Raw genomic sequence first — 72,089 nt, forward strand, 5'->3', positions numbered from 1 at the left:
TCTCATTGTGCACGGTGCCCAAGTTCTTACCCTAATTCTGAGTGTGCTTATTGTGCTGTTAGACATTCAGTTTCTTCCCCTCATCCCATTCTCTTTATCTCTCTAGTGTGCTCAAAAACAGTTTCTTTTTAATTCATGATTTATTAAATCTTGAGGACACTTTGTAATGTAGGTCTCTATTATGATGGTAACAATGGGATTTGGTATTCTTATGATCACCAAACTCTGCAGTACATCCCTTGCACTGATCAGAATGGCATCAAAGAATCTGCTAACCAATCTCAGCTTTCGAAGGCATCAGACGGTTCAAGTACCAAAAAAGTAGTCATCTCTGCACCAGCTACAACCTCAGCTGCATCATTACCAGATGCAGTCCAGGCTGCTGCAACAGCAGCGATAGCTGCAGAGAGAAAAGAAAAGGAAAAGTCCAAAGAGATCAAGTTGGCATCAAAGAGCAGTATTTTGGCTAACAAGAAGAAAATGAGTAATGTATTGACTATGTGGAAGCAGAGGAGTCATGAAGGGCAAGTAACCCGTGTAGCTCTAGATGATAACCAGCCAAGTGCACCTGCTAATGATAGACTGGTTTCTTCTGTTCCATCTACAAAGACAAAGTCTAAAATTGATGTACCAACCAAAAATGAGAATACTATATCTAGCTCAGGGGTTACTGCCAATGTTTCTACTGCAGATACTCTTGGTTTAGAGTCTTCAGTCATGCCAAGGCCTGTGGGCAACAGTATAGGAGGGACACTGATGGGAGTGATAAGGGGATCTGGAAGAACTGTAGTAAAATCAGATACATCCTTTTCAGCATCTGGTGGAGTTTCCGCACCTTCAACTTCTGCTGCATGCATAGCAGGTTCTTCTGTATCAACAGATTCGGATATCTCCACTGTTTTGACACCCTTCAGAACTGATGCATCGGCACTAGGTTCTTATACACCACCTGTGGCTGCTGGGAGTGGCAAGAGAAGATTCTCTGAAATGCCAGCTTCTGCTCATAAAGAACCTCAAACTGGATACAGGGATCGTGCGGCTGAAAGGAGGAGCTTGTATGGCTCGTCATCTTCTTTTGGAGATGATTTGCCTGAACATGGTTTTGGGGAGTCAAGTAAGCTATTTTAAGATTTGTTTTGATTTTATTAGCTTTCTCGAAATGTTGCTTTTGATCAGAATGTCCATTCTTTTCCGTCTTACAAAATAAATATAATTTTGCCTGAACATATTAGGACCATAAATTTAGCTACCATTCATACTGTCAGCTTAATTTTAATGAACATGCAAGTCAAACTTGAGTTCTTCTTACCTAGATATGATTCCCTAATTTTGTTGTGCGTTTCTTTATTATAAATTTTTCAAAAGGACTTTTAAGAATTCTCATTGCTTATTTTTTGATGTGAAGATCGAGACTCGGCATTGAGGAAGGGTTCTTTTGATTCAATGCCTTTCCCCCCTGGTGTTGGTGGAGGACGTGGGACCGGAGATGCAACCATTGACAGTTACGAGGTTATTACAGCCGACAAAGCAATTGATGAGAGCAATGTGGGCAACAAGATGCTTCGCAGCATGGGCTGGCACGAAGGCTTGGTATCAACTTCTTCTTTTGCACTTTTAAAACATTATTAAAAAAACCTCTTTACTCGACTTTAAAGAAGATATCCCAAATCTCTGAATTGCTGAAGATTGATGAAGGTGGAATTCTATCTGTTTAAATGTTTTGAAGAATGGATTGTTGTTGAGTCTGATTGAATGATTTAAATTGTGGTCTAATTTCTTTTACTGGCCAAATAGTGGATTTGGTTATATATATATATATATATATATAATATAATATAATATAATATAGATCATCAATTTCACGGATCTACCAACAGATGATGTGTCGTTATTTTCTCCAACAGAAAAGATTGACGTAAAATAAAACCACATTGCTTTTCATACAAATTCAGTTTTTTTTTTTTTTTGGTTGTTGTTGTTGTTGTTGTCTGAATAGGAGACTTCACTAGTTGATGCATCTGTGGCAGGTTTCTAACTCATATTTGGGGAATGTGTCTCTTGTTTTGTTATTGATCTGATTACAGGGTTTAGGAAGAGATGGGAGTGGAATGGTGGAACCGGTGCAGGCTCAGAGTGTGGAAAGGAGAGCCGGACTTGGGAGTCAGCAGAAGAAGTTAGATCCGGCTCTTGAGGCTCAGGCTGGAGATAGTTATAAAACTCTCATTCACAAGAAGGCACTGGCTAGGTTCCGGGAGATGTCATAAGAATGATAAAGGGAAGAGTTGATCTTATGCTAATCAGGGAAGATGATTGGAACTAAGCTATGGGATGGGAGTAGTTGTAATTGTTGTCCCTGCTTCACCTTCACCTTAGAAGTCTATTGGGTGTTGTCCAATCTTGTAAAAAAAGATACATTGAACAGTTGTTAAACTTCCAATTTTTAACAAGTCTTTAGTTTCGACCTTCAAGTTTGCACCCAAATTCTATTTAGTCATGGAAAATTTAATGTTTCTCACCTACATATTCCAGTTCATTTAACAGATAAAGTTAAGCAAGTATTCTGACAAAATCTAGTAGCCGTGTTCTGCCAAGGTTGGGAGAAAACTACCCAATGGGTTGGTTTTTCATTACTTTCACCATCATTGATGGAGAACTATGTCGGTATCACTGGTGTTGTGCTCCTTGAGATCGGGTTCTTCCGTCACCTCTTCTTGGCAGTTTTCGCAAGCGGTCATGGGTGGAGTTTCTTCTTCCTGCAAAACTGTTTCTTCTTCCTGCAAAACTCCACCCATGACCGCTTGCGAAAACTGCAGGAAGAAGACTTGCTGGTGTCTTGTGTGTTTCAGTCTTCGAGACGAAGTTGTGGGTGGCACCTGTGTCAATTATCACACTTTTGGTAACCTTCCCGTCAATGCTGGCATCCACGAAATCAAGCCTTTAGATTGAGACTTCGGTGATTGTGGTTGCTCCACAATTGCGCCCAAGAATCTGAAAGCTCCCATGTGGCTGGGCTCCTTACTCTGCTTTTGCGGATCACCCGTTTCTTGTGATTGAATTGAAGCTTGCAGAGCAGATAACAGTTTTATGAGGACACTCATTTACTCTTTGAGGTCCTTTGCATAAGAACCAAGATAACGGTCTAGGAGTATAGTAGGGTTATTGAAAGGTCGGGCCGTGAACATGCCGGTTGAAGCAGTAGGCCTGGAATATGCTGTATCCCTTACATTAGCTGCTCTCCTTTTCACTCCTGGGTTAGAAGATTTGGACTCCGCTCCTTCACTTTTACTCTGTTCGAGCCTCATAGCCCTGTCTGACATTCACCTTCAAAATTGATTAAATCTTTGAGGAGCACTGTTCTTTTCGAATGTGAGTTGAGCAAGATCAAGACCCACTCCTCCTCTGGGCCAGGCTCATTGCCGTCGTCGTCCAGTGGTTTGTTGTAGGGAAGATATCTTATGTGTCTTTGTGACCCCGAATACATACTATGACACTATAGCTTCCTTGAAGGAAAGAAAGTAGCTCCCTCCGCCTTAGTTGGTTATGTGCCTCCTACACCACAACAATTAGCTGCTCATAAGCTTTTTGAACTACAAGAATCACAGGACATTGTGTAGGTACAAGAACTATTTTATGGTGTGTTGGCATTCCCATACAAAACCTTGAAGTATCCTACAAGCTGATCTAAGAGAATCTTAGGTAAATACATCCATGCATACATACATAAATTAGGTGTTGGTCTAGGAAAGTATCTTTGGGGTTAATGGGTTTAATATCTTTTATTTATTTGAAGATATTTTTCTGTGTGTAAAAGGGTGTAATTGATTTCCTAAATATTTTAGGTTTGGTGTCTTTAATTGGCCATCTTTAAAACAAAAGATTGTTTCCTTGTAGAAGTGGTATTAGGGTAGAAATTTGTTTGTTTGTGTGTTGGGACGGCACCTATTCATATATATTGAAAAAGAGGGACGGTCATAGGGGGAAGGAAAAGCAAGAATCAGTTTGGATTGATTTTGTCATAAGAGTCAAAGGCACTTGTTCCATGTTTAAGTGTCTTGGTCGTGTTTTTCATATGCATAAATTCTCTTGAGATCAGTAGAGAGGTTGTGAAGAAAGAAGAGCGATATTTGGCGATCGTTCAAGTGAAGAAGAAGGTCAAGATTCAAGACAAGCACCACTCTAGTGAGTCTAGAGATTGTAGCCGCGTAGAGAGCTATATGTGCTTGTAAAGAACATATCCTTCATCATAAGTTCATTCTTATTTTGGGTTCTCAAGAGTAAGAGCCCCGCAGTGTTTTTAATCTCATGTTTGAGGTTTTCACTGCGTAACCAAAAATCTGGTGTTCTGTTTATTATTTTTGGTTTTTGCCCAGTAAGGATTGCAACGTGTCTATCAATCCCCGAAACCCAGAAAAACGTTTCATCCAAGTATTTTCACTTGGCATCAGAGCGGGTTCTAAAGCTTTTTAGTCGATCCGAGGACATGATAGAACATGAATTTGACAGAGCTGCTGGTTCGATAAATTGTCCCTCATGTTTTGATGGTGGAGATTACTCGCAATGGAAGATCATGATGAGGTTCAAGCCCAAGAAAAAGGTACAAAATGTTGCTTTCTCTTCTGTTAAAATGAAAGAAGTAGATGATAGTGGTTCTGTGGATTTGGCTTTACTAACCAAAGAATTTAAAAAATTTCTTAAAAATAAAAAATCATTTGGTAGTACTTCAGAAAGTACAAAATGTTGCTTTCTCTTCTGTTAAAATGAAAGAAGTAGATGATAGTGGTTCTGTGGATTTGGCTTTACTAACCAAAGAATTTAAAAAATTTCTTAAAATAAAAAATCCTTTGGTAGTACTTCAGAAAGTATATCTGAATCAAAAAAGTGGGCAATTATCTGAAAAACGTTTTGACAAAAACACCAAAGTCAATATTTTTGATCAAGAGAAAAGTGTTGTTGAAAAACCTAAATGTTATGAATGTGGTGGTATTGGTCATATCTCTTCTGATTGTGGAAACATAAAATATAGCTCACAAAATAACAGGGCTCTTAAGTCAACTTGGAGTGACAACGATGAAGGCTCTCAATATGAGAATGAAGAGGTAAATCTTGCTCTTACTTCCTCTCTTAATATTGATTTTTCTGATGACTCTGACTTGGAAGATGATACTCTTGATGAAGAAACAAATGCAAAGTGTAAGCAATTGTATAATACTTCAAAAATTGTTCTTCGAAAAAATAACAAACTTGAAGAAGAAGTTGAATCGTTAAGAGTGGAAAAGATGAAAATTGAGCAAAAATTTGATACTTCTTTAAAAGAATGGGAAGAAGAACGTACTGATCTTGTTGATAAGATTAAAGTTTTGCAGGGTGAGGTCAAATCTCAAGATTGGGACAAGGAGCATGATGAGCTTATAAACAAAATCAAAATTTTGCAGGTTGAAGTCAAGGCTCAGTCCACTCTAAATGTTTCACTAACCCTTGAAAATGAGAAATTGCAGGATGAGCTATTGAAAGTCAAGGAAAGCTTCAACAAGTTTTCTATAGGGTCTGAAAAGGTCTCTAAGATGATTGGATTTGGTAAAGCTTATTGCAACAAAGAAGATTTAGGTTATGAAGGTGAGTCTTGCAAGCCTTTAACCGTTGTTAAAGGTGTGGAATGTGAAAGTTCATTGGATCAGTCACAAGCTTCAAATAACAATGATTCTGGTCCTAAGTTGCCCAAAAGATCAGAGGCAAATTTAGCCCTTCAAACCCATCATAAAGGTGCTCAGGTAAGTTCTGACAGTCACAAGTATGTGCGTCAGCCCAGGTACGTTCATAACTCTAAAAGCTTTATTCCCACTTGTCATTATTGCGGAAAATTGGGACACATACGTCCTAGGTGTAATGTACTTCGCAGGGTCACTTAAAATCAGAGAAAAGCATCAAAAATCAGCCCAACTGCATCGCTGCAAGCTGAGCTAAAAGAGCACCTGAAGTTGATTAGCAGGATTGCAGAGCGTATTTCAATCCCCAAAGAACAGAAGTTGAAGCAGAAGCAAATCTGGATTAAAAAAAGGTTCAAATAATTATTTTTCTGCTCATACAGATAATCTTGATAATATGCCTGAGCTTGCTTTCGTTCCTACTAAACACAAATTGGCTAATTCGTTTACAGGCCGTTAGACATAACTCAATTTGAATCACTTAGAGGCACCGTTGGTGGATGCTCTGAGTATTGATACTCTCACTTCGCTTGATTCATTTTGCATGCATTCATGTTGTATGTCTTCATGATAGTATAAGTGCATTTTCTTTACGTTTCTGCATTGTTAGGTTCAGTTTCTGGAAATTCAGGATTGAAATGGTGGTTTGTATCCTCGAGTGTTTGATAGATTATTTTGAACTTAGATTGACAAGGGCCGTACTCTTTTCTTTAAATTTGTGTGCAATGAGGTGCCTAGCACGTTTTGAATTTGCTCTTGCATCACTCTGTAATTGTGAGCTTGAACAACATATTCTCTATCACCTTGAATCCTCACATGCACACATACTCTAAGTGGTGGTAAGTCATATTTGTTGGTTGGCCTGTTCTCAATACTCTTGTACGGAATATTTCCTTATTTTGCTGCTCCTTGAAAAAAAAAAAAAATGAATGATTTATGGAGCATGGCCAGGCTATTCCCAAAGTAAACAGGTCTCGATCGTGACGAACGATATGAGGATTGGGAAGAAACGGGAATGGTTTGGTCACCTCGGTGGATTGTGAAACTATTGACTCGAGTAGATGTGCTCTTTGGGATGTCCTTGTTACATCTAGTACCCTAAAGTCATTTGATTTGGGAGCTGCTAGCATAATACTCGTTACATGGGTTGTAGTCTTCTTGAGCAAAAATGTTACTTTGTGTGAAAGGCAAAAAGAAAAAATTCAAAATCATGCCCACACGGTGTTATAAGGGGAATAAAAATTATGTGTTTCAAATTGTTTCATATGTGAGTTTTGCTTTTCAGGTTTCCACAAATATTACACACCCCATCTTGAGATATGTTCACTCTTCACAACAAGAGGTATAGAATACTCGATCACCCTCTATCTTACCTTGTGATTGTCGGAATCAATTCACTCGTGTGAACTTATCTTGTTGCACTCTTGTTTATGGTTAAGTGGTATTGCTCTTGTTGGAAAAGCTATGCTAATTAAATCTGTTCTTAGCATTTGGATACAACCCACTCATTGTGTGTTTGCATTTCATTCTTGCATCTCTCATCACATGATCACACTTAGGGGGAGTATTAATACTTGGACATAGCTTCCGCTGCATAAGTCCTTTGGCATTCTATCCAAAAAGGGGGAGAAATTGGTGGTGTTTTGTTTTGTGTTTTGTTGCTAGTTTTGCTATGCTTTAATTGAGACATCTCTAGTTGGTTTATTGGCAATGGTTCATTAGCATGTGTGCTTTGGAAACATCTGTCGTTGGAATGTTTTTATTGGGATCTTATTCATTAGATGTTTTACTCGTGGATTATTACTTGCTTTTCGCAAGGTTTGCTTACAAGTGTTTCAGAAAGGATATCATGCTTATGGAATATCATGCCTTTGGAATTTGCTGTAACGATTGAGGGGGAGTATGATTAGTATAGGGTTGTTTTGTATAGGAATGCCAAAGGGGGAGATTGTAGGTACAAGAACTATTTATGGTGTGTTGGCATTCCCATACAAAACCTTGAAGTATCCTACAAGCTGATCTAAGAGAATCTCAGGTAAATGCATCCATGCATACATGCATAAATTAGGTGTTGGTCTAGGAAAGTATCTTTGGGGTTAATGGGTTTAATATCTTTTATTTATTTGAAGATATTTTTCTGTGTGTAAAAGGGTGTAATTGATTTCCTAAATATTTTAGGTTTGGTGTCTTTAATTGGCCATCTTTAAAACAAAAGATTGTTTCCTTGTAGAAGTGGTATTAGGGTAGAAATTTGTTTGTTTGTGTGTTGGGACGGCACCTATTCATATATATTGAAAAAGAAGGATGGTCATAGGGGGAAGGAAAAACAAGAATCAGTTTGGAGGTCTTGTATGCTTGAGATTGATTTTGTCATAAGAGTCAAAGGCACTTGTTCCATGTTTAAGTGTCTTGGTCGTGTTTTTCATATGCATAAATTCTCTTGAGATCAGTAGAGAGGCTGTGAAGAAAGAAGAGCGATATTTGGCGATCGTTCAAGTGAAGAAGAAGGTCAAGATTCAAGACAAGCATCACTCTAGTGAGTCTAGAGATTGTAGCCGCGTAGAGAGCTATATGTGTTTGTAAAGAACATATCCTTCATCATAAGTTCATTCTTATTTTGGGTTCTCAAGAGTAAGAGCCCCGCAATGTTTTTAATCTCATGTTTGAGGTTTTCACTGCGTAACCAAAAATCTGGTGTTCTGTTTATTATTTTTGGTTTCTGCCCAGTAAGGATTGCAACGTGTCTATCAATCCCCGAAACCCAGAAAACGTTTCATCCAAGTATTTTCATATTGGCAATGCTGATTCTTCTGATGGTTCCTTTCTTCTTCATCTAGGGGTCTCAACCTCAAGCAAAGACAAGTGCGAGGCATATTACCAGACTAAAGGAAAAGGACGTGTGTAAGTTTGGTTCTGTAACTTGACTTCTCTATTTACTGTGCATTTGGTAGGATTAGAAACCTTTTGGCAATGGCCTCAGATATATCTCAACTACAACAATGTTTAGCCTTATATGTGGAGATGATGGAATTAATATGTGATTGTAAATAAAAGTGATTCTTGCGTCTTGACAATACAATTTAGTGTTGTGAATTTTCAGTGATCGATCTATCACTAGTGGACTCTTGGCTAATGTATTCCCCGTAATTCCAGGTCAACTGATGTATAGCTAGTTATTACTTCTGATGTGAAAACCGTTTACTGTATCCAGTCACTCTAGTGAATCTAAATTTTTGTGTGAACTAGTAATATGTATGCGGGGAGCCGAGGATGATATTGTGATCCCCATCCCTAATCCTGCCCCTATTATGTGTGTGTGTGGCCATTCTTGTGAGGGATCCCTTTTTTGGCCATTTTAAGGGATCACTTGTGGTCCCCACTTTTCTATCACATTTCGGCATCTCGACCATTCAGTTCTTAGGACGAAATTAATGGACGAATAGATCATTTATGCAAATTTTCAGTAAAATTGATGACCGTTAAGGTATCGAACTAAATTAAATTAATGGACGAACTAAATTTGTCTAACCTGAATCGTTCATGCTTATAATTGTAAATCACAGTTATGGACACCTTAAAGGTTATCAATTTGGTTGAAAATTTGCAGAACTGATCTACTCATATAGACCTAAAAGCTGAACGGTGGAGATGCCAGTATGAAATCGAAAAGTTGGTCTAATAATCGATCTTTTAAAATACCAAAAAAGGGAATACACACACACTACTTTACATTAATGGTGCACTTTCACATTATAAAAGGAACCATAATAAACCATAACTTTACATTATTGGCTTCTTTAAACCATAAAGATTTTGATTTTGAAAAAGGCAATATGGAAATTTTTTTTTATTTTATCTATTAAATCCTTATCGGAGATTTGGGACTGGTTTAAAGGTCTAATCCCCAAAGGAATCTCTGAAGTTTTTTTTTATTCAGGATTGGGGAGGGGATGGGGGTGGAGAATGATCCCGGTGATGGGGATGGTATTGTGATCCCCATCCCCAACCCACCCCATTGCCATCCCTGTATCCTTGTTTATAACTTTTCACGATAGATAAAGGGCGCGAAAAGGAACTAAATAAATGCAAGCTTGCACGCATGCGAACATGTTTTGGTGTATGTGCTATTTGGATATGTTGATTGTTTGTATTAATATAATGAATCTTTTTACCATATCCGCTTCAACCTCTTTGTATACTTGGTGGTTATTTTTTTCCTGATTATAAAATAGAGACATTGAAAACACCCTTGGGGGTTACATCATTTTTTGGTCACATGTGCCCCGTCGGGAAGTTGAAAATTTAAGAGTTAAATACTGTTTACTCCCTATACTTATAGGGTTTCATCGTTTCAGTCCCTGACATTCGAATTTCACCTAAAAAGTTCCTGAACTCTCAATTTCCTCCCAATTTGTCCCTGCCGTTAAGCTCCGTCCAAATTGTCCGTTAAATTGCTGATGTGGCATCCATTTTACACTGAAATGTCCATTTTACCCTCAATTACTGTTTTTTTAATTTTTTTCTCTTTCTCTTTTTTATCTCTTCTTTCGGGTTCTCTCTCCCCTCCTCTGTTTATCTCCATCTTCTTCCCAAACCAAATCCAGCTCTCTCTCTCTCTCTCATCATCTTCTTCTTTGGAGATGAATATGCCTAGCAAACTCAACATAATCTAAAACGAAATCGCCTCACCTTTACGGGCCTTATGGTCTGTGTGGCCTGACTCGAACTCGACCTCTAATTCCTCCTGTTTGGACCCAAAATGAAATTGGAGCCAAACACCTCCATAAGCCGATACAAAGCCCAAGGTAAGAATCGATCAGGGACTCAACTTATTGGAACGGTACAGTTTTCGAAGCTTCTCGATCTTGTTGTGGCATTGCACTGTGGTCTTGGACCGCGAGACGAGGGGGAATTGGACGGCGAGAGTGGTGGCGACATCATCCCGATCGTTCTGATCTAGATACATAATATGCTTCAATGTGGCGACCATCTGGCGGCGAAAACCATCGACGAGTAGGGCGAGGCGGCATAGCCCGACCCAGAGGCCGAGTCGAAAATCTTTGAATCGGACCCTCCGGTGAACAAGGATGAGTGGGGAGGAATTGATATGATGAGGTCGTGAAGATCGGGAATGGAAGTTCGGCCAAAGCTGAGGTTAAGAGCACGGAGGAGGTGGACTCCAAGCTTACTGAGCTGAAGAGGTGCTTGGTAGATTTGTTTTATGGGACTGAATTGGGCTTTAGGGCCGGGTCGGAGGTGAGAGCAGAATTGGTGGAGTTGGTTAACCAGTTGAAGGTGGCGAATCCCACTCTAGCGCCGACGAAGAATCCGGGGCTACTTGATGGCAACTGGGTTTTACTGTAAGTTTAATTTCATGTTTGAGAGTGTATGAGAAATGTTGGGAGAACTTATGGGGCATAGATTGCTTTTTCGAGTCGAGATTGGATTGGCCAAATGAAGGGGAAGAATTAGGCTGTTGGTAATTGCTTTTTTCATCACAAAGTTTCACAATTCATAGAACTGGGTTGCAAAATTGGAATTGAAATAATAGCAACTTGTAGGTTTCCAACTTAGGGGTTTGATCTGTTAGTTTATGGCTATTTGGTTTTTTCGAAGTACGACGGCGGGAAGCGCCGACAGGAGGTGGGTGAGGACATTAAGGTGTGGGATAAGGAGAGAAGAGAGGCGTAAGTTAGGAGAGGAATAAGGGTTGTGATGGTGGTGGTGGGTGGTCGTTAACATTGGTTAAGGGAAGAGAGAGAGAGAGAGAGAGAGAGAGAGAAACAGTAATTAAGGGTAAAATGGACATTTAAGTGTAAAATGGATGTCACGTCAGCAATTTAACAGACAATTTGGACGGAGCTTGACGACATGGACGAATTGGGAGGAAATTGAGAGTTCATGGACTTTTTAGGTGAAATTCGAAGGTCAGGGACTGAAACGATGAAACCCTATAAGTATAGGGAGTAAACAGTATTTAACTCAAAATTTAATATTGAAAATGCACCCGTAAAGACTTTTTCATATAACTTGAACCACATATGATTCAAACAGAGTCTAAGTTCGACCGGTAAACACCTTAACGTGCAAAGAAAGCTCCATGCGTTTTCTTTTAGCTAGTCTTCGTCAACATGTCCAGTACTACTACTAGTCCAACCCACAATCCCAACCTAGTTCAGGTCCATGTAAATAAAGACTTAATCAATAGTGAAATTTCAAGGCTGTTTCTCTTAATTGACATGTCCGTCAATGTGCAACCCACCCTCTTAAACTCCAGTCCCTCTCTGCATTCTGTATTAATTAATTGATCCACATCAGATTCTGGCATGGAAGAAAATTCAAAGTTTGGATTTCCCTTGAACGTAGGTAATATGCCCCATCGGGAAATTGAAAATTCAATATTGAAAATGTACCCGTAAAGACTTTTTCATATAACTTGAACCACATATGACTCAAACAGAGTCCAAGTTCGATCGGTAAACACCTTAATGTGCAAAGAAAACTCCATGCTTTTTCTTTTAGTCTCCTTCAGTTTGTCCAATACTACTACTAGTCCAACCCCACAATCTCAACCTAGTTCTGGTCCTATAAATAAAAACTCAATCAATAGTGAAATATCAAGGCTGTTTTTCTTAATTGACATGTCCATCAATGTGCAACCTACCCTCTTAAAGTCCAGTCCCTCTCTGCATTCTGTATTAATTAATTGATACACATCAAATTCTGGCATGGAAGAAAATTCAAAGTTTGGATTTCCCTTGAACGTAGGTAATGTGCCCCATCGGGAAGTTGAAAATTCAATATTGAAAATGCACCCGTAAAGACTTTTTCATGTAACTCGAACCACATATGACTCAAACAGAATCTAAGTTCGATCGGTAAACACCTTAACGTGCAAACAAAGCTCCATGCGTTTTCTTTTAGTCTCCGTCAATTGTCCAGTACTACTACTAGTCCAACCCCGAAATCCCAACCTAGTTCTGGTCCCTGTAAATAAAGACTTAATCAATAGTGAAATATCAAGGCTGTTTCTCTTAATTGACATGTCCATCAATGTGCACCCCACCATCTTAAAGTCCAGTCGCCCCATCGGGAAATTGAAAATGTACTCGTAAAGACTTTTTCATATAACTCGAACCACATATGACTCAAACAGAGTCTAAGTTCGATCCATAAACACCTTAACGTGCAAAGAAAACTCCATGCTTTTTCTTTTATTCTCCGCCAATTTGTCCAGTACTACTACTAGTCCAACCCCACAATCCCAACCTAGTTCTGGTCTTGTAAATTAAAACTCAATCAATAGTGAAATATCAAGGCTGTTTCTCTTAATTGACATGTCCATCAATGTGCAACCCACCCTCTTAAAGTCCAGTCCCTCTCTGCATTCTGTATTAGTTAATTGATCCACATCAAATTCTGGCATGGAAGAAAATTCAAAGTTTGGATTTCCCTTGAACGTAGGTAATGTGCCCCATCGGGAAGTTGAAAATTCAATATTCAAAAATGCACCCGTAAAGACTTTTTCATATAACTCGAACCACATCTGACTCAAACAGAGTCTAAGTTCGATCGGTAAACACCTTAACGTGCAAAGAAAGCTACATGCGTTTTCTTTTAGTCTTCGTCAATTTGTCCAGTACTACTACTAGTCCAACCCCACAATCCCAACCTAGTTCTGGTCCCTGTAAATAAAGACTTAAATCAATGGTGAAATATCAAGGCTGTTTCTCTTAATTGGCATGTCCATCAATGTGCACCCCACCCTCTTAAAGTCCAGTCCCTCTCTGCATTTTGTATTAATTAATTGATCCACATCAGATTTTGACATGGAAGAAAATTCAAAGTTTGGATTTCCCTTGAACGTAGGTAATATGCCCCATCGGGAAATTGAAAATTCAACATTGAAAATGTACCTGTTTGGCTCCAATTTTGCTGCAGCTGGTCAACAGTCTCTTTTCTGCTCGGGCGTGCCAGCACCGTTTGGGTGCGGTCGTCGGGGGTGTCCCTTGACCTGACTTCTTTCAAGCAATTGTGGACGAGGAGAGCACCAACCTCGTCGTGGGATTCTTTGTGCCTCGTGGTGAGGACTTTTGCTAATCTTCTTGCGTCACCAAATCGATACTCGATGTTGTAGATCGAGCAGAGCGAGAACCACCGGGAAGTAGAGAGAACTTGCTAAAGCGTGACTTTAGCTTGGCTGGGTTGCTAGGGCGTTACCCTTGCTTGGCTGGTTCTGTAACCGTTTTGGTCGCGGCACTACCGTCGGCTCCCGAGGAGACTAGGACCGAAGCACGTTGACAGAGGGTTTGGTGGCACTGAAAGTCGGCTTATGAGAAGACTAGGACTAGGAGTGTGATCACCGGTAAGAGAAAGAGAAGGAGAGGAGTTGCTCTTAGAGAGGTTTGCTCTAGAGAGAACTTAGATCATCTTAGAGATGTTGTTGTTGAATGTGAATGTGTGTCATAGAATGAGAGGAGAAGGTGTTTATATAGGGAAGAAAAAGAAGAGTGAAATGATGAGTGGAAGAAAAATAATGAAAGTAGATCTAAGTTCACTTGTAAAATATGGAAAAGATAGAGAAAAGATGAAATGAAAGCAAAGCATGAAGGTGCAGCAACATGGAAGTGGTGATGATCTATTAAAGAGATTGTAGAAGAAAAATATATCCAAGGAAAAAGAGAAAAGCATCTAGCTTTCTTCATGTGGGTAGAAAACATGAACATGTGAATATTGAGCTGGTTTTAGGTCAGTTTCTGCCCCTTTATTCCTTCAATTATTTCTCCAACAAGACTTCATTATATGCCTTCGACTTCTTCATATGAAATGTTCCACTATGAGTGTACATCATCCTGACAATTTTTCAGATTTTTATTCCATGTGGTTGGGCCGAAAATGCTGCTGGACCTCTTACAGGTCCAGTTTTCCAGTTTTGCTTCTGTAGAAAATTGGGCTGATTGTTTGAAGGCCTTCCACTCAAAAAAAGCTCTTGTACTATTCATAAGAAATGATCCTTGGGCTGTCTAGAATTAATCTGGAAAGTTTTAGCTCATTTAGATTTCATTTGGTTAGTCTGCCGCCCCTACTTCCTTGTTTAGCTCGGTTTCTCCTAGCCGAAGTAGGAAAATGTGCTAAAGTTGACTTTTCATGTTTCCATGCTTCCATGCTTCCATAGTAGGCTTTATTTAGCCTCTAAATATATATTTCGAGCTTGTCGACAATATATAGCTTGAGCCACTGACATTGGCTCAATTTCTCCAAGACGTGCCTTGTCAGGCCAAAATGTTCATTTTGGGTCCAAACAGTACCCATAAAGACTTTTCATATAACTCGAACCACATATGACTCAAACAGAGTCTAAATTCGATCGGTAAACACCTTCACATGCAAAGAAAACTCCTTGCGTTTTCTTTTAGTCTCCATCAATTTGTCCAGTACTACTACTAGTCCAACCCCACAATCCCAACCTAGTTCTGGTCCATGTAAATACAGACTTAACCAATAGTGAAATATCAAGCCTGTTTCTCTTAATTGACATGTCCATCAATGTGCACCCCACCCTCTCAAAGTCCAGTCCCTCTGTGCATTCTGTATTAATTAATTGATCCACATGAGATAATTCTGGCATGCAAGAAAACTCAAAGTTTAAATTTCCTCCTCCTTTTTTTTGTTTTGTTTTTGTTTTTTTTGTTTTTGCAAATATGAATTGCATTAATAAGCAATGGGGCTTTCTATATGTATCCAGCAAATTTCTAAGTATACCCAAATTTTTTTTTTTTTTAATTATCTTTCCTTATATCTAAATAAACTCATCAGTTGTTCCTAAATTACCATCATAAGATACACCCAGCAAAGAAAAACTTCTTATCGCACGTCTTTCTACTCGTCGATTTCGGCTATTCAATATGCAATTCTACTCATCGATGGGATGGTGCGTAGTGCACTTACGTCGTTGGTGGCGGCGGTGACTTGTAGTGGTAAGGAGGAGAAGCAAGTGGTGGAGGAGAGGAGTAAGGGTAGTTTGCCGAGGTTTACGAAGCGAAAGCCACTACTGCCACTAGAAGACTCAAAACTAGAGAGGTCCCCATTTTTCCCATTCTTTAATTTGTTGATTGAATGGAAGCTGCGAAACTTGAACTATTAGAAGAATAAAACCTAGCTACCTATTATGTACAATATAGTGCCATAGATCAAACAGAGCAATTCTTCCATATTTTAGCTTGTTTATTTATTCTTTTATTTCATTAATCATTGAGAAAGAGAACGAGTTTTGAAAACGTGTGTGTTTTGCCTAACTTTCTCTGATTCTTGACCAGCGGCTTTCATAAAAGGATTGAAATATGAACTAAGACCTCGGTCAGGCATGATGGGAATGAACGAGCATAAAAATCTGGGGTTTTGTTTTGCTGGGGACATTGTATTCTAGGGTATTTTGGGAAAATCAGTTGGTTTAATTAGACATAATTAAAGGTAATGAAAAAAAAAAAAAATTTGCTGGACTTAGAACTTTTCTGGGTACATTTAGAAAGACCCATAAGCAATCTAAATAGTTATATCATGAATTACCTACGTTTGGATTTCCCTTGAACGTAGGTAATTTTCCCCATCGAAAAATTCTATGGTGCCTATATGCATGTATTTTCAATGACAACAGTGAAGCGTCTGCTTTATAGTTCCTCGATCGATCATTAACACAGTATAAGACATCAATCTTGTTCCATTGATTGAATTGTTGCGAGAGTTATATGCAGAAATTTAGAATCAGTTACAGGAATCAAAGATCTGATCTGGAATGGTGTGACAGTTCCTTAATTTTTTGGTATATATATAACTAATTTGCACATACATTTCCAAACTCTCAATGCATAAACAATAATTAATTCAACATTTTTACTCTAATTCAACAATTGCTTCTAAGTCGAGGTTGAAGCGTCTTGCAGCCGGGCGACTTGTTGCATTTGTTCTTGTAGGACCTGTAGACGCAAAAGGATTAGGTGGCATGGTTAAATTTTCTCTTCCTCCCAACATCTGAACCACTGATTTCATGGATGGACGATTCATTGGGTGCCATTGGATACACCAAAGGCCTACAATTGCTAATTCTTTTGGAATTCGAGAATCTATTCTCGATCCTTCTTCCCCAATATGGACTCGAAGGTCTTCCCCTTCATCTAAAAGATTATGTATCCATTCTGGGTAGTATACTTCCCCAGTGTTATCCATGGTTTCACCAATATTCTTCCTCCCTCCTACAATCTCGAGCAGCAACATTCCAAAACTATAGACATCTGACTTATATGACACATTTCCAAAATTCCGGGAGAACACTTCAGGTGCAATATAGCCTATAGTCCCCCTAGCCATAGTCATTGACACTATACTTTGATCCTTGGCACACAACTTGGACATCCCAAAATCAGAAATTTTTGGAGTGAAGTTTTGATCTAGCAAAACATTTTGAGGTTTGATATCAAAATGAAGAATTCGTTGATCGCATCCTTGGTGTAGATATTCAATTCCTTTGGCAATGCCTAGAGAAATATCTTTTAACTTATCCCAACCAAGGAAAGAATTCTTATTGTCTGCTGATGAAATGAAATCCTGTAGTGAACCATTGGGGAAAAACTCATAAACAAGAGCTCGTCTAAATCCTTCTGCACAGAAGCCAACCATGCGGACCACGTTGACATGGTGGATATGATCCATTGTTCCCACCTCATTGATGAATTCTTCCCCATCTCCGTTTTCGGAATTGTTGAGGACTTTAACAGCAACAAAAACTTCAGATGAAAGCTTCCCTTTGAAAACAGTTCCATACGCTCCTTGGCCCAGCTTGTCCTCAAATTGATTTGTAATTCTTTTGATATCTGCGTAGGAATATCTGCTTGGCTTGAGCGCTTTGTAATCCTCTAGGAATGTTTCAATTTTCAATTGATTCTCCTTTTCCTTTTTATGAGATCTATAGACTACAGTCACCGATATTAGTAAAATGATTGTAGTCACAGTTGCACCTGCATGGAGAGATTTCCTTTAGGTTAACATATCCGCAATTTCTTCAAAACATGAAATGGAGCAAAATACTGGTTATATATTTTTACAACTCACCTGTAGACACTAATGTTTTTGTTGCACCTGTTGAAAAATTACAAATCAGAGTTCCATTCATGTTGAAGAATAAATTGAAAGAAGCTGACGACAGTTAAAATTTGAGTAGGAAATATATGTGACATAAGATTTAAGTTATCAACCCTTACTTGGTTTGCTAAAATGAACACATTCAATTTCACTTTTGGTGCCGTGGATCTTCAATTGACACTTCTTACGCTTCGCTTCACATTCTGTACAATTTGGTGTAGACCACCAAATATGGTACTCTGGATTCGATCGATACATAAGTTCATATCGATATATTTCTTTCAAATGAAGTACATATGGATTTGTTAAATCATACATCTTTTTACAGTACTGTGGGGCTTGAACGTCCGAAGAAACGGCATATATATTTTTGTATACCAGGTCACTGAGGCAGGGGACTTGTTTGTGCGGATAAATAGCTGTGGGACAGTTGAATAAGCTGATGCAATCCGCATCGTATTCTGAGAAGTTGAAAGGAAAGAACATTGGCTTCATGTTTGGGGTTTCTAATTGCTTTAGGAGTAAGCAATCATCTGGAATATGTACTTGAATTTTCTGGTGCTTATAATCTATGTGTTTCACAAAGTATTTTACTACCATTTGCTTCTGCTCAACAACCGTCTTGTCGCTCTGCTGCTGAAAATAACCACAACGGACGCGCTTGACCGGGACATGAATAGCAAGGCGATGATCATCATGGTCACACTCTGATTCTGTGCATGCATTATGGCACACCTTGAAGAAAGCCATTGACATTAATATGCAATAGGCTGATATGAGGATTAGTCGCTGCATTTTCTCTCCAAATAAGATGAAATTTTCAGCAACTAAGCTTGGTACCTTACATGAATAATTCAAAACGAACTGTTTTATACTAAATGATATTTTCAACGAAATGCAGAATCAATGGCAAATAATAATTTCTTATTGACCATTTTCCAGAAGAAGAAGACAAAAAAGGAAAGACGATATTTTCCACAAACAAAAATCCAGATGAACAACAAATTAAGACCAAGTCCACCATGGCCTTCCAATATTGACTGACCGACTGTCTGACATGGCTTACCTATGCACAAGATCACTTAAACATCACAACTCGTATGTAATATATAACTGGCCTCTCTGAAGTTAAAAACGAACAAATCTCTCTGTCTCTCTCCCTCCCTCCCTCCCTCCCTCCTTCCCTCGCTCCTTCTATGGGTATAACTGGAAGGTCCTTTACTCAGTCTGCATGGACTTTGATGGTAGTCATTCTTGCTTGTAGCTCTAAGTCGACAGATAGTCTTAAGTACTGTACCCCGTCTTCTTGCGGCAATATCCATAACATAAGCTACCCTTTCCGACTAAAAAATGATCCAAAGCACTGCGGCCACGTAGCCTATACTCTCAATTGTGAGAACAACAGTACTCTCTTAGACTTTTCTTCTGGGAGATACCACGTAAAGGCAATCAACTATCATAACCAAACAATCCGAGTCGTGGATCCTGGCTTTCAGAAGAACAATTGCTCCTCCGTTCCTCTTTATTCCTCACACAATTTTTATGATTGGTTAACGTATGAATTTGATAATATATCCTCTAATTTTTGGGAACCTCTTTCAATCTCTATATCCTTTCTCAAGTGTTCACATCCAGTGAATTCTTCTCTGTATGTGAACACTGCTGCATGCAATGATACTAGTACTAGCAGTACTGGTACTTCTTCTTCTTCTTCTTTGTCCCATCCCAAAAGGTATGGTTATATTTTCTATACATTTCAGTATCCTCCTGCCATGATGTCAGGGGACGTGGAGGAGGGTTGCACCTTAGAGTGGATGAGTTTTGCACCTTCCCGACTTTTTGTAAACACAACCGAAGACCCATCTTTCACATACATAGACATACAAAATGCACTGGTGGATGGCTTTGAGCTTGGATTTGGGAATGATTATATATATGATGATGGTCCATGCGAGGGCTGGTATGATCAATATAATTCTGGCAAATGTTTTCCTCGCACAGTTGCAGCTGCGTTCCGTCATTCTCAAGTACATTAAATTAATATGAATAAATGCTTCCCTAACACCATTAATTTCATCCCGTAGCTGTGAGCTGTCAATTACTCCATATATTTCTATTCTTATTTGCCCTTCTCTTATCCTTATGGCCGCCGAATAGTCTACCCAAAATATTAGTAAAAAAAATTATGTCGAGAAGTTTTAAATACACATATCTAACTATTTAATACATACTCTCTACTTAATATACTATCCATTTAATTTCTCATTTTAATGTTTTACTAAATATAAAACTGGAAGTACTTAAAATATCCTTAAGTTCTTCAAAAAAAAAAAAAAATCCTTAAGTTTTTTTTTTAAAATTTAAATTTTTTTTTTTATTATTATTAAAGAGGATCAAAAAATTTCACTCTTACCCTCATGGTGACTCGAACCCACGACTTGGATCCTAGGTAGTGGGCTAAGTTCAAAAATCATGAAATATCATATTATTTGACTATATTAATACTATATATATAATATGATTAATATATATTAGTATATATTATTTAATATGATTAGTATATATTATTATATTGACTTTTTGTAAATGACCATATTAATTAATTGTGTTAGTTATTAGGAAATACATAAAGATTCATTATTGTTCCCTTCAAATAGATTTTTTTTTTTTTTGAGAATAAATGTCAACTCCATTAATAATAAGAAAGATTACAAAAGACAGATGTATAAACTACATCATAAATGAAAGATACGAAAATAAAGCAATGAACATAAAACCTAGCAAAGATACGATTGGATGCAAAAATGCATCTGAGGACGCATCGGGTGTAAACCGTGCTATGTGAAAAGTTACTAATAGTATGACCAACCATAACAGGGTAATCTTCTATCAAAGTAACCGGTGGTATGACCGACCAAGCAGATTCCTCGTACATCTTACGTCGAAAAGAGAACAATCTTCCACCTATGTTACTGATAGTGTGACCATCCACAAAAGGGCAATCTTCTAACAATGTAACTGGTGATGTGACCATCCAAACATCTTCCACATAAAAAATACGCCAAAAAGAGATCAATCTTCCACCAAAGTGACCTAAGAACCAAAAGGATGAAAACCAAAAGACAATCAACCTCAAAACCCAGATCCAGGCCAAGTGCCAAGCCCAAATCCAGACCCAGATCCGACCCGGATCCCAAATCCGGATCTTCAAACCAATCTGCACCACGCCGTCGCTCAGCATCTTCAGCCTGGGAAAGCTGCGGCCTATCGGCTCAGCATCCGGCGCTCTGTCGCCCGTCACACGCCTCCCAACGTCGCTCATATCAACCTTCCAGACGCGAATCCAGAACCGCCGTACGCGACCAAGACTCGCCTCCATCGTACGACGCTCGTCCACCACCAGAAGTGGAAAGCGATTCCACCATCCGAGCCTCCAATGGCCTCGAGAATCACCATAGCAACTCCGGCGCATGGAAGAGAAACGAGGCAAGCAACCCTCGCTGCTACGCCAGATCCCTACCGCACCACCGGAATCACCCAAATCCTCCATATTCATGAAGGAAGATTCAGAAGCAAACCGCGTGGGCGGCTGCTCTCTCCCCTAGCAAAGCGCTAGGTCAAAACTTTTCAATTGGTTATTATTGATTGAGAATGGTTCCCTTCAAATAGATACTTAGCTTTAGCATTGCTAACCATTTTTTAGTCAAATTTTAGCCAAAGTAGCTAAAATGTCATTTTCACTGGCTACTTTAAAAATACGTCTTCATTAGTTCTCTCTATTTTAACTAGATTTGAATTTAACTAGCTCCTTTAGAAATACGTCTTCATCAGTTCTCTCTAATTTAACTAGATTTGAATTTATATTATTTATTGAATGAAAAAACTTAGTTTAAATATTTTTATAGATTTATAAATTACATAGAATGACTCAAAAGAAATGTTTTAAATTAACAAAAATAATAGAGAGCCTCATCTCGCTCTCTATATTTAGGAGCGAGATAGCTAAAAGTTTAAATGGAGAGCCACCTAGGAGTCTGATGCAGCTGCTAAAATTGATAAAAAGCTAAACATGATTTCCAAAATAACTAATTAAGGAGCCAAGTAAAAAGTTTGCTAAAGACTCGTAGAAATGATTTTGTATTATCTAAGTTCTCGTCCACCAAACACCCTATTGATCAAGTACAAAATATTGAGCTGAACATTCAACCAAAACTATATCAATAGTTTCTCGATAGTGGCGAAACTACAAGTTGTCATTAAAGAGGCCAAATAAATTAACAATTAAATTTTTCTTTACCTGTGATGTTTTATATTAGATAACAAATTGATAATAACTTTGGGTAGTCCTATTCACACACCCATTTTCTCTATTCACACACCCATTCCATTTTTCTATTACTTTAATTCAATTTTTTTTTCACAAATTACCCTCCCTTGTAATTATGTGTCTTTTTATTTTTTTTATTTGGCAAGTCAATCATGAATCAAACATCATTATACAATAAATTAATTTTCCTCGTTTAGAAAAAAATAATCAATTTTCTTTTACCTATAAAGAAAGGAAACATAATATGTTCATTAAGTGGAATGACCTGTATTATTAGACAAGGAATATGCTTCCCAAGTAATTACGCTCATCCAACTGAATCTAAATTGCAAAGTTTGTCCTTGCATGATACATTCTTATTATTATTTATGGCTGAGTGTTCTTTCAATACAGTTATCTAAAATACATTATATTAAGAGTTTCATATTATTGATTATGTGTGTGTCTACATTTGTCTATCCCCTCAGGTAAGTCTTGTTCAAATAATTTATTTTGAACTATACTCCAGTTTTTTTTTTTTTTTTTTTTTTTTTTTACCTACAAATTTCCCAAATTTGCAGACTACGTTTGAAAATGGCTTATTGCCAATCTATAAAAGACGAGAAACTCTAATAAGCTGGGTGTAATATTGGAACCCGAGACAACAAAGGAGTAAAGCATGCATCTTACCCCTCCTACTTGTTTGAGGACAAACTTTGCAATTCAGATTCAGTTGGATGAACGTAATTACTTGGGAAAGATATTCCTTGTCTAATAATACATGTCATTCCACTTAATAAACATATATTTTTTTTAAGGACTAAATACTGTTTAGTCCTTGAGCTTTTGACCATAAAACACTTCAGTCCCTGACCTTCTAATTTCACACGTTTAGTCCCTGTACTTCAAAATTTCAGACCAATAGGTCCTTGCTGTCTAAAAGTCGCAGCAAAATGTCATTAATTAATTATTTTATTTTTTTTTGGAAAAGAAATTTTTTTTCTTCCCTTTCTTTCTTTCTTTTTCTTTTTTTTTAATGTTTTTTTCCCTTTCTTTCTTTCTATTTGAAAAAAAAAAAGAATAAATAAAATAAAGAAAAAAGAATAAATAAAAAAAGAGAAAGGAATAGATTTATTTAAAAAAAAACTGAGGGCATAATAGACATTTTGCCGCGACTTTTAGATGGCAAGGACCTATTGGTCTGAAATTTTGAAGTACAGGGACTAAACGTGTGAAATTAGAAGGTCAGGGACTGAAGTGTTTTATGGTCAAAAGCTTAAGGACTAAACAGTATTTAGTTTTTTTTTTAATAAAGGGCTGGTGCGGTTGCCCTCAAGCCTTGATTAATGAAACTGTCGAATACAGGGGGAGACAATGAGCCTAAACCTCTGATTACAATAAGCACCTAGAAAACGTCCTGAAATACTAACAGGAGTCTCTACCAAATAACTGTATTCAACTAGGCACCAACTAGCAAAGAGCGCTCCACTGGCGACTCTATTTGCTTTGAAATAGCGGTGACATAACGGAAAGATAACTCGATATGTAACACGATTACAACATAGCATAATTACCATACGCACAGTTTTCCTACTATGTTGCTGCCGGAGGATAAATCTGACGACACTTAGCTTCACCCTACCACTAGGCGGTAACGACCATCTGACGAAGCAAGGAACTCGCTGCCTACCTAGAGTAGACAAGGCACTTAGAGTGCATACACAGGCACAACAGCACAAGGCTCGACTAGCCCTACACGACAAGTGTAGGAAATTATTGCGCGCAAAAAGCACATCCAAACTAGAAAATATAAATAGATAAAAACTATGATTAAATTTAGTTTACCCTCCCTGAGGTTTGGGGGTAATTTCATGTTAGTCCATGTTCTCTCAATTTAATCAGTTTATCCCTCGAGCTTTTCAATTCTCCTCAATCGTGTCCATTCCGTTCAATTTGGATATTAAGTCTGAAAAAAAAAAAAAGCCACTCTAAGGGCTAAAATTGTCATTTCAAGGAAAAAAAACACTATGACAAAAAAAAAAATCTTCTTCCTTTTTTTTTTGTCATGGTTTTTTTTCTTCTCTCTCATTGAAGAAGAAGAAGAAGAATTTTTTTTGTTCGATTCTCTCTCATTGAAGAAGAAGAATAATAATAATTTTTTGTTTAATTGTCATTTCAAGGAAAAAAAAACACCATGACAAATTTTTTTTTTTTTTTTTTTTTGTCATGGTTTTTTTTTCTCCTTGAAATATGACAATTTTAGCCCTTAAAGTGGGCTTTTTTGTCAAACTTAACGTCCAAATTGGAGGGAATGGACATGGTTGAGGAAAATTGGAAAGCTCGAGGGGTAAACTGAATAAATTGAGAGGACAGGGACTAACATGAAATAACCTCCAAACCTCAGGGGGGTAAACTGAATTTAATCCTAAAAACTATAAATAAATAAACAGCCAAGGTACAACCCAAAAATTGAGCCCTAACCCAAGCACAAGCCCAGACGAGGCCCACTAGCAATGTCCAAGCCCAAGAGACTAAAACAGCAAGGAGCCCAAATCCCTTCTCAGCCCAAATCAACACCTGCATCCATGCCGCCGCCCAACCACCATATCCACCGCCCAGCCTCCGACGTCAGGCCCCCTGCACCAACGCGTTCTTGCTGGCATGTTGTGCCTCATCACTGTTGAAATGCCCAAACCTCCACCATGGAGCTACGCCACGATTCGAATCAAGCGCCATCGAGCCGCCTTCATCCAATCCATCAAGCCAACGCTCCAACCCAGCAAACCACCGATCCCAGCCTGCCTTCCACAGACAGCCACGAGCCACTCCGTTCTGGTTTAGATCCATCTCCAGTCCGGTCCCCATCCCCAGCGACAACACAGATACAACCATCTCCCTACACCGAGAGAAACAACTCGAAGCCCCCTCCGACCTCAGCCTCCACGCACTGGACATGCCTACAACCAGACTTCCCGTCCGGCTGCACACAGCGTGCGCAGGGGCGGCCAGAGGCCAGCACCAGCACAGCAAGGCAACCGAACAAGAACGACGGAAAAACTCAAGCAAGGGCTTTAGGGTTTCAGCGCGTGAGGCGCGTTCTTAGTTGGACAGAGAAAATTATTTTTTTAATAATTTATAAACATATTATTTTTCCTTCATTTATAGGTAAAAGAAAATTGAATTTTTTTTTTTTGAAATGAAGAAAATTGATTTATTGTATAATGATGTTTGATTAATGGTTGACTTGCCAAATAGAAAAAGTAAAAAAAAAAAAAAAAAAAAAAAAGAAACATAATCACAAGGGAGGGTAGTTATGGTAATTTGTGAACAAGAATTGAATTAAAGTAATAGAAAAATAAAGGGAGTGTGTGAATGGAGAAAATGGGTGTGTGAATAGCACCACCCATAACTTTTAGATATAAAAAAATTAACTAAAAAAATGGAATAAAGAAAATATTTTAAAAACATTTAATGCCATTGATTATGAAATTCTAAATTATATGGTTTTTTCACCCCATTTAATTATAATTTATTTAAAGAAAAATATTAGATGGTTTCTAACTTTATTCTTGTATTTTTTTTTTTTGAAAGAAGAGTTCATAAATTAATATTACCCTTAATCACGGTCAAAGAATAATACAAAAAGACTACTCCCAATTGACAATATAAGCTCCGAGTAGTCTATGCTAATAAAAACAACTTGCCTCGTAGGCAACATATTCTACCTAACTCTACTACGCCAAGCACACCATTGTGGTAGAGAGAGCGAGATACTTCTATAGAGGCTCCCACTAGCATAGACATTATTCTAACTGCAACAAAACAACTCAAGCAACTGTCACCTCCTTACCCTTGGAGGCTTTAGGTGTACCTTTCTCAACTGGCAAAGTAAACTCTGGGAATCAATTTACCAATTTTTCAGTCTTCTTCGAAGCCTTGCTTTTCTTCATAGGTGAGGTTTTCACCACCTTACAATCAGTTTTCACCTTGTTTTTGGCACCTCGAGGACGACCCCGCTTCTTAGTGCTCTCTTGAGAAGAATCCAACACAACTAATCCCATAGTAACATTATCCAAATTGGTTCTACCTATAGCTAGACTGAGTCTTGGTTTCTTTGGAGAGACCCCATCTTCCTCCATTCTTTTCCTTCTCAGACCAAATATTGGTGACTTCATGGCCACAACTAGTTCACCAGATGAGGGTTCGGTGATTTGACCATCCTCGTTGGCCTCTAGACCATCAGCACTAGCCTCAACTTGTGCACTATTCCCTGCACCTCCTGACCATCACCCTTAGGTAACTTACTACTGGAAGTGCCCTCCCCTGCAGGTTTGGGATGAAGCGCCTTTCGAGCATAGGCCTTTGGAGTCGAGGCTGACATGAACCGGGCTCCCCTTTCCCATCTCTACCAACCTGAGCTCTAGACAACAAGGAAGAGCCTGCAAGCGGGGTACCATCCACCCTAGCAATAACCCGATCCAGATTCCTTATCGTCGGGGAAGCAGATTCCTTCAAAAGTCTCATCCAGAGGCGGGCCGGAACACGGCAGTCCCACATGGGTGAGCTTGCCACAGTCATTACACCATCCAAACTTATTCTCAAAAAAGAATTTCAGGTCAACATCAATCCCATCCTCCACAGTGAAACAACGACGGAAGACCACCGGTTGCATGAGATCAATTTCCACTTGAATCCGGATTCGACCCGTATCAAACTCGGTCGTATCTTTTTGCAAATACCTCCCTAGGGTGCAGACCAGCCTACGAGGGCATTGATTAGAATAGAACGCTGGAGGGAGACCTCTGATCTTCATCCAGAAGGCCAATGACTTCAGCAGTACAACCCCAATTTTCCCGACACCATCATATGGTGCCAGAAAAATCGGCGACAATCGAAACCCCAAGGACCTCCTCGAAGAATTCTATTTCAGCAATGGACCTGGCAGAGTAAAGAGGAACCTGTCATCATGTTCTTGCACCGTATATCTCCCATTGAGTCTCCAAGGCCTTCTAAACACCCCCATGAAAGATCGCTTATTGAAAGCCCTAACTGTCAAAAGCTTGCCAACCAAGTAAGTTTGCGACCTGCTCAAACTTTCTCCTTGTGGTGCTCTCAAATCCACCGGTCGCCGAACATTAGCCAATCCTAGAGAAGCCGCCAACACCGCCATCTCATCCACAGCGTCCGTGATTGCAAAAATGAAACATATAAAAACCTAGGGTTTTCTGCTCTTCTGTCGTACTCGCTCTAGGCGGCTAGGGTTTTAGTAACTTTATTCTAGTATTAAATGGGAAGACTATGTATAGAAACTATTGTGTTTATCGAATTATTATACATAATTATAGAATAATATAATAAGAATAATTATATTATACATAATGCCATTGATGTCTGTTTTGGTCATTTAACCTACCTATAAAATCTCATTTGAAAAAAAAAAGTATTTAAAAAAAAAACTTTTTTTCCTTTTTCTTTTTGACAGTATAGTTTAGCATATTTATGTATGGAATATATGCTTAACCATACCATATTATATGGATTTAAAAGATTTTATCAAGAGGATGAAACTAAGACTAGTAAGTAGCAACCAGTTGTTCGTACGTACATCACTCAATACCTAAATATCTTTGATCAATCAATACATATATAAATTCTCTTCCACAGAAGCAAAACAAATCTAGTATTCTAAATTAATTTATCTTCCTTATTTTTTTTTTAAATAAAGGTTCATTCCATTAGATGACTAACCAAAAAAGCCAGAGTCTAAATACACTTAAAGACATCAAAAATGATAGGGTAACAACTAAACTTCTATCTAAGTACTGCAAACTCATTACAAGTCAAGTTAGCCTGCATTTTAAAGCAAACTCATAAACAAAGAATAACTCCATGTCTTATGGAGAAAAATCATTGCCTAGTCCTCCATCCGCCTATACGTAATTGTGGAACGAAACAGAATGCTATTTCCCAGCATACAAATATATGAGTCATTCCTTATCCATAAGCCTCTTTCTCTAGTCCAACTTGAGTTAATTACTAATTTAATAGAATTATGATCCGAATTACGATTGGCACTTTAGAGACCATAAAGGCCCAACATCGCCGAAGAAAGTCAAACTCTAAGATCAGGCCAGCCTAAAGCACTTAGTATTGGATGAGGGTGTCAAGGCACCTTCCAACTTGACCAATCCTGAAAAGAATCAAACCCACTCAAATGGGCCCAGAGGAAGCTGAGCCCACATAACCAAGGCCCAGACATAGAGGCCCAAATCCAGGTAAAGAGGTTGGCCATAGCAGACGCGCACCCCCGCTGCCAACCTATCAAAATTGATGCCAAGCCCTCCGATGACTGACCCTTCAAGTTGCACATGATGAAATTAAGCCTACTAACCCAAAATAAATGTATCTTCCTCTTTTTTTTTTAGTATGTTTTTAAATCTTATTAATTATTGAAGACATCTCAGTTCTCCTGCCAGCAACCTATCGTAAAAAATCTAACAGACAGATCGTTTGAATTGTGTCTATGAATGTGCTGGACAAACCCGAAAGAGTCTCAAACCCCTAGGTTTAGGTTTGAGCGGGTACAAATCCGAAACAAATCAAACCCAGTTAATTGAGTAAATGAAAACAGATCAAAGAGACAAAGAGTTAATGTCCCAATAGGACATTTTCTCTAATAGCAAGTCAAACATTATGAAAATATAATTTGAGAGAATAATTTACGGATGTGTATTCTAATCTGTATACAAGCTATATATATGTCCTCAAATACAATCCGTGTACTACAAGGTAAGTAGTAGTCCTAATCAAACTCTAATTAACCTAGATTCAAGAATACAAGAATATCCTAAATATGTAAGGAAAGTAGCATGACTCAGGCCACAGGGAGTAGATCTTCTCCTAAGCTCATTCTCTCTTAACCAAGAACGCTATTGTCACACTCCGGACCCAGGATTGGTAGATTTCAAGCACCTGAAGCTGAATTCAAGATGCATGTGAGCGTAGAAATGTAATATAAATCTAAAACAATACCAAATATTTTTTTTGAAATAACAACTCGTTCTAAGTTCTAACTAGCTTATGGTCTTCCTTAATACTTTCGTTCTCACTTATTCCTTTTGAAAATCGCATCACATTTGAACAAAATAAATCCATAGGGATTTTGAGCACCCAAAAACGACCACACTTGCTCTCGTCCACCATTTTTCTTCCTCTAGTCCTGGAATGGGAGTAAGCTCAAGGCCCAAACAAGCAAAAAATAGAGCAAGTTTTCCAAAGCCTAATTAAGCTTATCTATCCCTTGGGGATGGGTAAAGTGTTCTCACTTTTCTTATGTTTCTCCACCAAAACCAAAGCCCATTTAAAACTCCAAAGGTCGCCCCATTGCACTTGGTTTTTGTCATTCTTGGTAGCATAGGGGAAGAGATAGCATCCTCCAGTTCGATAAGTTGAGGAAGACGTTGAAGTTTAAGGAATGTAGTTTATTCCTTTGAAGGATTCTTTGTTGTACAATACTACTGTTTGGTTGTTAGCAAATGGCCTATTAAACTATTAAAGAACCTAAGAAGCAAGAACAGGGTCCTCCTACTGTTGCTTCTAAAAATTAATATGAGCCTAAGGATAAGCCTCCTAGCTTGAGTGGATTTTATCCCTCATTTGAGAAGGAAAAAAAAGTTAATGATGCATGACATTAATAATTAGATTTACTTGTGATTTAATTACAAGTTAATTACATAATCAATCAACTTTCCTAAAATTAAAAGAAAAATGTTTTATCATATAAATTTTTTATAATATCTTTTAATGCCTAGGAGAAAGGAAGGAGCTCAAGAAAGTCAGTTGGAATGATGGATCTTTTCTATGGTATGAGAATATCCTCCTTATATGAGAATGGATGACTCATTTACAAGTGACTAACTTATAGCTAGTGGCTACGTATTACACTCAACCCATCCCTTCTATTTTATGGAAACTCCTTATAGATGTAGTTCCTTCCTCAGTAGACTTTATATTATTATAACCAACCTCGTGCTTGTGTGATGAACGTGTTATTGGTAAATGAAGAAAAAACTTGGAAGTTTCTTTATCACCACACTCATTTGCTTTGCCCACACTTATGTTTTATGTGCTTTTATTTTATTTTATCATCATAAACATACTTCGGGGTTTTATCACGATTTTTCATTTTTTTAGGCAGAGTGGTATAGGGGCATTCCATAATTTGATGAAGTCTATGACATTAAATCTCAAGGTTGGATTTATAGTATAGGTAGATACATTCATCTACCGAGCTGAATGGATGGCTAGCGGCTAACTAATAGCTAGTGGCGTTTTATTATGCTTATCTCATTCGTTCTAACTTACTGAAAGCTCCTTTATAGATGTAGCTACTTGCTGTTTATTGTGCTTATTTTATTCGTTTTATTTTATGGGAAACTCCTTATAGATGCAGCTCCTTCCTCACTAAACTGTGATGAAAGTAAAAATACAGTTTTAGTTTGTTATAATTTCATCTTTTAAATTTAATATTTGTGGCTGATATTCATTTATTCCTCACAGTTTCTATAAAATTGCCCATTAATAAGTGAGCATGATAACTGTACAAAGAATATCACTATATAAAAGTAAAAGATAAAAAATAAAAAATAAACTACTGCTATCTAATATTTTCTATATCGATCTCTTCCACTGTAGGTTTTTGCCAATTCCTGATGAACGAGATCAAAGGTTAGGAATCTCTCAATTCTTGTCCATTTTTTTTTTCAAACCAATTGTTGCAAGTGTCGTGAAATATGAACATGACAAAAAGGTAGTTTTCGCTTATTTTCTTCTTCTTTGTACTATCTCTAAGAATCACTAACCCACTCTTCTCACCACATACCCAAACCACCACCTTTGTTTTCAGCGTCAACTCACTGAACATCCAATGCTTCGTCATTACAGAATAGCTTGAATCATCCTTTAGTACTACTCCAGAAGATTCGCTAGTACCACAAATGTTAAAATAATAGTACTTTTCTATTTCAAAACCTCCGAGATCCCAAATACAAAAACCCTAAAAAACTAAAGCATATCAGTTTCGTCCACAAAAGAGTCCAAGTCCAACTTGGAGCCCTTAGTTGAGCCCACTTCCAAGCCCTTCTCCAGTTAGGCCCCAAAATTTCTTTGGGCCCCAAAACTGATTTGGGCACCCCACCCAAATTGGACCGCCCCCTCTCATACACCATTGCCATTTTCGTTCGACCTCTCACTCCTGCATCACCCAACCAGAGCACATCCCTGGCGTTTCAAGACAACGTCGCGGCATCGCCTGCCGCGTGCCAATCACCATATGCCAGAACAACACTGCAGCCTCGCCCTGAATACTTCCAGGCCAGCGCATTTACTCAATTAGGTTGTCACGCCCCGATTTTTAAACACAATTAAAAATCAATATATAATCCCATAATTATACATGCGTGATGGTTCAGCCATCAATACAAATTACCTGGAAAACTTTTTCCTTTTAAACCAAGTACATACCAATGCCCTGAACCCACTATGTCAATACGGACCAGCTCCATAGAGTCATATATTACATAAGTTTACGAATTAAGTTGCCACAACAAAATAAAACGTAAATGCTTCTCAGATCTTACTACACAATGGAAGTCTTGTCAAGGGTAAAGTCACAAAATTGGCTTCCTACCGTAAAGCTGCAAACACGCTACCTCAGCTTCAGCCACAATTATCCTGACTTGCAGGATTAACCTCTACACCATCGAATAGTGCACAAGGTTGTCACACAACAAACCCGGTAAGCTTATGAAAGCTTGTATGAGTAACTCCAAAACAACCATTCAACAACTCACACAAACCATAAGAAACCCACCCTTTCAATTTAATGAAAACAACCCACAAATAAATTCCTTTCCTCAAAAGAGATGCATATGTCACTCCGTGACAAAAATCATACCATTTGATCACACAACAAAATGAACATGAAACCCAAAGTCCCCCATGGACAATAAAAGAAAGAATACTCTCGAGACTCTCTTTCAAACCCGTACTTATGAGTCCCAAGTAAGCTCAACTATTACCCCCATAAGATATAATTAAAATCCTGACAGACTGACTAGGCGTGGTTCTCGATAACATGCCTTGGTCACATTCGTGACCCCTGATCACAATTTGTGATCCCTGATCTTTGACCCTTAGGTCTTTGGATCCCTAGTATAAATACCAAAACATTAAGCAAGTCGCACTGGACCCAAAATGTTACTCGAATCTAAAATGAAAGATTCCCCGTAATTGATCCCTATAAATTACTCCCGGTACAAAGACAAAAACATTAAGCAAGTCGCATTGGACCCAAAATGTTACCCGAATCTAAAATGAAAGATTCCCCGCATGGTTCTACAAAACGGCCTAGGCGCTGGGCGTCAAGTCACCGTTCCGATTATGGGCTAGTCGATGGCCTAGGCGCTGCATTTTTTTTTTTTAAATCCTCATCGTCCCGGCGAGGTAGCCCAATCACAAGGCGACGTCTTCTTGTTCGTGGTCTAGTTCATCTTCAAATCCGACCTCAAGGCCATTGACGGCATCCGGAGACAGATGATTTTCCCATAGAGAGAGAGAATAGATCCAATCGCATAGAGAGAGAGAGAGAGAGAGAGAGAGAGAGAGAGAGAGAGAGAGAGAGAGAGAGAGAGAGAGAGAGAGAGAGAGAGAGAGAGAGAGAGAGAGAGAGAGAGAGAGGAGAGGAGGAGAAGGAAGTCTAGAAGACCGCACCACTCTGGCTTCGCTGTAGGTGGAGATCGAATTTCTGATCCGAGTTGTACCGTTGTAGTCCTTCTGTCCTTGTTCAGAAGATATATATTTGGCTAATGTCGGCGAAGAGTCCAGGTCTTACTCATAGAGATGGAATTAGAGAGAGACTCTTTGATTTGAATATTTATTTTCAAAGGATCTTTAGTATTTGACTTTGACCAAAACATTATTTTGACTATTTTAATTATTTTTATCAATTACAATAATTTTCACACTTTTATTTATACAATTATAAGTTTAAAAAGAAAAATTAAAATAAATAAAAAAACAAAACCGCCTAGTCCCCGCCTAGGCCCCTGGGCGCTAGGCTCCGGGCCACCGCCCGACTAGCGCCTAGCATTTTTTAGAACCTTGATTCCCCGTAATTGATTCCTATCAATTACTCCTGGTACAAACCCATGACCTAAAAATGTTCAACAATTCTCAACACTTTTCAAAACAATAGAAATCAGCCCTTTCCACAATATATTGTTTCCCGAAAAGTAAATCCAAAAATAATAAAATGAACCCTATCACAAATATTGCTTTCAACACAACAAAACCACCAACACATATATATTTCACGTTATATATATATATATATATATATATATATATATATATATATATATATATTCACTCAAGAATGCCACTAATACCAACTATAGTTTGCAGTTAACTAAACAACTCCCAAAACGATAAGGTAAACCCGTTCGTGAATGAACATTGTGAGATTACTCACCTCGAAATTCCCGCTGCATCTTCACACCACTAGATTACTTACATAACGCACTCTGTCAAGCACCTAAGAAAAGTACAGCCTCGATTCAGTACATGAATCATAAATGATTAAAGTTTGAATCCCCAAGTCGAACTACAACCCAAAAGTAACGGCAATCGAGGCGAAACCTCATCCGAGACAATCCAAAGTCATCGGAACACTCTTACGATCGATATGTCAAAACTACAAGTCGATCGAATGGTTGGATCCTCACGGATTGAAAATCGAGGTAATTGAAAACGGTAAAAACTCTAACAATTTCATACGATCTACAAAAATTACGTATTATATATCAAAACGTTCGTATCGACGAGTAGATGATATATATAAAACCAAAAACTGCCCTTGATATAGCTGTAAACGCTGCCAAGCGCCGCTACAGGTTGTGGCACATCGCCGCTGGCCAAACTCAAAACCACAACAATCTAACCGTCCAAAATGTCAAGAATACCAAGTAGAGGAACTTTAATACCTGGGGTTCAAGCTAACTCGGCCTAGATCGCCGTCCAAAGCCCAATATTTACTGTTCACGATGAGTTGCAGTAAACCACCGAGAATCGATCGAAACTACCACCGTGGGTCAAAGGAGAAAGCTCCCACGAACCTAACAAGTCTAGTTTGAGCCACTGCCGTCGCTGGAGGTGAGATTTTCAATCGGGTCTGATCGATCCTAACTTCGCCGCTTTGATCCGCCGTGCACGGTGCAAATCGTTGTAAAAAACCACCGTAGGGAGCACCGAGATGAGGGGGCGAGGAGGCGAAGCGGTCTGTGCCTGTGCCGCTGCCGAATGTCGCCAAAAACGAAACGCTGGCTGGGTCGGGTGGAACGCTCAAGGAGAGAGAACAGAGCTTCCGGAAATTTCTGGAAACTGACGAAAAGGAAAGTGATTTCCTTTTTTCGGAAAACCCCTATTTATAGTAAATTTATGAAAATAATAGGTTTTTCCGCTGACCATAATTTTCTCATACGAACTCCGATTCCTCATTCCACATGTCTACAGAACTCGTATTGATACGTACTACGACTTTCGTGAAGGAAGTTTTCGGAGAAACTCAACGTATAAAAAGTCAAACTTTGTACACCCCTTAAAACTGTGAAATTCGAATAATTATTCGTCCGAAAATAAATCCACTTCACAATTAACATACGAACAAAGCATAACACCCATAATTTGTACAATTGGTCCATTATTAATTGCAATAATTAAATAACGAAAAACCAGGTCATCATAGTCTACCCTCCTTAAAGGAATTTCGTCCCGAAATTCAAGCTCTCTAATCATCAAACAACTGTGGATACTTCGCTCTCATATCTGACTCCAACTCCCATGAAGCATCACCCTCGTCATGGTGACTCCCCAATACCTTGACCGAGTCAACTTCCTTCCTTCGAAGTTGCTTTGTTGACCTATCCAAAATACGAACAGGTTCAACAACAAAGGTCGTATCCGCATTTACCTTAATCGTACCATAATTGATCACATGTGACTCATCCTGGATATACTTCCTCAGCATGGACACATGGAACACATTATGCACACCAGACATACTAGGGGGTAAGGCAAGCCTATAAGCCAAATCTCTTACCTTCTCCAGAATTTCAAAAGGTCCGACAAACCTTGGTGATAACTTCCCTTTCTTGCCAAATCTCACCACGCCCTTCATGGGTGAGACCTTCAAGAACACATGATCACCCTCTTTAAACTCGACCTGTCTCCTTTTCAAATATACGTAACTCTTTTTTCTGCTCTGTGCTATTCGAATCATGTCCCTGATAATCGAAACCTTGTCAGTAGTCTCCTAAAAGATCTTAGGGCCCAAAAATTCCTTATCTCCAACCTCTGCTCAACAGATAGGAGATCTACATGGCCTACCATATAGAGCCTCATATGGTGCCATCCCGATACTGGAGTGATAACTATTGTTGTCTCCAACATAATAGGTAACGGGAATAGGTAACAGCTTCAACATACCTGCAGGTCTCTGATGCTCAGCCTTCACCTGTTGGCAAGTAAGACACTTGGAGACATACTCTGCCACATCCCTCTTCATTCCATTCCACCAAAATTGCCTTCGCAAATCTCGATACATCTTGGTGCTTCCAAGATGCACCGTGTACCGCGATCGATGTCCCTCACGGAGAATCTCTCCCTTAAGGTCAACACGATCCGGAACATACAACCTATGGTTCATCCTCAAACCACCATCTACTCCAACTATCCACTCTGATGGAACACCAATGGACAAATCTGCAGCTAACTCTGCTAACTTCGGACGTGAGAACTCATCCTCTGTTTGACCCTGAATTATCCTGAAAATCAAAGTAGGATGTACCGTGATACTTCCAAGGAAAATTCCATTTTCAACTCCTACTTGAACAAGGTCAAACTCAGATGCAGTCTCCAACATAAGCCACTCCTGAACCATAACAGAAGCAACAATACCCCTAAGTTTCCTGCTTAAAGCATCCGCCACTACATTGGCTTTCCCGAGATGATACTCCAAGGTGAAATCATAGTCCTTTATGAGCTCCATCCACCTCCGCTATCTCATGTTCAACTCCTTTTGTGAGAACAGATACTTTAAACTCTTATAATCCGAAAAGAGTTCGAACTTCTCCCCATACAAGTAATGCCTCCAAATCTTCAAGGCAAAAACAACTGCAGCCAACACTAGATCATGAGTGGGGTAATTCCTCTCATGCACCTTCAACTGTCTAGAGCCATAAGCGACAATGCCACCGTGCTGCATCAACACACACCCCAGACCCTGATGAGACGCATCACTGTAGATGACTAAACCACCACCACTAGTGGGAATAGTCAATACTGGGGCTGTGGTCAATTTAGCCTTCAACTATTTGAATGCCTGCTTGCATTCCTCAGTCCACACAAACTGGACATCCTTCCTAGTCAGGTTGGTCAGAGCTGAAGCAATACTAGCAAACCCCTCGATGAATCTTTGATAATAACCCGCCAAACCCAGAAAACTACTTACCTCTGTAACCGTAATGGGTTGGCCCCAACTCATCACTGCTTCAACTTTTGAAGGATCCACAAAAACTCCATCCTTCGAGACTACATGACCAAGAAACTTGACCTCTGTCTGTCAAAATTTACACTTCTCGAACTTTGCATACAACTTTTCTTCTCTCAGAATCTGTAGCACAATCCGTAGATGCTTATCATGATCTTCCAACGACTTGAAATAAATCAAGATATCATCCACAAAACTCTACTATACAAACTGATCTAAGTACATACTGAACATTCGGTTCATCAAGTCCATAAAGGCAACAGGTGCATTGGTTAGACCAAAAGGCATGAAAACAAACTCAAAGTGTCCATACCTGGTCCTAAAAGCAGTTTTGGAAACATCCTGTTCCTTTACCCTCAACTGGTGATACCCGAATATCAAATCGATCTTCGAGAACACGGTAGCTTCCCTAAGCTGGTCAAATAAGTTGTCAATCCTAGGTAAAGGGTACCTATTCTTGATCGTCACCTTGTTCAACTGCCGATAATCCACACACAACTGTAGTGAACCATCCTTCTTCTTCACAAACAATATGGGTGCACCCCAAGAAGAAGTACTATGTCTAATGAACCCCTGTTCAAGTAAACCCTCAACTTGAACCTTCAACTCCTTAAGTTCAGTTGGTGCCATACGATAAGGTGCCTTTGATTCAGGTGCAGTACCTGGTATCACATCGATGACAAAATCTACTACCCTCCTTGGAGGTAACCCTGGTTTCTCCTGAAATACATCACTGTACTCGAAAACCACTGCAATCTCTGCCATAACCGTAGCACTACTCACGGACTTCACATGAGCGAAGAATCCTGCCCTCAAAGTTGTATCTGACCTAAGACATCGATAACGAAACACTGGCTGTCCAGGAATATGAAATGACACTACCATTTCAAAACAATCAATCATAGCATGGTTTGGCCTCAGCCAATCTACACCCAAAATAACATCATACGTATGATCTGCTATCACAATCAAACTTGCAGTAAACTCTTTACCACAAATCACAATAGGGCATGCATCACAAAACATACTAAGCTCAAGGGAAACACCAAGTGGAGAAGTAACATGGAAAGGTCTAGTAAGAAGCATAGGCGTCAAACCGAACATATCAACAGTAGAACTAGATATGAAAGAATGAGTCGCTTCCTTATCAAACAACAGCCTAGCAAGGAAATCAAAGATAGATAAGGTACCTTCCACCCCTACATTCTGCTGACCAATAGCAAACACCCTAGCTTGCCTCTGAGGCAGTTGCCTCTGCTGATTCCCTTATCCCCTACCCTGCCGCTAGGTACAATCCTTGGAGAAATGCCCTGCCTAACCACAAGTATAGCAGGCTAAATTCCTCGGCTTCGTACAAAACCTGACAACATGTCCTGTCTCGTTGCAATTGAAGCATCTCTAGGGTGCCACCTGCCTATTAGGTGCAGCCCTAACAGGTGGAGCTGCAGCTCTAGATGGCGTCTGCTAATTAGTCCTCTGTCTCTTCCAGAATCCACCTCGATTCCCTGATGCATTACTGCTCCCAGCAGTTGCCTTTCCCTTCCTTTGGGAGTCCCTCTCAGCCGACTCTTCTTCCTGGAAAGTCTGGTTTTCCTGCACAATGGCCAAAGCCTTAGCCAAAATGATCTCCAACGTCTTCAGTTCCAGAACAGCGACATCGCGCCAGATTGAAGCATTCAGCCCCCGCTGAAACTTCATAGCTAAACTCTCAGTATCCATCTGTCTCACAAACCTATACAGCCTTGAGAACTCCGCCTCATAATCCCTCACACTCTTAGTCCCTTGGACTAGCGAGATGAATTCCCTCTCCAACTGCTCCCTCACTAAAGCCGGAAAGTACTTCTTCCTGAAGAGTTCCACAAAACCATCCCAAGTCATGGTGGACACATCCATAACTCTCTGTGTTCAGTTCCACTACACCCCTGCATCGTCTTAAAGCATATATAAGGCTATCTTTCTCTTCTCCATGTCGTCACAAATGACCATCTCGAAGTAGATCTTCATGTTCTCGATCCATTGATGTGCCAACATGTGATTCATACCTCCCTGGAAATGGACTGCTCCCAGCCTCAAAGATCCTTTGCCAACTTCGATAAACGAGTGGCATCAATAACATCCACAACCTGGAGCAAGCAGCTCAACATGTGATGCCTCTACCTCCCCATTAAAGATCTCCTCAACAGGAGGAATTCTGCCCCTACCTCAGGCTCTACCCCTGCCTCTGGGTCTACCTCGACCCCTTGCGGCCTCCCACATGATCCATTACCTGAGAAGCATAGCAACACGTGGTTAATACTTGTATAACTCTCAAATACAAGTATAAGTCAACACTATGACTAAATCAACCATAACACTACGTCAGAGGATACAATTCCATCCCCTACATCAATCTCGAGTTAAATCTAAAAGTTCTCATTCCTCAAAAGACTTTAACACATAGAAGCTACCCAAAGCTCCTACACTTACATCAACGAGCAGACACTACTCTGACGACTCAACATTCTAACCCTCACTACATACCCAATGACTTTATCAATAACGAAGAGTATCTGATGGGGATCCGCTGCAGACGGGCCATCACTCGAGGAGTACTGATTATCACCAAGTATGTACCTTACGCTTTGATACCAAACTGTCACACCCCAATTTTTAAACACAATTAAAACTCAATATATAATCCCATAATTATACGTGCGTGATGGTTCAGCCATCAATACAAAATACCTGGAAAACTTTTTCCTTTTAAACCAAGTATACCGATGCCCTGAACCCACTATCTCAATACAGACCCGCTCCATAAAGTCATATATTACATAAGTTGACGAATTAAGTTGCCACAACAAAATAAAACGTAAATGCTCCTCAAAGCTTACTACATAACGAGATGTGGATATGCGACCGAAAAGTGATCATAAACCCTAATCTCGCTCTGGATAAAATCACTATATATATATATATATATATATATATATATATATATATATATATATATATATATATATATATATATATATATACGTAGTCATTCACTCAGGAACGCCACTAAAACCAACTATAGTTTGCAGTTAACTAAATAACTCCCAAAACGATAAGGTCAACCTGTTCGTAAATGAACATTGTGAGATTACACACCTCGAAATTCCCGCTGCGTCTTCACACCACTAAAGTACTTACAGAACGCACTCTATCAAGCACATAAGGAAAGTACAGCCTAGATTCAGTACACGAATCACAAATGATTAAAGTTTGAATCCCCAAATCGAACTACAACCTGAAAGTAACGCCAATCGAGGCGAAACCTCATATGAGACCACCCACAGTGTTCGGAACACTCCAACGATCGATATGTCAAAACTACAAGTCGATCGAATGGTTGGATCCTCACGGATCGAAAACCGAGATAATCGAAAACGGTAAAAACCCTAACAATTTCATACGATCTCCAAAAATTACGTATTATATATCAAAACGTTCGTATCTACGAGTACATGATATATATAAAACCAGAAACTGCCCCTGACATGGCCAGAAATGCCGCCGAGCGCCGCCACACACCGCCGCCGGCCAAACTCAAAACCACAACAATCCAACCGTCCAAAATGTCAAGAAGACCAAGTAAAGCAACTTTAGTACCTGGGGTTCAAGCCAATTCGGCCTAGATTGCCGTCCAAAGCCCAATATTTACTGTTCACAATGAGTTGCACCAAACCACTGAGAATCGATCGAAACTACCATCGTGGGTCGAAGGAGGAAGTTCCCACAAATCTAACAAGTGTAGTTTGAGCTGTTGCCGTCGCCGGAGATGAGATTTCCGATCGGGTCCGATCGATTCTAACTTCGCCGCTTCGATCCTCTGTGCACGGTGCAAATTGTAGTAAGAGACCACCGTAGGGAGGACCGGGATGAGGAGGCGAAGCGGTCTGTGCCGGTGCCGCTGTCGGTTGTCGCTGGAAAACGAAAAGCCGGCCGGGTCGGGTCGAACGTTCAAGGAGAGAGAACAGAGCTTCCAGAAATTTCTAGAAACTAACTAAAAAGGAAAGTGATTTCCTTTTTTCGGAAAAACCCCTATTCATAGTAAATTTTTGAAAATAATAGATTTTTCCGCTGACCATAACTTTCTTATACGAACTTCGATTTTTGCGTTCCACATGTCTACGAACTCATATCGACGCGCATTACGACTTTTATGAAGGAAGCTTTTAGAGAAACTCAACGTATAAAAAGTCAAACTTCGTACATCCCCTTAATATGTGAAATTCGAATAATTATTCGTCTGAAAATAAATCAACTTCGTAATTAACATACAAACAAAGTATAACACCCATAATTCATACAACTGGTCTATTATTAATTGCAATAATTAAATAACGAAAAACCAGGTCATCACATAGGTTGTTTAGGTATCAAGAAAGACTAAGCTACAAAGAAATAGCACCAACTACTCTGCCACCATTCACAGGCCATCCACCATCCGTCTCCTTCGCATCTGCAAGCTGAAGCTTCCAGTTTTTCAGCAATAATTGCGACACCCAAGGGCCTTAATGCGACCTCTGCTTAGTCGAACCTAACTTTGTTCCTCCCTGACTAACAAGTTTGCTAGATGCAATCCGCCGGTTTGCTCGCATTGTACTCATCCAAAACATGCCCCCAAAATTTATCTGACATTTGATTATTTCCGACGGCACCATCACCACCAACGGCTATCCGATCTTGGCAAAGAACAACATCTTTATTGTGCCTCCAAAATTTCTTTCTCTTTCTTATTTTCTCAGTGAGAAAAAGAAGAATAAGAATATTGGTGAATGAATGATAAAATTTGAGAGAGATGGAGGATTGTTGGTGTGAAGAAATAGGAAAGAATACGTTGGTATTTATAGAATTTTACAAAAATTACTATTTCAATGGGTAGATTCTTTTTCAACAATTTTTCTGGGAGTTTTTTCTTATTTTTCTGGTTAATATTTTAAATTAATTTGCCTTGATTTAATATAAGCGGTCTATTATTTATTTTCGACAAATCGGAGCCGTTAGATTTTGATTTATATCTGTTGGAGAATTTAATAGAAAACAGAAGTTGGTTTTGATCTCTATCGTTCATTTCAAAATGGATGAATCTGAACCATCCAATTTGTGGCTGTTGTAGTATTACAGCAGTCATCTCTGTTGATGCCTTGATCCGAATGGTCTATTTAACGTGAGAGAGAAGTAAGAGAGAGCAAGAGACACGATGTATAGTGGTTCATCTACCGCTTTAGGGAAAACTATGTCACTTGAAAGTTTTGATTATATGAGTTAGGCCTTGTGGCTCAATATGTAATGAGATGATGGTCTAAGAGGGAATGAGTCCCCTTTTATAGATAAGGGAGGCTCCTTTTTTTACTTATTTTCCAATGTGGGATACAAAAGGGCTATTCTAGTGCTTAAAACCTTATGATGAAGCACATTTGTGGCGCCAAGAGGGTGGCCTCCCGGCGAGGTCTTGGCCGACTTCCACCATGACGTGGTAGCTTGAATGTCGAACTACGAGGTGCATGTCGTAGTTGGTTTCCACCATGGCTCGCGGGCCCATTAAAAGGGTATTACTTATGCTTGGTGACATAGTAATACTAGAGGTATCTACAATCTGCGACAAGTTCTGCAAGTTGTGCCCCCACAATAGGTGAATAGCAGGTGACAGATTTTGCCCCTAGTGTACGTCGCTCTCACTTTGTTCTTCATTCCAGCCTGTTATCTCTAACTCTCTACTCCTGCGCGTCATCCTGAGTCAATATAATACAAAGTTGGATAAACCCAATTAGGCGTGGGGCCGCATCTCCATTTGAGCCCAGTGCTGGAGCTGGAACATAGTTGACACCCAACTCATCACAGATCTCATTTTTTCAGACCATCCTCTCCTCAAACTCATTGTTGAAGAGCCCAAGTCTCATTTGAGGCTCAAATATGGGATAACACCCCCATTTGTTCCCATTGTTGGAATTGTTCTTAGTAGTCAAACATGAGAGGGAAAAAGTCACATACAGTACCCAAACTTTGGTACCTCATCTTCTAAATAAATCACTTTAGTACCTCAGCTTATTACTTATGCCTAACATTCATACACGATGTTAATAATACCGTTAACTCAAGTTTTGTGTAGCCTTCTACCATGGGTGTTTTAGTCCTTTATTGTTTTCCCCCAAAAAATCTCATAGCCTTCACCACACTCCTTCTTAAAGTAAAACTGTAGATAATTCCCTCTAAGATATTTGTTCATTCCCTTCATCTACTTGGCATTTGTCTTCCAAAGCCTAAACGTACCTGAAATCGGATGGAGTATAGAAACATGACCTGTACTGCTATTGTGGCCATGTCTCCCTTAAATAAAGTGCATTTACATTGATTGCAATCATTTGCAATATTGCCAATAAAAGAAAATAAACAAGCTTATTTACAATCACATGCGTTTTCATTGCTTTAAAAGACATTGGAAGGTGTCGTTTGGGTGAGTTTAGTGCATAGCTTTGATTTTGAGCATATTATTTTGTGAATGCAGTACCCAATATATCTCTCAGCATTATTTATCAATTTCATGATGCCAACAAGGAATTAAAGTATGAATATCCGGACAAAACTCCTAGATAAAAACCTTGAAATAATTCAAAAATTCTAGTCCACTAATATGGAGAATAAACAATTAAGAGATAAAACCCTGAAAGGAGACAAAACCCTTAAAAAGATGATTTTGCATACCTTCGTTTTTGTGTGGATCTCCATCGAGTCTAAAGTATCTCCAATAATTGGCCATAGTTGGTCAATTCTACCTCTTCGATTCGCTTTCAAATCCAGACCTAGTATAGATTCTACTCTTCTACCTTTTTGTTTTGAGTCATGAAGAGATCATGAGAGCGACAGAGAGTTGTTCAGCCTTTCAATCACTGACATAAAAGATAAGTTGAATAAAATGTAAATGGACGAAAATACCCATGCATGAATTCACGTGGCACTTGAGTATAACACCGTTAATGACATGGTGTATGAATTTTAGGCATATGTAATAAGTTGGGTACCAAAATGATATATTTAGAAGATGAGATAGGTACTAAAGTGTCGAATAACTTTAAATTGGGGTACTATTTGTGACTTTTATCCAACATGAAATTACCCATGATTGGGAGTTCTAATTTTTGTGTTTACTTTTTGTCTCTGCAGATTTCATGATTGTTATCGTAGACGGTAACAGTAGAGACCACACATATTTCCGTAAGTACTTTCCCTAATATTCCTTCATTGTTCTTGTTATCATTTTCTTTTTTATTTATTTGTTGGTATATGCACGACATCTGTGAGTGGTGTAAAGTAAGTTTACCACTGTAGTATGAAAAATAGAACCAAATTCAACTTTGATATAAAATCAATTAGCATGTCTAATGCTAACTGAGCAAAATATGGAGAGATAAACATTAAAAACGTCGCATTTTATGCTCCAATCAAAGAAAAAATTAATTTGAATATATTTAAAAATTAGAAAAAAAAACTTAAATTGAATTTTTTTAATTAACCAAAATAATAGAGAGTCTCATCTCGCTCTCTATATTAAGGAGCGAGAATAGTTTTCTCTCTTTCAGCTAGTTCCAAGTTTATATTATTATTTGAATGAATAAAAATTTAAATTTAAATGTATTTAGAAATTACAAATAACAACTTATAAGAAATGTTTTAAATGAGCTTCATCTCACTCTCTATAGTTAGAACCGAGATAGCTAAAATTTAAAATGGAGTGCCACTTAGGAGTATGGTGCCGCTGCTAAAATTGATAAAAAGCTAAACATGCTGTCCAAAATAGCTGAGGAGCCAATATAGAGAATCCACTAAAGATGCTCTTAGCCTTATTAGCTTAATTTATAGTTATATATTGCTTATATTGTTGTATTAGGGCTTCAACTTTCACTTCTCATCAGGCCAACTGTTTGATATATATATATATATATATATATATATATATTTTGCAGATTTAGCATGGATACGTTCGGAGGTATTCGAAATATGTAAGTAGTAGAACTCCTCTCGTCTTTCGATTATTTAATACTAACATTTTGACTTGGGGGCTTGGAGAAAACAAACATATATAATAATGTCTAGTTGATGTTTGAACTGGATGGAGAATCACACATACACACTTAATATTATGGAAGGAAAAATATTTCACTACGATGCACGAATGATTACATGCAACTGATGCAATATATAGGACACTAACAATAATTATAGACTCTATAATGTCCATAACCGACATTCAACTTATTGACTCATAAGTCCCTATCATAATCAGCCACTACACAATGATTAACCATCAACTTACATAACGAAAATACCCATTATGTAATGCATTACACCTACAAACTCATGCATGTAACTTGCACTTTAACCCTCTAATTAACACCACTAACATCCATTAAAGCATTTTTATTTTCCAACATCCCCCCTTAAACATGACTTTTTGGTTTTGGACGTACTCTAAGTGAAGCTCTCAATTTGCTAAATGTCTCTATCTTCAAAGGTTTTGTGAGCATGTCGGCGAACTGATCAGCTGACTTCACAAACTTGAACTGTGTCTCCTTCTTGCTCACAAATTTTCTGATTTTGTGATACCTTATATCAATGTGCTTGCTGTTTTCATGGAACACTGGATTCTTGGTCAAAGCTATTGCAGACTTGTTGTCAATGCAAACTTCAATAGCTTCCTTTTGTGCTAAAAGTTAAGCTTTTTTAACAAATTTCTGAGCCAAATAGCATGACAAACACATGTTAATGCAGCAACATATTCTGCCTCACAAGTAGAAAGTATCACAATAGGTTGCTTCTTTGAAGTCCATGTGAAAGCTGCATCTTCCATATAAAAAACAAATCTAGTGGTACTCTTTCTATGATCAATATCTCCAGCTCAGTCACTCTCATTATAACCCACAAGCTTCATATCATTTGTTGGTGAATAAAGCAAACCAAAATCAAGTGTACCTTCAAGGTAACGAAGAATTCTTTTGGGTGTTTTCATGTAGGTGCTAGTTGGCTCCTGCATGTAACAGCTAACAAAACTAATTCCATAAAGAATTTCAGGTCTAGTGCATATTAGATACCTCAAACTTCCACCCAAACTCTTGAAAGTCGTTGGATTTTCATCTCTTCACCACCACTATACTTGGATAACTTCACTCCACACTCTACATGTGTGATTGCAGGATTGCACTTATCCATCTTGAATTTTTGAACGACTTCTCTTGCATATCCTTCTTGTGAAATGAAAAGGCCTTCCTCCATTTACGTCACTTCAATACCAAGATAGTATGACATGAGCCAAATATCGGTCATCTCGAATTCTCTAGTCATTGGTTTCTTGAAATCATCAAACATTCTTAGGTTATTGCATATAAAATTAAATTATTCACGTACAAGCCAACCAATAATATATCACCATCATTGTTCACCTTCACATAAAGAGCATGTTCATGTGGGCACTTCTTGAAACCATTATCTTGAAAATACTTGTCAATTATGCTATTCCATGCTCTTGGTGCTTGCTTGAGCCCATAAAGAGCCTTCTTGAGACGAAGTACTTTATCTTCATGCCCTTTCACCACATGCCTTATGGGTTAATCAATATAGACTTCCTTTTCTAATATTCTATTCAAGAAAGCAGACTTTACATCAAATTGATAAAATTTTCATTTATTTTGCTCAAGCAAAGAAATAATCAATCTTATGATTTCTAATCTAGCAACAAGATAAAAATACCTTATCATAATCGATGCCAGGTCTTTGGTTATAATCCGTGGCCACATGCCTTGCTTTTTACCTCACAACTTCTCTAATTGCATTCTTCTTGGCCTTGTAGACCCATTTCACTCCAATAGCCTTTTGGCCTTCTGGCAAGGCAGCAAGCTCCCACATATTATTCTTCTTGATTGATTCAATCTCCTCATCCATTGGTTTCCTCCATTTATTTTCTTGAACAACCACTTCAAATCTTATTGGCTCACTTTCAGCAAATAAGCAAAATAAACTAATATCATCAACCTGTAAAGCTACCTGATAGATTTCATTCAAGCTGTTCTTTCCTCGAGGTTCTATATTTGATGTGAATCATCTTGAATTGGTAATGGAAGGGTGCATGGTGGTGATGGAGGAGGAGTTTGTTGTTCCTCTTCTTGTCTTTGTACAACTTCTTCTTCCAAAAGGAAAGAAATTATAATCTTTTTCTTGATTTCCCAATTCTAGCTACCTTCTTCATCAAACTCCACATCTCTGCTAACAACAACCTTGCCTTTGTTAGGGTTGTACAATTTGTACCATTTGGAGGAAGCATCATAGCCAATAAAGATAAACTTTTCACTTCTGTCATCCTATTTGGAATGCCTTTGGTCTGGTACATGAGTATATGCAATACTCCCAAATACTCTTAAATGGAACACATTGGGCTTTCTTCTACTCAATACTTCTTGGGGTATTTGATTCCACAAGCTTCTAGGACACCGACTGAAAAGATAAACTGCACACTCCACAGCTTCAGCCCAAAATTCTTTTGGCATGCCTTTACTCTTCATCATCTTTGAGCCATATTGAGAATTGATATGTTTATTCTCTATACTACGCCATTTTGTTGACGAGAGTATGACACCATTGGGAAGCGGCGAATTCCATTGTTGTCACAAAATTTTTGGAATTCATTTGAAGTGAATTCTCCTCCTCTATCAGATCTCAACGCCTTGATCTTGCAACCAATCATATTTTCAATAATAACCTAAATTTTTTTGAATACACCAAACACCTCTGATTTCTCCTTTAAAAAATACTAAAATCTTTCTACTAAAATCATCAATAAATTGCAGAAAATAATTATTCTTACCAAAAGAACTTAGTTTGATTGGGTCGCAGACATTAGCATGAACAAGCTCCAATGGCTCTTTTGTTATTGTAGTTGCCTCATGAGGAAAACCTTTTCTTGAATGCTTTCCAAGAAGATACCCTTCGTGATTTGGAGAATGAACTGTTGGCAAGTCTTTTACCATTCTTTTCTTCCACATCACAGACAAGTCTTCAAAATTTACGTGCCCAAATCTCAAGTACCAAAGCCAAGAAGAGTCTTTGATAGAAACCTTTAGACACCTTGCCAATTTAGTTTGCAGCTTCAGTAAGATAATTATATTCTTCGTCATTGAAACTTTTGGCAATTAGCTTATTCCTTCGATCTCTAATTGAAAGACAAAAGTCTTTCAATTGAATTGTTATCTTTTCTCTAGAAGTTAATCCAAACTCAAAATATTTATTTTCAATGAGGTAATAAACATTTGAAATAAATTCTTCGTTGCCATCCTTCAACCGCAACACGAGACTCATCTCCAAATGTGATCTTCCCATTGAATGATTCATCAAAATTCACGAACATGTTTCTCTCACTGGACATGTGATTGCTTGATCCAGTGTCCAAATACCATGGCTTGTCATTCTGCTTTGTTTTTTCTTCACATTGAAAGGTTAATAGCAAGGTTTCTTCTTCATCTTCTTCTACATAATTGCTTATCTTTTTGTAGTATTCAGCATCATTTCTACATCTATGACATTGAAATTGAGACTTATCAAACCTGATATTTCCTTGTTGGCAGTGGCGTAGCCAGAAATATGAATTAGGAGGGTCAGGATTCAAATATTAACGATTAGTCAATTATATTAAATAAATATAAAATTTCATCAAATAACATAAAATTGCATATTTTTTTTTTTATCAATTAAAATTGCATATGTTAATCGTTAAAAAAATTGCATATATTCATTTATATATCATTCTTCTCATAAAATTTTTTTTTTAAATTATTACAATACTCAAACATAACAAATTCCTCCAAACCAATCATCACTTTTTATGATCTTCATGGTGAACAAAACTTGCTCTCTAGTTGATGTCAAAGTCTTCTCTAGGAGAGAAAATTCGAAAAGACAAAGATGAATTCTTTAGTGAAATATAGATACAGGCGAGAAAGATGATTTAAGAGAAGAAAAAGTAAAAAAACCTAAATATATATGGATAATCATTGATCAATGAATAAAATATAGTAAAAATTAAAAGAACAGTGGAGCTGTGCAATTGTCCAAGTTGTAGATAATGGGTAAATGGGACAAAACTGTTCTCAACAATTTTGTTCCCTTCCTGTCAGAAGGGTCAAACAACATATTAGAATATAACTTTTGTGTTGGAAATCTCTTGTATCGAAACCAATCAGACTGTTTTCAAAAGCTCAGAAGGGTCATTTGACCCTTCTCGCCCTAGTGTGTCTACGCCACTGCTTGTTGGTGTGAATTGCTCCATCTTCCAGTTCCTTCCTCTCACGGGACATGTGATAGCTTGATCCAGTGTCCAAATACCATGGCTTGTCATTCTGGTTTGTTTTTTTCTTCACATTGAAAGGCTAATAGCAAGGTGTCTTCCTCATCTTCTTCTGCATAATTGTTTATCTTTTTGTAGTATCCAACATCATTTCTACATCCAATAAATTTGTACCCATCTTCCAGTTTCTCTTGAAGAGTTTGTATTTTGATCCATTCCTTCATTGTAGCTTGACTTGTAGCCACCTCTTGCACTAGTGGATCCTCTTCCATGTCCTCTTTCCTTGCCACCTCTTGCTTCATTGAAATTATTATCATTGCTGGAACCTTTTCCACCATTCAAGGCGATTTTTTTTTCAAGTACTTCCTCCAGGGCCGGTTCTTTGTTCTTTTTCTTCTTCATGTTCTCTCCTTATGGGCTTTTAGAGACCTATAGAGTTTATCAACAGTCAATGTATCCAAATCTTTGGATTCTTCAATTGCAATAGTTACATGCTCAAATTTTGAGTCTAGTGATAATAAGATTTTCACAATCACCTAGGTGTCGGTAATAGGTTCACAATCTATTTTCATCTGGTTCAGAATTGCTTGGGCTCGTGACATATAGTCAGAAATTGATTTTGACTTCTTTTGATGCAGGCCTTCAAATTCTCCTCTCAGAGTTTGAAGTCACGCATCTTGTTCATCTCGTCAACACCTGTTTAGAAGTTCTTGAGGATCTCTTAAGCTTCATGTGCTATCGCCACATGTGAAATTTTCTCAAATGTATGGTCATCCAAAGCTTGATAGATGAGACTCAATGCCTTTTTATCATTCTTCCTTGAATTCTTTAGTGCTTCCCTTTGGGCTTTTGTCAAAGCTGCTTCATTTTTGGGTACTACGAACCCTGTCTCAACAACTGTCTAAGTATCAAAACAACATATCAAAGTCTTCATCCAAACACTCCAATTATTGTAATTTTCTTTGGTGAGCAAATGAACCTGGAAGGGGCATTGTTTGGACCAGTGGTCATTTTTCTGGTGGTCTCTCACTCGCTTATCACAAGCTGTGATACCATTAGAACTGGATAGGGAATCACACACACTCAATATTATGGAGAAGAAAATATTTCACTATAATGCATCAAGGATTACATGCAACTTATGCCATATGTAGGACACTAGAAATAAATCTAGACTCTATAACTAGGGGTCATAATTAGGAACTCTGATGAAGAGTTTCACAGCGGCTCTGCTACTAATGCCACTTGCGGTACCGCTGGTAAAGCCGAAGCAACCACTATCTTCCATGGAGTTTCGCTTGCTATCTCCATGAATCTAATGAAGGTGCATGTAGAATCAGATGCAAAAGAAATCATTACCGACCTAAATGGTTTGGATCGGGGGAAAAACTGGAGAACATACCCAATTCTGGAGCAAATTCGAAGGAAAGCCTCGAGATTTGAGGATTGCAAATGGGAATGGATTCATCGTGAAGAGAATCGGGCTGCACACATTGCAGCTTCGCTTGCCAATCAATGGGTCAGTGGGTCCTCTAAGATGGGCTAATCAGCCACCACCTTCCCTTACCTCGCTTCTAAGGAATGACAGTCTACCCTGCCCACCCATGACGGAGAGGTGATCGGAGATGTTCTTGCTGTTACTTTTTGTTTGTGGGTTTATTTCATATTCCTATTTCCTGGATCGGACCTAGTCGGAGATTACCTTTCCTTATTTGGTTGTACCTCTCTTGGCCTGTTAAGCTTTGCTGGGCCTTTGCGCTTATCCCCTGATGAAATATTTTCATTAACCAAAAAAAAAAAAAAAAAAAAGACTATAACGTTCATAACTGACGTTCAATTTATTGACTCATAACTTCCTATCTTAATCACCCACTACAACATGATTGACCACTAACTTACACAATAGAAATACCCATTATTTCATGCATTACACTCACTAATTCATGCATGTAACTGACACTCTAACCCTCTAATTAAACATACTAACAACCAATTAAAGCATTTTATTTTCCAATAGTTGATCTCTAACTATTTTATATATATATTGTCAAGACAATTTTGTCAATTTCCTAATTTTCAAAACTTCAGAGAAAACTAATCTAGTCAATTTTGTCATATTTCTTGCAGCAAATCATTGGATACTGCCCATCATCGTCGGTATGAGATACTACCACCTTAGCCTAAATTCCGTTATGTTTGATGAATTCAAAAATAAAGAACTGAATAAAATATAACAAAAGAAAAAGAAAAAATAAATCAAATTTTGCAACATAAGGAACAAAGTTAGCCATATGATCTATAGTATCCATCCCACCATAGTTTAAAAATTCTAATTAAACGTTAACAGCATTAAAAAAAATTGTGAATATATATATATATATATATATATATATATATATATATATATATATATATATATATCTTTTCTTATGGTTCTTTTGGTGATATACTCCTATATATACATGCAGGACTACCTTTTCTGGCAAGATTTATTCTTGGGGCTCCACTAATGATCGCGTTTTTTATCTTTAAATGGCGAAGTAGACATTTGTCATTGTATACTGGCATAGAAGATTTTCTACATAATGAAAATAACTTCGGGCCAATAAGGTATTCTTACTCGGACATTAAGAAAATGAGTAATAGATTCAAGCAAAAGCTAGGTGAAGGAGGCTATGGCTGTGTATTTAAAGGAAAACTACGTAGCGGTCATTTTGGAGCAATTAAGCTATTGGGAAAGTCTAAAGGCAATGGGCAAGAATTCATTAATGAAGTAGCTACCATTGGAAGGATTCACCATACCAATGTGGTTCAGCTTATTGGTTATTGTGTTGAGGGATCAAAAAGAGCTCTTGTATATGATTTCATGCCTAATGGATCTCTTGATAAATATATATATTCCAAAGCAGGAAGTATCTCGTTAAGTTTTAAGCAGATGTATGAGATTTCTCTAGGCATTGCTAAAGGTATCGAGTATTTACATCAAGGATGTGACACGCAAATTTTGCATTTTGATATCAAGCCTCACAACATTCTTCTTGATCAAAATTTCATTCCAAAGATTTCTGATTTTGGTCTTGCAAAGTTATATCCAACGAAAAAAAGCATTGTTACTTTGACAGCAATAAGGGGAACAATGGGATACATGGCACCTGAATTGTTCTACAAGAACATTGGAGGTGTCTCATATAAAGCTGATGTTTATAGTTTCGGAATGTTGCTGATGGAAATGGCAAGCAAAAGGAAAAATTTGAATCCAATGGAAGAGCATTTGAGCCAAATTTACTTTCCTTCATGGGTATATGATCAATACAGTCAAGGAAATGATCATTTAGATATGACTAACGTCTCAGAGGAAGAAAGAGTGATAATTAAGAAGATGGTCATCATAGCTTTATGGTGTATACAATTGAAACCAAGTGATCGTCCTTCAATGGATAAAGTTATAGAGATGCTTGAAGGAGATGTTGAAAGATTACAAATGCCTACCAAGCCTGCTCTATACCTAGAAGAGATGTCCCAAGGTGATACAGAATATACTAATTCGAACCTAGTATGTTCCAACATGGAGCTAACATGCACCCTGTCAGCTAGGTGACAGTGATGTTGATTGTCAATTTTAATTTAAAGGAATTTAGATTTTAATCCTTTAGCTTCTAATATTTGATAATTCTATAAGATTTTGTTTTTCACAGAATAACAAAATGTGTGTTTTTATTTTTTTGAGAAGCACTAAATGTACTTGCATTACCATTAGTACACTCATACTTGGCTTGGTTGATAATTTATCTTCAGATCTCTTTACATATGGTGATAGACAATAGACCAACAAAGACTTAATCCTTTCTCAGCTATTTGATATACATTCCCCTGTGAAGTGAATTTATTCGAAAGATTTAGTAGTCTTGGTGTCACGCCCCGAATTTTGAATAATTAAATTCAAATCCGAAACGCGATAACTTAACAAGCACAAGAAAAACACATAGAAAATTTTTCATTAAAACTAAGCAACAAACAAACTGAACTCACAATGTCAACACCGACTCGTTCTCTAGAGTCAAATATCACATCACCAAGTGTTTACAAATTAAACCGAATAATAATTCAATAAGTAAACGCACCCTCTACACTCACAACACAGCGGAAGACTAGAACCAAGATACCATACTACGTCCAAGCTACGACAGCAACAAAACCTCATGATTACACTGACCTGCACAATAAACCCTACACCATAGAATAGTGCACCGGGTTGAATAAAACAAACCCGATAAGCTTTTCAGCTCGTATGAGTAAACTCAATTAAAGTGACTCACGTCACGCATGCTTATAATAATCTCTCAACTCGTGAGATGAATTAAAGCAACAATATTTAATTTCACAAAACACAACCAAACATCAAGTTCATATCATAACATATCATCTCAACGACAAATCACATTCACTTCCCCTCAACATAAAGCATTTGTCAAAACGATGACCTCACAACTCATTCACAATTCACTACAAGTCTCAAACCAGAACCGCACTTCCAATTGAATTAAGTAAAATCAGTAATCCCTGCATTGAAACTTAGTTCAGGAGATCACATTAAAAACAAACAATAGAAATCATATAAATCCCTGCATAGAGTTTAGTTCAGGAATTTACATAAAAACAAACGATTCAAAAAGCAGTAATCCCTGCATATAACTTAATTCAAGAGATTACGTTAAAGCAAACAATACAAAAGCAGTAATCCCTGCATATAACTTAGTTCAGGAGATTACATTAAAACAAACAATACAAAAGGCAGTTGTGATGCCCCGGAAATTCGTAATTATTTTCCGAGAAATTTCCGGAATTTATTTTATGTTTATTGGACGGTTTCGTGGCTCGTGGATGGAGCGGAAGTGTTTCGAACGAATTTCTATTCAGAAAATGGGACTTTAGGGGTGGCGTAAAGGTTGACTTTTTATTCATTGGGATTCTCCGGAAACTTCCTTCACAAAAGTTGTAGAGCGCGTCGATACGAGTTCGTGGACATGCGGAACGCGTAAATCGGAGTTCGTATGAGGAAGTTATGGCTATTGGAAAAAGTTTCCATTTTAGTATATAAAGGGAAAATCAGATTTTTTATTCATTTTTCTCATTTCCTTTTCCGGAAACCATCTTCTCTCTCTCTTCTCTCTCGTCCGCGTCTTCAGAGTCGAAGATTTTCGACTGACCCGACCCGGTCGGAACTCACAGCTCCGGCGACCTTTTCCGGTGAAACCAGCCCAGAACGACTCGCCTCCTTGCTCCGGTCGTCTCTGTGGTGGTCTCTTACGGCGATTCTCCCTCTCGGTGCCAGTTCAAGGCGGCACAGGTTGAAGAAATCGGACCCGATCGGAAATCCCTATTCCGACGTCAGCAAGGCTTCGAGTTTTCTTGGTTGAGCTCAGAGCAGCCTCGCCGATCGATCCTTGGTGTTTGTTTGGATCGATTCACGTGAAACTTCGATCAACTCAGTTGGGATTACTGTTCACGGCTTGTGAGGTAGTTTTCGATCCCTTAAGCTTGTTTTCTGACTTTGAGCTAGTTATGAAAATCCACAAGCATGCTTAGATGAAGCTTTTTGATGTTGGGAGTTTTGTGAAATAATGAGTTTTGGCCGGCGGCGGTGCGCCTCCGTCTGTGGCGGCGTTCCGGCGGTGTTCCGGCCATGTATGAGACTGTTTCTGGTATTATATGTCTTCTACTCGTCGATACGAGCGTTTTGATATATAATACGCATATTTTGGAGTTCGTATGAAATTGTTATGATTTTTACGGTTTCATACCGGTGGATTTATTCGATCCGTGAGGATCTGAGCGTCCGATCGACTTGTGGTTTGGACGTATCGATCGTAGATGTATTCCGGAGACTTTGGGAGGTCTCGGATGCGTTTTCGCCTCGATTGGCGTCACTTTGGGAATTTTGGTTCGATTTAGGGTTTCGAACGTTATTCCTTGTGATTTGTTGACTGAATCAGAGCTGTACTTCCTTAGGTACTTGGCGAAGTATTTGGACGGTTATTTTGTGGATTGGCTGCTTTGTTCTATATTGAAGACGCAGCGGGAGTTTCGAGGTGAGTAATCTCACAAGGTTCATTTTGGAACGGAACACCTTATCGTTTTTTTTGAGTTATTGATTTAACTGCAAATTATATGTTTTAGTGGGTTGTGGATTTATGAAAACAATAGGCATGAATGATGCGTTTTATTGTTTTGGGTTGTGGCTCTATATTGAAGACGCAGCGGGAGTTTCGAGGTGAGTAATCTCACAAGGTTCATTTTGGAACGGAACACCTTATCGTTTTTTTTTGAGTTATTGATTTAACTGCAAATTATATGTTTTAGTGGGTTGTGGATTTATGAAAACAATAGGCATGAATGATGCGTTTTATTGTTTTGGGTTGTGGCTTTTGGAAAACAAATGACTTGAAATTGTTGATTCGATTTGTTTTGAAAAGCGTTGAGATTTGTGTATGAAAACAATATGCATGAAATGATGCTTTTTATTGTTTTGTGGCTTTTCGGAAAACAATGATTATGGAAATGTCAATTTCGATTGTTTTGAAAAGCGTGAGATTTGTGTAATGTTTTTGAGTCCTGTGCGACTGTTTTAATGATTTGCTCCAAGGGACTGTGCGGCCCGAGGAACGAAGGTCTATGACCTTGGACAGAATATCAGGTAATCACGTCTTTGGCCGGACGAGTGGTTACGTTCAGTTAGAGCTCTAGTCTGTCTGCCATCTAGGTAATTCATGGGGTAACGGGAATTGGTTATTGATAACTCATGACATTACGTGTTTTTAGGGAATAAAGTGTGAGTTGCTTCCTTATTAACGGTTTTTAAGGGGACAAGGTGTAAGTTGTTTTCCTTATTAACGACTTGGTACGAATTGGTACGTTTTGGTACGATTGATAGAAATCAAGGTGTGAGTTGCTTTCTATGTTATTTTGATAGAATTCAAGTGTGAGTTGTTTTCTATGGTACGTTATGGTACGATTGATAGAAATCAAGGTGTGAGTTGCTTTCTATGTTATTTTGATAGAATTTAAGTGTGAGTTGTTTTGAGAATAATGTTTAAACTGATATTGTTTGTTTTAATGTAATCTCCTGAACTAAATTTCTATGCAGGGATTACTATGATTTTATCGATTGTTTTAATGTAATCTCCTGAACTAAGTTATATGCAGGGATTATTGCTTTTTGAATCGATTGCTTTAATGTAATCTCCTGAACTAAGTTATATGCAGGGATTACTGCTTTTTGGATTGTTGTTCTGATGTGATCTCCTGAACTAAGTTTCAATGCAGGGATTATTGATTTTACTTAATTTGATTTTTTTAAGTGTGGTTGTGGTTGTGATTTGGTGTGAGTTGTTTCGAGTTACTCATACGGGCTTGCAAAAGCTTACTGGGTTTGTTGTGTGACAACCCGGTGCACCATTCCAACGGTGTAGGGGTTAATCCTGCAGGGTAGGATAATCGGGGCTGAAGCCGAGGTAGCTTGTTGGCAACAGAACAGGTAGGAAGCAAAATTGATTGGCCTTGCCATTGTTATGACTTCCGCTATGTAGTAAACTCTGAGGAGCTTTTGCGTTTTATCTTGTTGTGGACAATTTAATTCGTAAGCTTATGTAATATATGACTCTGTGGGCGGGTCAATATTGACATAGCGGGTTCAGGGCATCAATATGTATGTTGTATAAAGGGGAAAAAGTTTTCCAGGTATTTGGTATTGATGACTGAACGTTCACGCATATATAATTATGGGGTTATATATATATCGATTTTTATTTGCGGAAAAATCAGGGCCGTGACAGCAGTAATCCCTGCGTAGAAATTTAGTTCAGGAGATTACTTAAAAATCAATCATAGAAGAGAAAAAGAAACCAAACAATAGAAATGAAAAAAAGAAATTAATTAAAGAAATCACCAACTCATACTAAAACCAAGACTTCACCCTTCAACTCCGAATACACCATCTCACAAAATAACTAGTTTCAAAACTCGACATCGTTACCTCAATCGTAGCCAGTCACCGCCTAGGGTTATGGCATCCGATATACTCGCCTCAATCGTAGCCCGTCACCCGCCCAGGGTTATGGCATCCGATACACTTAACCAATCGTAGCCCATCATCCGCCTAAGGTTAGAGCATCTGATTCCCTCAACTAATCGTAGCCCATGATCCGCCCAAGATTAGAGCATCCGATTCCCTCATACCGGTCACTACGTCGACCCTAAATCCAAAATTCGTAACATACAGGGTAGCTTTTTCACCATATGTTCAACAATTCATTATTCAACATCTTACGTGCGGAAATAAAAGCTTGAATAACAATCAATCCATTCCAATCATCTCATCATTCGATAACACGTCAATCAATATATATATTCCACGTAAATATATATATACGTAGTCATTCACGCAGGAATGACCACTAATACCAACTATAGTTTTATAAATTATACTTCTCGAAAATCATTTTATATCAAAACATTGTTTTAACTTACCCATGAACCGTTGTCGATCAAGTTCATATATTTTAAAACAAATAATTTGTTTCGAAAATGATTTAACAATTAAACAAGTAATTCCGAGTAATAAATAAATCCGTTCGTAAATGAACCACGTGAGATTTACTCACCTCTAACTCCAGCTGCGTCTTCACACAAATACCAAGACAAGCACAAAATCATCCAAACTCCGCTCATGCAATTCCATCAATCACCTAATCACATCAAGGTCACACTCAATACCACACAAAACACACAATTCACAAAACACAATTATATGACGATCCAACAGTCAGATCCTCATCCGAGACCATCCAACGTCTTCGGAACACTTCTACGATCACTATATCAAAACTACAAGTCGATCGGACAGCCGAATCCTCAAGGATAGAAAACCGATCGAACCAAAAACCCTAAATCTTGGAAAATTCATAACATGCTCATACGATTTCCAACAATTGAAAGTGCAGGGGTGTTTTTGATGAAATTAGAAGTTGGAAATTGAAAGTTGGAAAATTGGACCTATTAGATCAAAATTGAAAGTGCAGGGGTGTTTTTGATGAAATTAGAAGTTCAGGGACTGAATTGATTTTGGACCTAAACCATAGGGTAGTAATTTGTATTTAGCCCAACAAATAAACGGTGGGTTATTCGCACAAAATCAACAAACATGTATAACACATATGAAATCGCAATTATTGTTTTGAAAACCTAAAAACCTAAACATGCTTCATAGTATTCGAAAATTAAACATCCATATTCACAACTTCAATCTAACAAGAAATCCAAACATCCATTGAAATAAAACAAAAACCAAAATTGTTTTACAATGTCTAGAAACCAAAAATAAAATAGAGATGGTCATGGTTAGACTTTTGAAATCTTCAAAAACGCAAAAACCTTCAAAGGTGGTGGAACATTGAAGATGGCTCACGGCAAGGATGCTTGACTGGAGGATGAAACTTGCTTCACGGCTTCTTCAACTTGGAAGAATGGATAATGGCCGAAACTTGAGAGAAGGAAGGGAGGTGTTTCCGATTTTGATTCTAAATATTGTGGTCCCTATATATAGTGCAAGGCATGCCTTGATTTCCTAGATGTTTTCTACTTCTTCTGCATCATCTGACCAATCAAAATATTACTTAGAAAGTAGAGAACAATCTTGAATCTTCTTGTATCTTTTCTTTGCTGAAATTATTCTGCATCTTCCCTCAAATAAGTTTTCACTCAACTCGTATGTAATCAGGAAACCTAAATTGATAATTATTCTCTTTATTTTCTTTTCCAAACTGCACACAAAGTAGATATTCTCCCAAACTAGACTTGGCCGAAATCTTCTTGAATATTCCATGTAATTCTCATGGCAACAATGAATAAATATGGGATTATGATTCCTCCAAGACGTCAATATCATTCTAGAAACTCACATGGATGTCACATGCTTTAATCTTTGGGCCACGCTTCTCCACTTGAAAGTTTCAAAGCCCATCTTCTGTATATGACGCCAAGTTTGACATTTTGGAACATTCTTGTACATTCTTGAGTCATCTTGAAGCCACAGCATCTCCTAACCTTCCTAGATACCATAGTATCATCAGGACTCCTAATGTTATCAGGTTTCCAAGTCTAATTAGGATTCTTCTTTTCCAGGATGTTCAGGAACCTTCTTGGCTCTCCTTCTGTAACAGGGATTTCTAGTCATGTTAGGTTTCCTTTTTATGGTAAGAATGGGTTTCCTTATCCAATTGAGATTCTGTCATTTGTCATTTCTGTCATTTCCACAAGCTTACTCCTAGTTGACTCAGGATTCCTACTTCAACTGGGATTTCTTCTACTAATAGGATTGGGAAAACTTCATTTCTCCATTTCTTTCTCATTTTTGCGCTATTTACTCCTTGCCTGCCTTTATAGACTCAAAATTACCTAAAAACAAAAACAAAGTAAGAAATGATAATGTTAAGAGAATAACTAAGTAAAATGTAGAGAGTATAACATTACAAACATAACATTTATTGCTCTTATCAGATCCCATGCTTGGTTGCTTTGCGGGGGCTCTTAGTATGGCTTATGTTTTGGAGGCTGAGCTCCAAGCACTAATTTATGCTTTTCATATTGCATTATAGAAAGGTCGACACTCCATTTGGATTGAAATTGACTCAACATTGGTTATTCATTTTCTGTCCTCTCTCAAAAGAGATGTGTCCTGGTGTTACTTTATCATATGGTCCAATTGTCCGATTGTGCTTTCATCTATGTCAATGAAAGTTTCACATGTCTACCAATAACATAATCAAGTAGCTGATTGTTTAGCAAATTTTGGTGCAAATCAGGTGGGTGTTCATTGGTGAGATTCTTTCCCTCCTTTTGCACTTGCAGCGTATTATAGATATTGGTTGGCTTCAGATTAGTTGTAGCTCTTGGGTTTTTCAATTTGGATACACTTAGTAGTACTCAAATTTCCTTCTCTTTAAAGATAGTGAACTTTGCTATCTTTAAAGTTGGAAGTTCTTATCTTAGTTTCATACTTTTGTCTTGTTGTACTATTTTTGGTTATTGGGAGAGGTTTTGGTTTATGTCTAGGTCTTCCATCTTGTATTTTCTTTTTCTTATCTTTGTAAAATAACTGGAAAAATTCAAAAACAGTACCTGAAAATAAGCTCACTATGCATTTCTATACATAAAGTTATAACACCGATTTAGAACAGTACCTGACAGTACATGAATTTAGAACCCCGACCAACTATTTGTACACGACGTCAATAACACCGTTACCTCTCATGTCATTATTCATTTGCTGAAGGGTAATTTAGTATTTTTCAGTTTCTTCTCTACACAGACCCAAGTCACCCAACCTCTTTCTCTCTCTCTATGGCCGCCTCCACCACAACTTCTTCACCTTCCAAGTCCACTAAAACTCAACCCCAACTCTAATCCCACCAAAACCTAATTCTAATCCCCACCACGGATCACCACTACAACCCCTACGCCTCCACACACCCCTTCACCAGCTCCGATTAGAATTTCAAATAGATATGTGGAGGAAAATATGGGCTGAGATCACCTCCAGTTCGGTTGGTGGGATTGATCGGAACGACAAGAACTATGAGACTCCGGTGGTCTTGAATGTCTACGACCTCATCCCTAGTTTGGATCGGTCTCAGAATATTCCACTTCGGTATTGAAAGTCTAGGTTTATTTCAAAATCTCATTTTTCTTTTTTGTTCTTCATGTTTTGGTGATATGAGCGTGGTTGTGGGGTTTTCAATGGTTCTGAGAACAGGAAAACAATACTGGGTATTGTTAATTGTGATGGATGCATTTATATTTTGGGCCAAGATTGGGTCTTTAAACCTTGATGTATAATTGAATGGAACACAAAGTGGTTGGAATAGCCCCAGTCCCCAGATTCCGAGGTAGAACCTTATGGGGCTTGTGACACAGCACCAAAGTCTTCGAGCTTTGTTTTGTTTGCTGATTACGGGAGGACGATAATTTCCCTTCAGGTAAACAGTCATCTGTGAACTCAAGCGAGATTGTTCAGGTTATGCTGAAAGCAGATGCTTAAGAAGACACAAAGAGTGGGGTGTTGAAGTTTCGGTTAAGCTTTTAACTGAGAGCCAAGGACATGTGATGAGAGAGAGAGAGAGAGAGAGCTGGGTGCTCAGAGTAAAAAATTGAAGAGACCAAATTACTCTCAAATTATGCCAGGTGGCATACTTACTAACGGCGTGTATAAATATTGGGTCGAGATTTTAAGTTCGTGTACTAATGTGATGAGTTTGTAACTTTATGTATAAAAATGCATAGTGGGCCTATTTTCAAGTACTGTTCTCAAAATTTTTTCTAAAATAAAATAAAGGGATGGGTAATAGGTAATGGGTTCAGTGGCGTCATGGTCCTCTCTACTATTGGGAGGAAAGACGCCTCGCGCGATGATCGCTAACAATGAACTAATATCGCGTAATCCTATATTTCAATTATAACAAAATACATTATTTCATAGATTATTATAATGGTAAAATGAATACGTTATTTACATGCGACTGAATGAAAAGAACCATGGACGTCCAAGTAAATTCTTGTGCAATCATGCACTCAAGCTTAGGTTCTAATCTTCATATCGCTTCCTCCAAACATATTCAGTTGTGTGACAAAAGAATTTTGGATCTCCTATGAGTTTGTACAGGTGCTACACCAAACACCGGCATCATTATAAAGTCCCTTCACCCTATTCTTCTTCCTTCTATTCCTGGCAATTTGATGAAAGAACTGAATATTAAGATGACCGTCTGAGAGCCAAAAGACTTTGGCACGTTGTCTCCAAAAGGACTGCTCCCGTTCCAGAAGCTCATTAAGCTGAGATTCGAGTCCTTCTTTAACTTCATCAGGCGGAGCAGAAAGAGAGGAATCGAGGAACACCGCCAGCTTCTCCCTGACTTCCAAGATCTCTTTTCGAAGGTTTCCAAACCTAGCCTCACTCCATTCCAATAAATGGCACGGGGTTATTTTTTATTTTATGACTAACCACAGCAAATGGGTCACCACTCATACTGCTAGACCAGCCACGCTCCACTACCATCTTGCTAGGGGTCATCATTTGGCCCTTCGGCCCTTCGGCCCTAAGCCCGCCCAGCTGTAGGGCTGAAGCCCTTCCCGACCCTTTCTAAGATAGGGTAGGGTATGGGCCATGAAAATGAAGCTCGGCCCGGCCCTCCGGCCCAGTCCATTTGAGCGCGTTAGGGCCAAGCCCGGCCCGACCCTTTAAACACTCCCGAATAAGCCCTAATAATTTTCTATTTTTTAATTATGTTTCTCATTTTTCTATAATATGCAATTTATCTCTTTCTTTGTAATTGATTTCGTAAGCTTAATTTGTTTCTTTAATTTGTATTTTCTTTGTTACACAACAATTAATATTGGGAGATTTAAAGAGAGAGTTAATTGATTATAACCACCTTAACTAATATTAATAAATGTTATAAGTTAATTCCTATATATATATATATATATATATATATATATATATATATATATATATATATATATATATATATTATATGATCAACCAAAAACAATGAGTCTTGTATTACCTATATAACCATTGAGCCACATTTTGAGAAAAAAGAAAATAATGTTTTTTTTTTGTTAAACAAAATAAGGCCTTTTTCGGCCCTAGTGGATCAGGCTTTTCGGGGGGGGGGGGGGGGCAAGGTCAGCATATTTAAGCCCCGGCCCGACCCTACCCCGCCATAAATTTTGTTGACTTTAACTAGAGTAGAATGGGTAAGGGTAGAACTACCAATGTCTTAACGATAAAATTTGGAAAATTAAGCGGACCTCAAGAGGTGAAAGGTTATCTTTTCTATTGATGGGACTCCCAGTACATGCCCTCCGACAGGCATTGCATCATGAATTTGTCTGGTGGAAGTAGCAAAGAGTCCGTAGCGGTTACTCTCCATGTAAAGAAAGAAGTCCTTGCATATAAGCTCATTGCTACAAGGGAGTGACACACTGTAAAGTTGTGTAAAGAAGCTCTCAAACCTCCTCGCTTTCGGAGGAAGATCAGTACTAGTGCAGTCTCCTTTGCAAGAATAGGAAAGCCAGGTAGGTCTATAAACAATCAATTTCTGATGATTTCTACTGAAACATACGAGGTACTGACCATCCTCAGTGAATTTACGGAACAGATGGTCCGGGCACTCAACTTCATATATGGTATAATTAGGGACTAAATTCTTGTAAAAACGCCTAGCATAGTGAACCTACCATTACAATTACAGTAACCAGATGACCCCTAAAATTTAGGGTAGGGCTGGCCCTAGCCCAGCCCATGATGACCCCTACACCTCACAATCCTCATCTCGTAACCAAGCTTCTTCAAATCTGAACCTACTTTTTTTTTTTTTTTTTTTTTTGGGCCTACAAACTCGCACCTCCAAGAAGATTGGTAAGTGATCAGATTTGTTTGGATAAAGATGAAGCACCCTCGAAACGGGGAAGAGATCATGCCAACTTTGAGTAAGTAGAAATCTATCCAATCTCACCTTAACCAACTCCCCACTATGTTTCCCCTTCCACGTAAAACTTGAACCAGTAAACGAAATCTCTTTCAGACCAAACAACTCAACAAAATCTCTAAAGCCTTCCATTTGCCGTTCACCACGCAATAAACCACCCTCCTTCTCGCTGTTGTTAAGTATCTCATTGAAATCACCTCCAATAACCCAAGGCAAAGAGCACTGCATACCTAGGGAATTAAGAAGTGTCCATGTTTTGTGACAGTCCACCACCTTGGGGTATCCATACACTCCTTTAAACCTCCACGCCCATGGATCCGCCTCCATACCAACTCTAACATCAATATAGTTCTGAGAGTAACTACAAAGATTCACCTCCACATCCTCCTTCCACCACTACTAGCAAAACAACAATTACCCACAGATTTTAATCTGTGGGTAATAAGACTTTCTCACACGGATTTTTGTGTGTGATAGCTTTTACCCACGGTACACGCACAGATTGAGTTACCGTGTGGTTTGGAGGGGGGGTAATGCTCATCTCACACGGATTATTTTGTTCGTGTGAATATTAGACGTGGGTGACAGGACCCGCCCCGGATTTCACCTTGAAATCCAAAGTGGCCCTGCGGGGCCCACCTCAGAAGAAATTCTACCAAAAATTTGGCAGAACTCCCTCTAAAAGTGGACTACCCAAAAACCTGTAGAAAGACATTTACACTTCTAAAATAATCCACCCTTTAACTTCTGAAGCCACCATGCTCCCTAAATCACAACATCTCCCATTTCACAAACCAATTCTGAACTTAAAATATTAATCTCATGGATTATCAGAGCAATCTAATGTACAGGAGTACAAAAGAATAGAATATAAGATAAAGGACCGATACTTTTATAATGCGGAAGCTATGACAGCTATGCCTCAACCCCATGCACGCTCGACCTCAAGCTAAACTGGCCTGCAAACTGGGCATTTGAAACCGAAGGGCCCAGGGGAAAACATTTAAAAATAGTTAGAGTGAGTGGACGAAAAATAAGTAATTTCGAATGAATAAGTAAAACTTTATGCTTTCCCAAGTTATTCTCTAAAATCTCGCATGCAGTAACCATCTTGGAAATACTTTTAATCACCATCTTTATTGAAATCTTAATCACGTAAAAATAGAACATCTTGCAATCTCTTAAAATCTCATCCTCAATCCTTATAAAAAAAACATCATTTTCAAGAGGTTTGTTTGATGACTAGAAATGACTGCTGTCTAGTCATCTCATGCCATCAGGGGGGACTGCCACTCAGATGACGCATCGGAAGGGACTGCCAACCGGATTAGGAGGCGGTGGATAGAAGGGACTGCCAACTAACTACCTCATGTCATCTGGAAGGAACTGCCAACCAGGTGACGCATCGGAAGGGACTGCCAACCAGACTATTACCTAGAAGGGACTGCCAACTAGGTAATATGCGCATGCGCCGAAGATAGCCTCCAAAAAATAACTGGAAACAACCTCTTTCAATTACTTGCTTTCGGAAAGAAACTTGATATTACTTCAATAAATCATTAATAATTCACTGAAAGCATAACTCAAGATTAACTCGCTAACTTAAACCTCAATATCTCAATAAATCCTCGAAAGCATAAATCAAATACTCTGTAAATCAATAAATGTTTTCGGAAAGAAATCTCAATCTAACTTCAAGGCTGATAAGTGCGGAGCTCAAAACTCAATAAATCTCGATAATTCAATCATGCTCAAATATTTGGATTCAAATTTGCTCACCACTTTTATTTTGTGGTGATATCACCACCCTATTAAAACTTGTCACGTCATATAAAATTAATTGAATACTTAAAATATAATTTTTTAATAAAACATCATGATTAACTATAATTGTGTTTTATAACACATGGCAGTTTTGTATTGAGTGGTGGTATCACCACCAAAGTATTGGTGGTGAGCAAATTTGAATCCCAAATATTTGCTAAATCATTCGTACTCGTATACAATTATAATTCGTGAATAACTATCCAGAAATTAAATATGATTCCCACATCAAATCCTCATGAATTAACATTTCCATTTCTTCTCTGATTAAACCAAGACTTTATCATTTGCACCATTCTTTAATTGAAGGTTTCTAGGGCAAAATTGAGAGAAATCCGATAGTGGAATTCTCATAAATCAATAACCAACTATTTAACTTCAGAAATTCCGATTAATATCCAAACCTCCTCCAATTTCCACCAAACACCTATCCACAAATTCGTAACAATATATACTACTCAATAGACCAAAACAACTCACCAGGAACGGCCGGACGCGCCCTCACGCGCCGCAACAGGCAGCGCCTGGGCCCCACGCGCCGCCGGTCAACCACCATATCTGGCTACCAAATTTTACCAACATCATCAACTCAACATTCTAAGCGTCTTTCATAACTGTGGCCAAGTCAGAAAATACCTCTAAGTGGCCAAACAATTAACCAAACCGAAGTAGAGTAAAATTTTCTAATTATGCTTTCTTCCTCCACGCTGCAAATCGCTTCAAGATATTTGGGGAGCTTTAAGTACGCCTCAAGGCGCTTCTAAAAAGCCTGGCTTTGTCGCCGGAGGTGGCCAGAATTGAGGTCAACGGTCACTTGCTACAGTAAACTTCTCGGCCTTGGTTCGCCGTTTTCCGGCCAAGACTCGACGAGCTACCACCTCAGGCTTGTCCAGGAGGAGGAGAGGAAGCCAACGGTGGTCGCGGCTCGCTCCCAGGTGGCTGGAATCGAAAAGTGGCCGGAGGTGCAGAGGAGAGAGAGAGAGAGAGAGAGAGAGCTCGGGGAGAGAGAAACGGAGAGGAGGGAGAGAGAGGAGGTAGAACTAATCTACCACAGTAAATTTTCGAATATATATACTAATTTATCATGAACAGTAACTTTACCTTTTCGCTTATAACTTTCGAATACGAACTCCGATTTTTACGTACCATATATGCACGCGCTTGGTTTAACGTCCTCTACAACTTTCATGAAAAACATTTTCTCAAATTTTGACCCGAACAAAAAGCCAACTTTTAGGGCCCCTCAAATATCGAAACGGAGCCAAAAAGTAAATGTAATGCCGTTTACCCATTGAAAGACTCGTAAACTGGTAAATTTAGGTTTGGGACGTTACAGTGGGCCCCACTATAATTCCATAAATATAAATTACCGGAATGGAACGCAATCCGTGTGAACAACTCTATCTCACACGGATATCTGTGCCAAATGTATAAACTGTATTTCACACGGATTTCTGTTAACAACTATATTTCACATGAATTTCTGTGTCAAATGTGTAAATTGTATTTCACACGGATTTCTGTTAACAACTATATTTCACACGGATTTCTGTGTCAAATATATAAACTCTATTTCACACTGATTTCTGTGTCAAAACCTATAACATTATTGACACAGATTTTCGTGTGAAATCTATATAATCTAACTCGCACTGATTTCAGTGTGTAAAAGTGACAGTATTTAAAAAAAAATTACTAATTAATCTGCAACCTGAACATAATAATACTTTTATTTTTCTACAATAAATATACTTCAAACATTTACAATAAAATGAACAACTCCACAACTGAATCGAAAATATTAAAACTTTACATTCATAGCAAGATGTTCTTTACATTTCTAGCAAAGTACATTTCATATGAAGGTTTTCTAGAATACATTGTTGTTTAAGGTGGAATATCACTAAGATTTTCCCCCTTTAACAACATAATCCTTGTCTAAGAATAATTTTCAACAAAATACTTTGAGAACTAACTCAAAGTAGGCAAAAACATAACCATCAAACTAGATAATGGTAGGTGAAACTACCCCTTTCAGTTCAGCTGCGATTGTGGCACAGTTTGAGGCATTTCGGGTCGATAGACATCCTTGATAGGTGCGGTTGGAATCGCAGGTCTATTGCATTGTGGTTGGACTGCTGCAATCGCAAGTCTGTTTTTAGTACGAACTATTGGCTCATGCACAAACAGAAGGCCAACATCTTGGGTTTCACTATCATCAAATTGGACGCTGTCATGCATCGATGGTAAGGCATCATCATCCAACTGGAAATCCATGTCGTAATTGGACATATCTGCAATTATTTAGCACACATCTCAGATAACATTAACATATTAATATCAGCAATATGAACCATAAGTACTATAATCACACTTAAAACTTTTCTCTAGTCAAGACTAGAATAGGTGCCCGCGCGTTGCTGCGGGTGTTCAAACAAAATCTGCAAGTTTGGACGGCTAGAGACTTAGTTGCAAACATAACATTACCATTAATATATATGTGTGTGTGTAGTGAATGTATACACAGGAATCATATGGCATATGAACTTGAGCATCAAGTAGTACCGGTTCGATGATTATTGTTAAGCTAGTTATGAGTAATGTGTATAACTATATGGTGATAGCAATAATCTGATCACATGCAATTTTTGGAAGACTCAATCATAATGATAGCTGTAGGGTTAATTGGACAGATTGACCATAATATAATTGGATCATGCACAGATTTACTGAATCAAATTCACATGCTTTTGCTTTTGAATAGTACAGTATTCCAGCTTTGTGGCAGGCAGCTGCATAATTATATGTTCGATCAAGAGGATTGATCTGAATGTCATATATGCCCCACCAAATTCTAGCTGATTTCTCCATAATTCTGCTTAAATATGTAGAGCTAATTACTGTTCTAAAAAGGTTGCTATTGCCAACACCACAGATCTTATAACTAAACCCAAAGTTTTACAACCAGTTTTCACTTGAGCGATCACACCCCAATTCAGTTTTGAGTAATTACTGGTCTTTTTTCAGCTCACCTGATATAAACTTTTGCCTTGCATCTGAATTCTCAAAGCATATATAAATATATAACCTTTAATTTCCAGCAGAATTTGCAGGCATACATACTGTAACATATTAACTTTTTGTTAGGTTGAAACAGCCATCGTTAATATCCTCATCAACCCAAAGCACTCTCTGATACTATGATAAACAAACAAAGTCCAAATCCCGGTGAAGAAACATATAAGAACTCATATACAAAAGTGCAGCGCACAGACACACACACTATATATCACTATATGTATATAACTATATATGAGTAAGAATATATATATATATATATATATTATATATCACTATATGTATATAACTATATATGAGTAAGAATATATATATATATATATATATTATATATCACTATATGTATATAACTATATATGAGTAAGAATATATATATATATATATATATATATATATATATATATCACTATATGTAATGCATCTATACGTACACATATGTGTATGGTCCCGGTGAAATTATAGTACACATATATCTATATCACTATATGTATATATGAGTATGCATTCATATACAAAAAGTACAGTACACACGAAGGGATGGGAATTATAGGCAACCAACCTAAGAAAGATGATTGGAATGTCAGCAGCAGCTTCACAATTGACAACACCTCAAATGCGACCTAATCTGCATACAAAAAATCCAATTGATAAAATGAAAACATAAAGCTAAATGACTATTTATTATTAGTAAAGTTTGTCTAATCCTATGTATTACAAAGCTCGCAAGTAAAGTTTGTCTAATTCTATTAGATTACAATGAAACACAATATTTTCTTTTGACCTCATTAGATAATAGTAATTAGAGTCAACCCTCCTCTCACCTATCAATTGTAGTTAAGTTCAAAGGGTTAAGCAAATTGCACTAAAATGAAATAGAAGAACACCATAAACTAACCACTCCCAGATACAAACAAAAACCGAATACAGTTTACCACCAATCACTTGCCTCAATCTCGGAAAAAAAAAAACTTACCAAAAAAAATCTAAAAATTTAAAGTTGAGCATGATTTCAAAAATTGCTTATAAAAAATTCCCTTCCATTTACCTTGATTTACATATTCAACCTTCTCCTTCTCTTCAGACCCTGCAGACCAATTTCTTACAACAGTAGCATGTGAAACCTGCATACAAAACTAATCACAGTTTAACATTAAATAGGAACCAATTTACAATTACAATAAACAAAATTGAGACAGGAGAATTAAGAAACCTTGAACGTAAAAGCAATCTATGTTTGCAAGCATGAACAATAACTGTGGAATTGGATGTTTGAAGCCACACCACAAACAACAGCTCTCCTGCCTTTCTGAACACACCTCCACCTCAAGGTTAAGCCAACAACCCAGAAACCCCTGCATCACCAAAACCCCATCTTCTCGTCATAAACTCGACCCACTCAAAATGCAAAGCACTGGATACAAAACAAAAAGAAACAATACCGATTATAATAGCATTACCATACACATGGAGCTCCTAATGGAAATGCATCACCCGGTGAAAAACCCAGCAAATACAAAATAGAAAAGCTAGGGTGTGAATATGCAATCGTGGATAAACATTATATGTAATATCTTACAGATAGATTTAAAATTTTAAAACTCCTTTGCCAGAACTTCTACTTCAAAGCCATTAACAATTAAAAAGCCAAGATATGATTATAAATATCTACAATAAGCCTGATATACCTTAGCCTTGCCCAGATATGAAACCCAAGTTTGTAAATCACTCACATAATCTTGAAATCGAAATGAATACAAGAACCCACCCAAGTTTTTGAAATTTTATTGAACCAAGCTGAAAGAAATTGATTTGAGAGATCGAAAATCAAGAAAGAGAAACTAGCTTTTCCTCACCAAATTCTTCTATAGTAGTTCAGTAGAAGAGAGGATGAAGAGTGCCTCCGATTCCCGATCTGCAAAAACAAAACAAAAAAAAAACTCAAATAAAAATCTGGAAATCTACCATGTTTAGAATGGGGCGAAGATACCAAATCTAGAGAAGGAGAAAAGGAGGGAATTACTTTCGTGGTGATGTTGCTTAGAACCAAACCTTTGAGCTTCTTCCTTCATGGTTTGCGGGTGAAGGGGGAGATGAGAGAAGAAAGGGTCAGCTGAAAAGGAGTGAGACAAAAAATATTTGGGGGAAATTCAACTTTTAGAGAAAAAAAAGGCGGGCAGTGACATTTCGTAGACTTTTTCACACGGAATTCTGTAGCTAATTGATCTTTTCACACGGATATCCGTGTTAACATTTCACACAGAAATTTGTACTAAAAACTTATTGTAACGGAAATCCGTCCCTCCATAATTCACATAACATAAAAAATTAACGATTTCTAACTAAACTAATTTAGAATACGTACAGAAATCAGTGTGAATTGATATTCACACAGATAACCGTGTGAAAATGTTTTAGTTTTTACACAGACATTTGTTACAATTGTTTGTTCACACGGATTTCCGTTGATATTTTTATTGTATAAATTATTGTGGGCCTAATTATGCTCATTTCACACGGTTATCTGTTAGTATTTCTATTTTGCACGGATATCTGTCTCTAATAGACTTTTTCACATGGAATTTTGTAGCTAATTGTTCTTTTCACACGGATATCCGTGTGAAAATGTTTTAGTTTTTACACAGACATCTGTTACTGTTGTTTATTCACACGGATTTCGGTGTTAACATGTCACATAGATATTCGTGTGATATTCATTTCACACAGAAATCTGTACCAAAAACTTATTGTAACAAAAATCCGTCCCTCCATAAATCAAATAAATACGTCTTTTTTTTTTTTTTTAACTCCACACTTCAAAGGGCAAGACCATTAACGGATATAATGATTGAGACACCGACAGTTAGATGTGAGAATTATATTATTTTAGGCTTCTAGTCCAAATTTCATCTAATTTCGTCTATGTTTCAACTTTGATCTTCTTGGTCAACCGAATAAGGCTTTATTATTAACTACACAATTCAAAGGGAAAGATAGTCAACGGATGTAAGGTTTGGGGCACCGACCATTGGATGTGAGAATTACAACATTTTAGGCTTTTAATCCAAAATTCATCCATTTTTGTCTATGTTTTGACTTCAATCCATTTGGTCAAACCGAAATTAGCTTTGTAACATTTAGTTGACCGATGTCGTATCCACCAACAATTATGCTAATAGTTTTACAAGACATGTATTGGTCAATCGACGACGAGAGATGACAAATAGAGCTTGATGAGTCTTGGTTTATCAGCGGTTTTGATGAGTAGATCGAGACCCAAACAACTTCGAAAATAGCTGAAGTTTTAACCATAATTATATCTTCTTATCATGATGACATCTAACGGTCGATTTTGATACACAGACATCTGTTACTATTGTTTATTCACACGGATTTCGGTGTTAACATGTCACACAGATATTCGTGTGATATTCATTTCACACAGAAATCTGTACCAAAAACTTATTGTAACGGAAATCCGTCCCTCCATAAATCACATAACATAAAAAATTAACGATTTCTAAATATACTAATTTATAAT

General features: G+C 38.1%; 3 protein-coding genes and 1 long non-coding RNA gene across 8 annotated transcripts in view; 2 read left to right on the forward strand and 2 right to left on the reverse strand.

Annotated features, from left to right (window-relative positions):
* The window catches only part of LOC133713906 (SUPPRESSOR OF ABI3-5), an 8,816-nt gene extending 6,348 nt beyond the window's left edge, over positions 1-2,468 (forward strand). For all 3 annotated transcript variants that reach the window (XM_062139935.1, XM_062139936.1, XM_062139937.1), the window contains 3 exons: positions 173-1,114; positions 1,406-1,590; positions 2,085-2,468. In XM_062139935.1, the coding sequence (XP_061995919.1) occupies positions 173-1,114; positions 1,406-1,590; positions 2,085-2,264 (1,307 nt within the window). In that variant the 3' untranslated portion in view covers positions 2,265-2,468. The remainder of the gene's footprint in view (positions 1-172; positions 1,115-1,405; positions 1,591-2,084) is intronic.
* Positions 2,469-16,403: 13,935 nt separating this feature from the next.
* On the reverse strand, positions 16,404-18,808 carry LOC133718144 (rust resistance kinase Lr10-like). Its single transcript, XM_062144960.1, has 3 exons — positions 17,957-18,808; positions 17,808-17,834; positions 16,404-17,713 (listed from the first exon to the last, which is right to left on the reverse strand). Exons 1-3 carry the CDS (start codon positions 18,630-18,632, stop codon positions 16,593-16,595), a joined length of 1,824 nt encoding a protein of 607 aa, XP_062000944.1. The 5' UTR covers positions 18,633-18,808; the 3' UTR covers positions 16,404-16,592.
* Positions 18,809-29,975: 11,167 nt separating this feature from the next.
* LOC133718146 (rust resistance kinase Lr10-like) lies at positions 29,976-52,726 on the forward strand. The gene is made up of 6 exons (XM_062144961.1): positions 29,976-30,006; positions 30,838-30,870; positions 43,937-43,987; positions 44,737-44,772; positions 51,231-51,260; positions 51,572-52,726. Exons 1-6 carry the CDS (start codon positions 29,988-29,990, stop codon positions 52,699-52,701), a joined length of 1,299 nt encoding a protein of 432 aa, XP_062000945.1. The 5' UTR covers positions 29,976-29,987; the 3' UTR covers positions 52,702-52,726.
* A 14,535-nt stretch (positions 52,727-67,261) lies between these two features.
* On the reverse strand, positions 67,262-70,698 carry LOC133717112 (uncharacterized). Of its 3 annotated transcripts, none has more exons than XR_009849419.1 (6): positions 70,572-70,698; positions 70,405-70,463; positions 69,762-69,903; positions 69,597-69,672; positions 69,111-69,176; positions 67,262-67,767 (listed from the first exon to the last, which is right to left on the reverse strand). It is a non-coding gene; the product is annotated as an uncharacterized LOC133717112 (long non-coding RNA). The 3 variants fall into 3 exon arrangements; XR_009849418.1 differs by having other exon boundaries at positions 69,597-69,684; XR_009849420.1 differs by having other exon boundaries at positions 69,762-69,962.
* Between the last annotated feature and the right edge of the window lie 1,391 nt (positions 70,699-72,089).

Source organism: Rosa rugosa, chromosome 6 (assembly GCF_958449725.1).
Source record: "Rosa rugosa chromosome 6, drRosRugo1.1, whole genome shotgun sequence".
Lineage (NCBI taxonomy): Eukaryota > Viridiplantae > Streptophyta > Magnoliopsida > Rosales > Rosaceae > Rosa > Rosa rugosa.

What these genes read in the sequence shown, in the direction of transcription:
- LOC133718146 (XM_062144961.1), top strand. An exon ending in TTCGGAGGTATTCGAAATAT is followed by an intron (nt 44,773 to 51,230) that starts GTAAGTAGTAGA and finishes TATTTCTTGCAG; the next exon opens with CAAATCATTGGATACTGCCC. An exon ending in GATACTGCCCATCATCGTCG is followed by an intron (nt 51,261 to 51,571) that starts GTATGAGATACT and finishes ATATACATGCAG; the next exon opens with GACTACCTTTTCTGGCAAGA.
- LOC133718144 (XM_062144960.1), bottom strand. Translation starts at nt 18,632, where the DNA reads ATGCAGCGACTAATCCTCATATCAGCCTATTGCATATTAATGTCAATG. An exon ending in TGTTCATTTTAGCAAACCAA is followed by an intron (nt 17,835 to 17,956) that starts GTAAGGGTTGAT and finishes ATTTTTCAACAG; the next exon opens with GTGCAACAAAAACATTAGTG. An exon ending in AAAAACATTAGTGTCTACAG is followed by an intron (nt 17,714 to 17,807) that starts GTGAGTTGTAAA and finishes CTCTCCATGCAG; the next exon opens with GTGCAACTGTGACTACAATC.